The 67,610-nt window shown below is 35.3% G+C and overlaps 2 long non-coding RNA genes across 2 annotated transcripts; one reads left to right on the top strand and one right to left on the bottom strand.

The window, feature by feature from the left end:
* The first annotated feature begins 8,004 nt into the window (after positions 1 to 8,004).
* On the top strand, positions 8,005 to 26,543 carry LOC121671258. The gene is made up of 3 exons (XR_006018451.1): positions 8,005 to 8,086; positions 18,286 to 18,292; positions 26,532 to 26,543. It is a non-coding gene; the product is annotated as an uncharacterized LOC121671258 (long non-coding RNA).
* A 464-nt stretch (positions 26,544 to 27,007) lies between these two features.
* Positions 27,008 to 54,551, bottom strand: LOC121671263. The gene is made up of 3 exons (XR_006018452.1): positions 54,223 to 54,551; positions 43,779 to 43,876; positions 27,008 to 30,119 (listed from the first exon to the last, which is right to left on the bottom strand). It is a non-coding gene; the product is annotated as an uncharacterized LOC121671263 (long non-coding RNA).
* Between the last annotated feature and the right edge of the window lie 13,059 nt (positions 54,552 to 67,610).

The following is a 67,610-nucleotide window of genomic DNA, read 5'->3' as shown; positions in this document are numbered from 1 at the left end:
CCTTCCTTCCTTCCTTCCTTCCTTCCTTCCTTCCTTCCTTCCTTCCTCCCTCCCTCCCTCCCTAAAGTAATTCTCTAAATCTCTTCTCTTAGAGGACAAAGGAGATAGAAAACCACTTTTGTTTCCCTAGTAATGAACAAGTCACAATGATCTTTGTGCCAGAGTAAATTGTACAGCTCTGTGTGAGCACTACATTTTGTTTGTTTTCTTCAGTGTTTTATATAAACTAGCTAAATTAATGACACATTAAAAGTATTTAATTAAAACTCAAGAATTAGCTTTATGAAATTAAAAAATATCCTTTTCTATGTCAAGCTTAATACCAAGATAGGTCATTTAGCGATTTCTCCAGCATGTGTCTGTGAGACTCTTGATGTGCATGAAGGCTCTATGTTAGAGATGGTTTTGCTGTGATAATATTAAACAAAAGATTACAAATTCTGTGAAAGGAGGGGGATCTTCCCTAATCCTTCCACACAATAAGGAAACAAACCTACTAGATTTCTAGGAAGGTCTGCCTTCCTGTGCTTGCCATCCAGGTGTAATCCATTATTTCCTGCAGGGCAATAAAAATACACTAGTTTTGTTATTTTTAAAAGGCAGTTTCTGTGCCTCCAGAAAGACACTAGATGTCCCGTCTTGTGGACAGAAAGAAGGAAAGAAAAATTCACTCCTGGCTCATGTCTTAGAACAGTAATTACCTCTATGAAAGTACACCACACTTTTTTCTAGGGAGGAAGAGGCTTGATAAGTTAACTTTCATTAATGGTTGATGTCTTTGTGCATCTGAAATATCAGCATAATCAAGACTAAGTTTCTGCGACAGCCTTCACACTTGATTTTATTTATGCTGCTTTGTGTCAGGCCTTATGAAGGGCCTGAAGGGCACACTGCCTTATTCAGACAATCTTAAATCCAAATTCCTTCCTGACTCTTTCAGCCTTGTCTTGATTATTTGCTTGTTTGGGTTTTTTTGTGCATGCATGTTTGGTTTTGCTTCTAGATCTCCCTAAATACACGGTTATATTTTAAGGCAAACGTAGACTATATACTTCCAGCATAGCTCCCCTGTAAGTTCACTTAACTTCCTTTCACACCTGTGCTATCACTAATTGCTTGTTTACCTCCCTGGCTATAAACATTTATAGTCTTCAATTACTCTGTGCACTAATTATCTTGAATAGCTGGTTTGGGGCAAGGGAAGAAGTCACTGGGAAAATACATATTCTTGTTTTCCAGGATTAGAAATATACAATCTTCCTATAACATATATACTTTCTGGTTTTCTGAAATTAATTATCAGAGCCCTTTTTTTTCCTTTTCTGTTTAAGCTAGTTGGAATACATGGGAATTCGTATTATTATTTGGAAATGATAGAGGTATATTTGCAAGGAGAAAATCTTATTCTCCTTGTCATCCTCTGCTACATTTTACTCCTAAAACACATACTATCCCTCATTATCTTTAGTATGTCTTTTTAATAATGTTTTTCAGGTTTTTTTGATGATGTCCATGAACTCCCATACTCTATCTTTTCCATGTACAATGCTACATGACTATATGTTGTGGGGACTATTTGAAAAAAAATTGTTCTCTATTTTGAAAATTTCTTTCTAAAACATCAGTATCAGTATCTGGTTTTTGCTACCTGACCTCTAAAACTGTTTTTTGTTTCATTAATCTGAGATTTTGTATTTTTTCCTTTATTCATAGTTCATAATATATTTATTAATTAATATCCTTAATGATGCAGCAAACTTTTTGGTGATGTTTTATTCAAGTCAAGTGCTTTTTCCTGGATGACTTTTTCCACAACAAAATTTACTACTTTATTCTTCTGTTATACTAATAACACTGAAATAGTTCTTCTTTGGCATTTCATTTAATTTTTCTTTTAATAAGTGTGGGGTTTAGGCATTTCAGAACAAATCTGTGGAAATTTTGAGGAGTTGAGGGACAAATAAGGTTATTATTCGAAAAAGAAATTTCCTGATACTCGTTCCTCTTATTTTCTTTTTTTGCTCTACCTACCCATTGGGGTAGTGACCTTCTGTCTCCCATACAATCTTGGGCTTCATTTTAGAACAGTTATTTTTTCCCTTTGTGATATGTCACATAATTCCTTGTAAATGAAACTTGTCCCCTTTGGGAGGACTTAATCAGCACTTTCTCCATAGGTGTAATGTATTATAAATCTTTCTGCAGACAGAGGGCATATAGTAAATTAGTGTGATACTGACCAAAAATTCATGTATGTTTGGAAAAACATGAGCTCAGTTATTAATTATAGTCATTAAAACACAAATTTACAATTACTGGAAGCAGTAACAAACATAAATCAGATTAAACCCCTCTGCAAAATAATCAAACATTTAATATTCTCTTTTTCTATTTCAGTAGCTTTCACCTCTCAGAAGAATGGTTCTCTCCATCCTTTAGACTTGGCTGAATTTTTTCAGGACAAAGCATCTCTGTTTTGCTACACTTCTTTATTATATGGAAGTTTTTCAAATTGGTTCACATCATAAAATATTACTTGTAGTTCCACTTCATGAGACATCAAAACTAGCAAAAATATTTACATTTTCCTCAGAAAGCCAAATCAGCCACTAAGGAATTAAAAACATCTGAATCTTTAGGCTACTGAAGTCTTTCACTATCAGAGAATCTAACATTCTGTAAGTCTATAGCGTTACTACCTACTTAGGTATGGTATTGTTTTACAGTCAGTTGCAAAATACATACAAATAATGTGTTTCCTTTGGTTTATATGATCTAAAATTTGTTGGAGGATGAAAACTGGAACATGTCAGATTGTTTAATAGGGTTGAATCATATTAATTTTGCTTATTATTATTTAAATACAAACAAAAGACAAAGGAAATATAGTAATTTCTCTTAAAAGCACCCTGAGCTGCTAGGACAAAATATCCACAAATACAAAGTGGTTTTCACATTTTTTCACATTCCTCTTCTGTTTCATTTTTATGAAGGATAAAATGTGATAAGAGACCTTTAAAATAATCATCAGCTATTTATAAAAATATTAGTGTACTCCTGAAACACAATCCTGTATCTTATGGGTGGGTCATCTAACTGAATAAAAAAGGGTCAGTAATTCAGGTGAATAACCTATGCAGCACAAAATTGTGAAGAAAGGAACTCTATAGGTCTTAGGAAATGTTGGTGTTTTGTGGGGTTTTCTTGGTAAATAAGGAGGTAACCAAGAGAAAGAAAAATCAACATTATTGTTATCTGAATTAGATACAAATAGTAATTATAGTCTCCTACAAAATTCTTGCTCCTAAATTGGAGCAATTTGGATTTCAGGGATGGACTATTAAACAAACAGGATATTGGCTGCATGGCCATATCCAAAGAGTTAGAGTCAAAGGCTCAATGTCCAAGTGGAAACCAGTAACAAACAGTGACCCTCAAGGGTCCATACTGGAACCTACAGTAGTTAATATATTTACCAATGACACGGACAGAGATTGAGTGCACCCTCAGCAAGTTTGCCAGCAGCACCAAGCTGAGTGGTGCAGTTGATTAGTGAGACAGAAGGTGTCAATCAGAGGGACCATGACAGGATCAAGCAGTGGGCCTTGGTGAACCTCATGTTGTTCAAAAAGTTTCCAAGTGCCGCATCCCACCCTGGCTGCCATGACTTGCTCTGTTTGCCCTTCCTGTCCGCAGCACTCCCTAGAGCTGCCTTTGTGGGAGCCCCGGCACTCTCCAGGGGTTTCCCTAGCTCAGGAGACACAACCCCCAGCTCCGCTGTGGAACAGGCCTGCTCCAGGTCTGATCATCTCAGTGAGTGGCTGAATTGTTGGGATTATCTGCAATGCAGATTATAGATTTTTATATTTATCAGAAAAAGCCTGTATATTTAAATATAATATATGCATTAATGTTTAAATCCTTTTAAGTTCTTCATTCTTCCTAAGAAATCCCAAGTTTTGTGCTTAGCAAATCAACATCGTGGTACTTCTCAAAACCAAATGAATAATTGAATGGAAAGTCCATCCATCTAACCATGCATCAGAGAAACAAACCCAGAAAATTTGCATGCATCCTGTACTACACACGATTTTTGAAAGACTGGATACGCCAATTATTGCTTTGAATCGATGACACTAATTCTGCCATTTTAAGCTTATCAGATGTGACAATGTTGTTCAAATTGTCACACAATACATTTTATATCTAAGACACAAAGATAAAAGTGAGAATGCTTGCTTTATCAGTTAATAAAAATGCTCTTAGGGCTAAAGAAATAGATTATGATTGGGACAATTAGGAAATCCAACTGCTGATAAATCAAGGCCATGGTAGTTCATTTCAGTTTGGAAGTAATATGAAAATGACTCCCAAAGATAATAAAACATCAATTTATTTATTCATATACATATCATATAGCTTCCATTTATTATTGAACAGTGATTTGGAAATAAATGGGTTTTTTTTTTCAGTTTTATGTCTCAAAACGGCTGCAATTGATTATGATTAAAATTTATTACATTGCTGGGTATATTTGGTGCATCAATAGGAAAGGAAAGTGAGTGATCAATTTATTAAACCAAGACCTAAAATGAGAATATTCTGTGTTCTGAGTGAATAAAGACTCACAAGATATATAAATCTATAGCAGAAGGCAAGGAGTTCTGTTGTTATTATATCACTGCTGTTATTTCTTTTGCTGCTCTTTTACTTGCATCATTCCCCCTGGGTCTCAGAGCCTTCATGGTTCATTTTCTGTTGATGCTCAATACTACTTCAAAGAATTGGAAAGATGAAGAAATATTCAGAAGTGAGCAACAAGTAGTCAGAAGTAAGTAAATTCTTTATGATGTAAGTAACTCGAAAAGATTTATGGCAATGTGCTTTATATTATATTAGAATTCTTCACTTAGCTCTGCCCTGAGTTCCATTTCATATATTTTACAAGGCTTGCAGTTTATCTGTTCATATCAGTAGGCCTTTTTATTTAATTTTCTCAGACATTTTGACATTTAATAGGACTGAATAATGAGAGCTTCCCACAATGGATATCCTGTGGTTATTTATGTTCTCTGTAAACACACAGTTTTAGATGTTAAAATATTCTTTGAAGCTCACGTATAGCGCATGACAGGCCTCCACAGTTATACTTTTCTTCCTTTTTTTGAGATCTAATTCTCAAGGGGACTGCTTTTCTCATAAGAACAGACTAAACCTGCGCTCAGCCAGATTATTGAAAATTGCAACACGTTAACACTTCTAAAAGTTTCTTTACAATTCTTAATCAATTTTAAATGTATGAACAAGTGTAAACATCTAATTAAATTGCCACTGATATAATAAAGCCCTCTTTGCTACTGATTTTTTCAGTGGCATTACACACATCTAGTAAATAACAAAGAGCAAACATCTGTAGTGACCCAAACATCTGTAATAGCGAATCAATACCACCTTCAATTAAATTTTATTTAGAACATCAGGACATTCATTTACCAGCAATAATTTAGAGCAGAAGCTTTACTGTAGAAAATATTTGGTAATTCATATTAGTATACACAGGCACATGTAAATGTATGGAGAGATACGTCCACATGTCTATATAGAGATACCTAGCTTCTATGTAGACGTATCATACAAATCAAAAGCCTTAATAGTCAAAATAATTAAGTTTTAGTCCCAAAAGACAGCTAAGCACATCCAACTTAGCTGATATAGAGGCACTAAGTGCAGTAAAACTTGTAGACAATGCCATGTCATAATTGCGGTATGGTCAGCTCACCAAGGACCATCTAAAGTATCTGTCTGTTTTGCAGCATAGAGGAGTGGAGTTTTCTACAGCAAAAATAGTAGAATGTAGCAATGCAAAATGCAGTAAAATAAGTGTGATAACTTTAGAGTAATGTTAATCAAAAGGGAGATAAACACAGTACAGTGTAATTCATGCTGCCTGTTAAGAGAGGTCTCTAAAATTACTGTTTCCCAGAACTTTATTAGGATTAACTTTAAAGGAATAAATTGTCTTACTCTAGAAGACACAGCAAGTGCACTAAAATTTGTCTGATATAGACGATCATGGGAACAGGATGAAGGAATCTTGTGTATCATAGGTTTAAAAATACAAACAGATCCTGGGTACCTCAGAAAAAAAAAAAAAAATAAAAGTCTTCTGGTCTGCCCTACTTATTTCAACCAATATTTTGCAAGTGGCTTATTCCCCTAGAAGCAACTTCAAAGTTGGAAAGGATCTATGTGATACAAAATGGGAGGAGCACATTAGCTCAGTTAGGGTAAATAAAGAAAATAAGAACAACAATAAGCATATGTCAGAGACAGGTTTATTCTTCCATGTGAGATTACTATTCTCCTAGTTTTCTTTCTTAATTTTAGGACTTCTCAAGTTATCAAGAATTTTTAAGAAGTGCTACACTTCATGTGGAAACCTGTTGTGTCCTCCTTCCAGGTATTTTGCAATAAGTCTATCATTTTCCCTAATTCAATGTTTAAAGAGTAACACCTGCACATGCAATTTAAAGGTACTAAGTGATCTTCTACACAGCAGAAGTGATCCACAACTGTCCACAGGGAATTAAAATTGTCATAGTTTCACCTGATACAAAGTTATTTTCCTTTCAGTAGCTGGTACAGTGCTGTATTTTGGATTCAGTATGATAGCAATGTTGATAACACAGGTTTGGTGGGTGCTAAGAGGTATTTATCCTACATAAAAGACTTTTTTGTATCTCATGCTCTGCCAGTGAGGGACAACAAAAAGTTGGGAGGGAGCCAGGATGGGTTACTCAAACTAGCCAAAGGGATATTCCACACCATGGATCATGCCCAGTATATAAGCTGGGGAAGTTACCTGGAAGAGGAGTCCAGTTGGGGGTCAGGGATGAGTCCTGGCATGGGTCAGCAGGTACTGAGCAATTGTATTATGCAACACTTGGTTTAGTTTGGGGTTTTTTTTACTACTACTACTACTACTACTATTATTATTATTATTATTATATTTTGTTTCTTTTATTAAAATGTTCTCATCTCAACCGACAAATTTTACTTTTGATTCTTCTCCCCATTCCACCGTGGGGGCACGGGGGGGGAGGGGGTGGAGGAGAACAAGCAGCTGTTGCTTAGTTGGTGCTTAGTGGTGCTTAGTGGTGCTAAGTTGCCCGCTGGACTTAAACCACAACAGTGGTAGAAAACCCCTTAAAACACTTGTTGACTGACTCAAAACTAGTTTCTCCTCCCTAATAGAAATAGTAGCACTCTGGTCAAGTATCCTGTGAATTCCAAAGGAAATGGAGATTTTACCAGGGACAAATCTTTCAAACAGCAGCTGTCAGATTAAAGTATTAACTGTGAGCCCCCACTCGTAGTCAGAAAAGACAAACAATATGATGTTCTCATGCCAAGTTAAGACTAATACTCAATCTGTGTAGTTAAATGACTTTCTTTATTTTTTTTTAAGCAGAGCAAGAACTCAAATGAGCTGTTTCCAATTATTTACTATGGATTAAGTTTTGTTATTCAAATACCATTTAATGCTTTTCTCACTAAATGTGTTTTCACAGAGGGAAGATACTATTTATCACACGTAAGGCTAATAGAATCTATACTTGTGCCAGATAAAAATTAATTGAGCTGAGAGGTTAGGTTTCTGAACTCATTTAATGCTGGTACCTGCTTCTCCAAAATCATCTTGTACTCTATAAAGTTGTGTGTGTGTATTCAAAAGGTGATTATATGCAGCTACCTGATTAAAAGTTCATTCATCTAATGATTAAAAGTGCCTTTTGGTGACAGTTGTAGTATATTAGGCTCAGAACTGAATATCACCTGCTGATTATAGAAGTGAATGTCTAACGCTGTCCACGTCATTAATTGTTGTCTTCCCTGATGGGGGAAACGTTCAGATTTTTGCCAGGAGAAAAAGGAGGCAAATGGGACTTCATGCTTCTCAGTCTCCAGACGGGTGTTTATTAATTCTTATCTAAGGAGTACAATCCACTGGCATGGCCTAGACATAGCACAGAGCAGAGAATGCAGCAAGAAGACAACTTATCAAGATTTCACAGCCCTTTTAAAGGTAAATTACCCAATGAAAGCTTAAAACACAAGGTATTTTCACTTTTTTATCAATGTCCAACAAGTTCCTGAATCACGTAGACAGGAACTGCGGAATTCTTTATCCAATCATCCCAAACCACCATTGCTGCAAAATATGGAGTTAGTGAAGAAGGAGAAAGAGGCTTTTAACTACAACTTATCCTCCATTTTGAGGTTTTCTACTTCTATCTATTTGCTATGCAAATAGACCTAAAAACTCTAAATTTTTCACCCTGTGATAATCTCACATAGTATTCTATCACCTAATTCACACCATTGTAGATTCAAATTCTTCCCAGAGGCTAGGCAAATTTTCCCATGCACAAAGGTCAAAAACAGTACTGTCCAGGGGTGTAAAACCTTTCAAAACAGGCAGAGAAATATTCTCTGCATTCTAGGTTCCCACAAATGTCTATAATGGGAGTAATTTTATAGCAGCACATATTAGGTATTAATACTGAAACTAATCCCACATTACAGTGATTATTTCATTGTGTCAGATGCCTATTTGAGAAGAAGGAATTATTTTCAGGAATTATTTTCAACCTATTGACAGACATAGAATAAGAAGGTAAAAAAATCAGAGTATTTTATGCAGTGTAAAGTATTATGTCTCCATAAGGGCATGGTCAAATTAAGCACTCTTAGCAACTGCTGAGGAGCATTAAGGATCTTTAAAAGATTTTTCTTTTTGTAAATTTTAAAAAGAGAGAGAAAGGAAGTGACGTAAGAGGGTATAGTTAATATATTATAATATTACTGTATTACAAAATAAAATCAGTTTCCAATATCAGTGAAAATGGTTTAAGAATATTAGGCTTTTATAATTTTGTATAAAAATTGTTTGTCCATGACCACGGATTTTCCCATTTCTTTAACAAAGCTTGAGAACTTCTGTTTCTTTGGGGTTTTTTGTTTGTTTGTTTTTTGTAAGTGGAGGTAATCACTTTGTTTTGGTCCACTCCTACACTTACATGCTAAAATTAATGTTTCTCATGTGTTTTGAATATATCTGAATGCCATTATTTTTAGCTGAAACAAAAGTAAGATTTGTTTAAAAAGAGAAAAAGTTTCAGGAATGGCTTTCAAACCAATTAAATTTATATCAGGACTTAGAAAAATGATATCTTAATTAGTATATAAAATCCTTCTAATATGAGGAGATAAAAATGTATTTTCATTGCTGTTTTTTATTCCTGAACATATACCAAGATGTATTCAAAAATCCCATAAATCACTGCACTGTTAGCAATCTCACATTGTAAGAACACAGAAAACCTAATCGATAACTGATCGATAGAAAGTTGACCTTTGCTGGAAGTCACAGAAAGATTCCCTTGCTGAAGGTTAGAACCCCTTAGCACTGAAGCTACTTAATTATTACAGGTAATTGGAATTTGGCCTTTACTGAAATGACATAAAAAGAAAACAAATTACTCGTGCTCCTTATTCTGTTTTATTTTACTGCATCTCCAGAACCATAAGAACGAGATGGTTTAAAGACACTTTGCAACTGACCATAGTGAAATGCTGCTTCTAGGGTCTTAATCTTGATTCATTTGTACCTTCCTAAATCAGAAACATTTCTACAGAAGTTAAGTGATTTCTACCAGATTTATCTAACTGACATAAAATCTTTCAAGAAGTGTTTGGCTTCATTCAGTTTGGTCTGGTTTTATGTGTGAATATAGTTGTTGCTTTGGTAGATATTGTTGTGTGACCTTTTCCTGGTGCTTGGGGGCTGGTGATTTTTATTCCTATGAGCATTCTGCATGGCCCTAGATAGCTAATTATATTAGCCTATGGTAGCTATTTTTCCACATTTCTCCAGCTGGTGATATATTCAGTTTGAGTGAAATAGGGATAATATCAAGGAAGAAGAATATAAAAGCAATTTCACCACTATGAGCACTTTTTTCCCTAAATGGAGTATGTAATTATCAAACCTTGTCTATATTGTCATATGGTTTAACCTTCATTGAACTAATTAGGATGAAGCTTAAAATTACTTGCTGTCTAACTTGATTAAACAGCTGCAATTTTTTCCCTTTCAAGGAGAAGCTGGAGGGAAATGTAGGCAACTGAGTTCAAAAGTTATTATCAATAGCACACAGGACAGATAGCTATTAGAAAAGGATCAGGAATTGCGGTGACCTTTATAAATCAACTTTTTTGGGCAAAGTGGGCAAACGTATGTAACATAACTAATATTGTACTATGGAAGAACAGAGGGAGAGGTGAGATTTTACACATTTATTTTGATGTCCCAATGTTTTTACTCTATTTATCCTGTGAGACCTACAAAAGTTTTAATTAAGAGAATGATGACATGTGCTTACCTTTCACAGCAGCTAAGTCTAATGCACCTCACTTTCCTTCTGAACAATTTTGCTCAAATTCCTCAATATTCAATCATTTTTCCTAATATATAATTAAATGTATTAAGTAATTGTCAGGGAGCGAACGCCTGAAAATACTTAACAAAAGCATGTGACAGAACAGTTGTTTCCTTTAGTCTGAGAAATGTGCTGGCAGTAAGCCTAAACATATTGACTCCCATATTAGGCTAGGCTCTTTGAACATGCACATCCACTGTTGCTGATCAAACTTTACTAAGATAGTCTTTCTGGTTTATTCTGTACTGATGATCAGTATTCACAGCCACTAAGTCAATATTTCGAAGATGATTAGAAGACAAAGCACCATGTTTTTACTACTCAGACAGCACTCAGCTGTGATCCATACTTGTAAGTTTTTTACTAGTTTTGAACAGTCAAGAACCAATAGCATCCGAGTCATTCTTTTATAAAAACGAACATTTTCAGAACACTGCCAACAAGCAAGAAGAGAAAAGGATCACTTTGAAGTGTTAATATTTCTTACTTGTGTATTTCATGGTCCATGGTCTCCTAATTTCACTTCACAGGCACAGCCAAATATCTATCTGGAGACCAACTTCCTGTGTATAAACAAGGGCTATGTCTGCTTCTAGGTGAAGTTTGGAGCCCTGCAGTCACCCATCCCAGGAGATCTACGGGAGTTCATTGCTGTCTGTATGCCTTCATTGCTCCCTAGTGAAAATCGGGGCACAGAGATGTGGTAGGCAGATGGTGCATATCCAGGCTACTGAGTGCTCCATATCCACAAACCCTTTGGTTTTATTTAGAAAGTAACACATTCCCCACGTCCTGCTGGCAAGCTATGCTGCAGTGTTCTTTCTCTGCATAATTGACCACCACCTCTCTTAAGAATTTCCTGAAGCAGGACACTGTTACAAAACTAGCTAGACTTACCTCCTTCTGTATGTGAAATGTAGGAAAGCACACTGATAGAACGTAAAAAAAACCCAAAAAACCAAACCCAAGATTAATAAACAAGTCCCCCTCCCCCCCCAGCCAAGAAAACAGAAAAAGAATTTAAAATCAAGTTGTATTCACATGATGTAAGTAAACCAGTAAGTGGGTAGTATATACCTTTCAACCAAAATTAAAGACTTTTCTGCTACAAGTCTTCCCAGTTTTATACAGATGATAACCACCAAACTTAGAAAACTATAGAAAGATTTCCTATTTAAGCTTTAGTACTGTGGATGGGGTACATAAGATTCTTTTTACTACATAGAAACAGCTAAAATATATGTATATATATTCCCCTAAAGTCACTACAATGATTTTTCTTTTTTAAGTATTAAACATTCCTGTTTGCCATTCAGACTTCATAATCATTGAGGGAGAATTACATGCCTTAAGAAAAGATCTTCAAATGCTGGTCAGTTGGCAAAAAATATATGTAGCTCAGAAAAGAAACACAAGTATAAATTATTTCTTTTCTTACAATGAGACACTCTAAGAAAATAGATAAACTAATTATTTTTTCTCATTTTTGTTGCAAATCAAGTCTGGGGAAAAAAACCCAAAACTCAAACAAAACCAAAAAACCTTGAGAGAGAATCCTTGATTTTTAGAAAGCTTTCTATACAAGCAGTTTATAGCAGATTAGGCTACCCAATTGTCATACATTTGTGCAAAGTTATCAGAAAAAAAAAAGTTTTATATAAATTATTAAAAAAATTTTGTCAGGAGACACCGTAGTATTTTATAATGCAGAACTATGACAATATGTATCCTTGTATATTTCAACACCAAATGACTGGTCTGAAGAGAAGTGTTACTCTTGAAAAGACTGAAATATTGTTATTACTATATAAATATAATACTAAATATTTTCTAGAGATTTTTCTTTGCCTTGAAGCTTGGGATGAAGTGTGAGGGGTTTATTTTGCCTAAAGAAAGTCTGTAATCTCTGAGCAATAATTTTCTTTCAGACTGAGGACTTGCACTTCATCCAAAATAATTTGTAACTTTTTCAGACTTCCTTTCAGTAAAAATTGAATTAGTTTTCAAAGCCACTTAATGTAAATGAAGTGTGCTGGATCATTTTTCCTTCTTTAATGTATTGGAATGCTATATTACAGATTTTAAAAGGGATTAAATTCTTCCAATCTGTTACAATAGTGCTTAATCAATACAAAATTTAACATTTCTCTGACTTGCAATTAGCTATGCGTCCCTGAAAGAAAAGATTTATCCTGTGTTCTAGTTATAGACAAACGAGGACTTTGGAAATGCATTCAACTTATGGTTTTATCTGCTGCTTGTTATTGCAAGAAAATCTGAGACTGTTCCCATTAATGATTCATCCAGCATTAGAAAGGAGGAGTCGTTTCCTTCTGGAACTTGAAGTATTTGACTGAATGCCTTTGAGATAGCTGTGAGAGAATGGCTGTTGACTGAACAAATATTTTAGAGGGGAAGAATTCCTGTAGGGACTCAAACTGCAGACTTTGCCTTAAACAAAGAGTGTATATTGCAATAAGTGCAGCCACAAGAGTTTTATTTTTATTTGAAACACGTAGCTTTGTATACAATCTTTGAAGATGAGAGGTCTACAGAGGGAAAAATGTGCAATAAAAGTGTGCAGTATATTAGAAATGAGACTCTGAAAACTACTATAGGGTCACATCATTCTGTCTTGCTACTGCCGTAATAATTCTTTACAGAAAATTCAGGTAAGTCAGGAGAAAGTGGTGATCAAACTAGGTGTCCAGCAGTCATTAGTGGAAGCTGTTGGAAGTTGAGTGTTTGTGAGAAGCTGTGAGTTCATGACTGATGAGTTCAGATGGATAATTGAAGAGAATAGCATTGGAATACTGATTTGGAAATAAGATAATGGAAAACTGACATTCTTCACACATGGACAGGAATGAGAAGAACAGTACCTATGTGAAAAATTGGTAGAATATTTTGTGATGTGGAAATTATGAGGAGTGGGAAAGTCACTAGATACAACAGGAATGAAAGAAAAAGAGGGTTGTAAGAGAATCAGAAAGAAGAGAAATGACAAAGGGCTGAATCCTGATGATAACACTGGGAAAAATAAACAGGAGGAAAAAATGGAATAGTAAAAGAAAGCAGTAAAATACAGATGGAGTGGAGTAGGAGAAGATAAATTAACTTTTTGTATGCACAGAAGAGGATATATACATCACAGTTATAATCAAATCAATTAAATTAGTTATCTACATAATACAGATATAAAAGTATCCAAACATTTTGGAATACTATTTCAGTGCAATAGGTGTTAGGCATTCTAGAAAAAGTGTCAAGAGTTTATGAAACCAATGCTTTAAGTGTAGGTAAATGAACACTGTTAATTTAATACATAAATTGCAAGAAGAGAGTCAGAAAAGGAAAGTTCTTTTCTATTGCTATTCTACATTCTATTGTTATTCAACATTTTTTTTCTAAAACTCTTAACAAACTGACAGAAATAGCTTCAGAAGTGTTTTTATAATTGAGAATAATTAATTATTTTTATGTTGAAAACCATTGTATTTAGCCTAACTATTTAAAAATACTAATAGAATGGAGAAAATATTTGGAAAGCACTCACAAACTTATTAACATCAGCCTCCATCACAACCACCCACACCACTTGAATTTCTTACAAAGAGTCATACTTTTTAAAATGTAAAAAAAATTTGTTCCAACATATTTGGTCTTGAAAAGTTGGATTTGGGGCGTCTGGAACTGGAAAATGTAACTATTTATATGCATAATTTGTGGCAGGAATCTAGACATCTTTATAGGACATAGTCTTAAACTGCTCATGGGGAGATTTAGGTTGGACATCAGGAAGAATTTCTTCACAGAAAGGGTGATTAGATATCTGAATGGGCTGCCAAGGAACATGGTGGAGACACCATCTCTGGAGGTGATTAAGGAAAGTCTGGACGTAGCACTTAGTGCTCTGGTCTAGTTGACATGGTGATGCTCAGTCATGACCTTGATGATCTCAGAGGTCTTTTCCAACCTAATTGATTCTGTGATTCTGTGATCTCCACCCTACATCAAGAAAGGTGGCAAATTATACAAGAAATGTCGAAAAAAAATGTTGTGAAAATTATTTATGAAAAAAAGTAGAGCAGCATCAGGAAATAATAGCATCTGGGAACTTTTAGGTTGCAGCTTTTTTTGTAAAAGAAGAAATGAGAAGTGAAAACTACACGGGGCCATCTTCAATCACAGTTTTTTTTTTCCCCAGTATCACTAGATCTACTCCTAAAACAATTTAGCCTAATGAAAGCATTTTTCTTGTGTGGACAAGGCACAAGCTTTAATTTACCTTGTTCCCACAGTAATTGAAGCATGTGCAGAGGACTCACAAGTACCTTTTAAACCACTTCTTATTTCACTGACATCTGTCAGTTATCACAGTTGCTTACCAGTGGAACTTCTTATTTTTGATAGTATTTTTCCACAAACGTTTGTGTCCCAACTGAGAAGTTTATTTCTATCCTTGAAGAGAGCTTAGTCAAAGTCTCCTTTGATAGATGTGACTGCTTTTTTTTATCACCTCCTATGGCCTCTATTTCTGTCACCTTTCTGTGGGGTCTTAACTGAAACACCTGTCTGAGGAGTGGAGACATTCTAATTTCTTTGTAGGTAAGAATCATCTGCAAGGGTTCATTCAGCTCAGCCTCTGCGAGGTTAAAACTTATCAATTTTCTACAGAAGGAGCTCAAGTCAATTTGGCTTCTAACTCAAGCTCAAGTCTGGGGAAATGAATCTGGTTCCATTGTCCCAGGGCTGCGTAGATTTTAGGCAACAAGAAAGGAGCCACAGCACAGCAACACAAATTTTACGCTGCCCTTTGCTGCATCCAGGTGGCTGGATGATCATGTGCTGTTTTCTTTAGGAACAGAAAGTCAAGGATGGGCTGCTGTGCTTATGACTATTCTGGTATATGCCCCAGCAAGGCTTTCTTTCTGTGCTGAGGGTGTCCTTGCTGGAAGGAGTTTACAGAAGCTGCTGCTTTCTACCTAGGCCTTTTTGAGGTCTGGTGTTCAAGAGTACGCACATTCTTAAAAGAAAGCTGAAGTGGTTCACAGTTTTACAGAACTCCTAACAATCCCAAGGTAAAAAGTCACACTTGCATTTCACTCCACGAGTGAAGCTCACTCTCTTCCTTTAAATAAGTATCCCTTAAAATAAATAAGTATACAGTGACATACGCTTCTCTGCTCTCAGAGGACTTCTGTTTTCTTTCCTCAGAAATTACATTTTCTGGAACATGTTTCACAGCAGCTATCTCTTTGCCCTTCTTTTGGGAGAAGTTCCTTAGCAAATAGAGCAAGGCTTTAAAAAAACTATATATGATCTATACATGGTGTTAACATAGTAAAGTAACCTACCAGAACAAACCAAAACCCAAAGCAAACACATACAAAGCCCACCAAGACAAAACAAATCAAAACAAAACAAAACAAAACAAAACACTATCATAATCACTAATTTCCTAAAGATGTCCCTAAACATGGATTCATTAATTTATATCTAAGCAGTTAAATAAATGACATGGTATTAGTGTGAGCTGCTTTATAATTTTCTAGGCTTTTCTACCTTCTCCTAACCACCAGTTAGGATGTTGCATAAATACAATAGCTTCTGCAAATGTGTGCCATCTCTCCCATTTTTTACAAAAATCATGAAAAAGAGCTTTGCTGGAATGCTCACCTTGCCTCACAGTGGCAACACCCAAAGAATAAACCAAAAATTCTAAAACATGATCAGCTTTTGATGGTAGCTGCTAGAGAGCTGCTGGAGATCTTGCATAAAAGTAGATCAAATAAATTGCCTAAGAAATTTCTTTGGTATCAGATGTTGCAAGTTCTTGGAAAGTTTTAGTCCCAAGTAAACAGCAACATAGTTTTTCCTTGCAGGGAGAAGTGAACTGTGGCTATGATATTACAATTTTCAACCTCTGATCTTGCTTCTAGCCAAAGAAAGCATGATATTTGTTTAGTTAACACAGCAAAGAACAGGGTGGTCCTTGCATCTGTTTTTGTTTCTTTAAGTCCTTTTGGAACTAAAAACAAATTAAAGTCTTGAGGATTTGTCCTTCTTTCCAATTTTGGTGCTTCATTTGTTTACTAAAGGGAGCATTTGAAAAAGAAACAAACATTTGGATTATTTCTTAAAAGGTAGAGACATCCACTTAGAAAGACTTAAAATGATTATAAAAATTTTGCTGTTGATGGTGCTGATTGTCTTTAACAGTTTAGTCCTTTTTCTGAAGAGCTATAAAACACAGATGCAGCATGCTGGTCTGATACACTACAGCATCTTTATATTTCCTCAGGTACATAAATTGTTGAATTTTCTTAGCATACTTTATACAGCTTGTGAATGCATCCAAGGACACATTTTACATGTCTTTTACATCCTTTTTAGAATACATCTCTATACCAATGTGAACGAAAAGCAGAACAAATTGGGAAAATTTTATCTCAGGTCTACATTTGGAAGCTTTGTACAACTCTACACCAAAGTCATTCTTTTGACAAAAGTAAGTGAAATATAAATCAATTATGTTTTAGAGAAGTCAGAAGACTAAATCATTCTCTGTGAACAGCAGCAATATCATAATTTTCCATAAACAGCACCAAAATGATCCAGTTCTGTTATCTAAAGATATTCTGATCATACAGAACATCTAAGCAGAGAGACACAGCACAGTCCATCACACTGTCCTTCCTGCCAAAAAGTCATTGTGCCCTATGCACCTGCAAAAGGGATTATTCTTTGTGCATTTTAAACAGTACCAACACTGATAGATACTTGAATATGGTTTTGACCAACCAAAGCATAAAAATGGTGTTTCCTATGTCTGTGCTAAAGACACTGTTTACCTGCAAAAATCTCAGAAATAGACAAATAAGGAGATAGAGCTTCTTAATCTCATGAGTAAGATAAACTTTCTTACTGAAAAACTGGAGTTTTTACTAAACCTCTAAAGAGCAGCTTGAAAAATTAGAAATTATCCAGTCTGCATCCTTCCAGACAATTGAGAATAAAATCACAAGATGCTACTTCAATAACAATAATAATGATAATAATGGGGAAAACCCCCAGCCTTAACCCCAAAGAAACATTTGAATAATTTCTGATATTCACAAATCATTAGATGAATATTGTGGCATTATATTTTCCTTCATAATTTGAACTCAGACCAGCTTGGATGTTACCTAGGTAGAACAATATATTATTCTACAATTTGTCATGAGTGTGTGTGCAAGGATAAGCCTTGTCTGATCAGTTGTAGAAATCAGCAGTGCAGACTGCTACCCCAAAGCTTTCCATTCTAGGCTCCCTTCATAATTAATACAAATAAATAAGCTGTTCGGGGTGTGATGCCTTTACCTGCTAGGGTTAACAGGGAGGTAAAAGTATAGATAATACATAAAATACTATTACTCTGACCTGACTTCATTAGTTCTTCCCCCTAAAGCCTTAAGAACCTGAAGACAAAGTGATGACTGCTATTTTTTTCAGTTGCTCAGATTTTTTCTACAGTATGGATAGGATCACGTTATGATCGTAACTACATTTTCCAAGTGATCATCTGACATGTTAAAAGCTAATATGATTCAGTTTATCCAGAGAGCAATTTTTTTTTTTTTTTTCCTGGCAAAACCATGTGTTAACCAGGTTGGCCTGTCAACACCTAGTATGCTAAAGCACTGGTTTTGTTCCAAAGCATTCTGGTATAACCTGGGCAGCTTTCCCAAGCTGCCAGGTGGAAGAGATGGAGAAAATGTGGGTGTTAGAAGACTATAAGCCAAATCGTGTCAACTGTTTCTTACTGTATTTTTTTAACTGAAGGAACTCTAAAATTTAAATGGAAATTTCTTATTTTAAAAATAAATAAATAGATGCTGAACACCTTATTTTCCTTTCAGGAAATGTACATGGAAAAATTCAAATCTAGCAAACTTCCTGCTGTGGTAAGGGAACACATATTATTGTTTCTGACAATGAAATCATTTTTGTTTGGGATTTTCTTTTAGTGCTTTTAAAATTATGAATTGACTAATTCTGGTGTATCTCCTGCCTCCATCTAATTCTGAGTCATTAAATTACAAATACATCAGTTGTAGCTCATTTATATTACTTTCCTATCTGGTCTTCAAAATGGAAAAGTTTGTCATAGATGTACATCTGTGCTTGCTTTATTTGTGCAATGTTCCAATCATTCCAAAATCTGAGCAAAGACTGGTAGATATTTCAGGGAGATATGCATAAAAACTATCAGTCCCTTTGGAATTCCAGTTAACTCCCTACACCACTTATCTACAGCTGTGTTAAACTTCTGTATTGGTTCTACTAATGTTGTAGTTTTGTCTTCAAAAAAAAAAAAAAAATTAACTGCCATGTAATTTTTTCTGCATAATCAACAAAGTAAAAGATCTAGAGCACCGAGATAAATGGAATGTAATATGCTAATTATACCCTTAATTTAATATTTCACTGTAGTTTAAAAATTTAAAAAATTATACATTTGTTCAAATAATATCAAGAAAATAAGTAAAATAAAACACAAGATGAGATTAAACAATGCAATGTAATAATAGATTTAAAAATCCATTCTCTGGTCCCTAGATGGAGAACTGAAATAGACAGTAAAAGCAAGAATAACTGAGATTATAATACATTTAATAATAATATTACATTTAATGTCCTAAATATAATAATGAAATTCTATGCAGTGAGTCTATTCTATTCCTCTGAGTCTAGGATAATGGCCTCTTATTAAATCTTGTTGTGCCTACTAAGGTACACACTTTCTCACCTGTAATCCTTCTTTATAGTATAGTCAGAAAAGAAAATTAAAAAAAACCCAAAACGAAAAACCCCAACCTAAACCTCCACCATCATCACACAAAACAAAGTGTTCAGCATGGAAATAAGTTTGAATGGTAAAGCAATAACAATTGTAATAATGAAGTATATTCTGACTGGATAAAAAGACCAAAATATTAATAAACTTTCTTTTCTGAAGACTACATCACAATAGAATAGTATTGGAAATAAACCTTGGAGTTAATGATCCGGGTATTATGGATAAGTGATTTTTGTTGTGATCCACAATAGTTTCATTTAGCAGAGCACTTAAATAGTTGACCATATATCTTTGGACCATATTAATGTTGGTTTAAAATCCCTGCAAAGTAAAGAGGACTGCATTTCAACACCAACTTCTCAGAGAGTATGTGGGATGTCTCTCTTTTGGTGTCCTGTGTGGGGCCAGGAGTTGGGCTCAATGATCCTGATGGGTGCCTTCCAATTCAGCACATTCCATGATGTTTCTATGATTCGATGGTCTTGTGAGCATTCCCAGTATACTTCTGGCTATAGTTAAATAAGTTCATTTAAACAACCCTCAATAATGTTACTTAGTTTATTTCACTTTTTTGGAAAATGAGATACAGTTTTTCCAGGTATCACAACTTTAACTGCTTGATAAACTAGTAGCTGGAAGTCAAGCTACCGGGACAAGATATCAGAGGAAGATCTTTTAAGCATAATATTTTAAACTATACTTCTTTCTTAATACATAGTGTAATGTGTGATGGTTAGATGCATGGAGTGTGAGGTTGCTGATTAACATTGAGACCAGTTAAAGCTGAGCATGTAGACATGGCTCTAGCAAATTCAGTGATTATACATACGTTTTTTAATTTTTTTTAAATTTCTTTATTTAATCCTATTTTTCTTGATATGAATAATTGTCTATATTGCTATATAATATTATTCATTAATTCTCTGATTTAAAGCATACTGAAGTCTAAGAACATGATTCCCTTGACTGGAAATATTTCGCATTAAGCCTAAGAATATTTGCACTTTTAAAAATTTGCAGATCTCTAAAGGAGGTCTTAACATAAATATAAAAGGGCATCGTTAGTTCCTAATTGCTAGGGTAACATTAATTATAGCTGTTGAAACCTTTACACTAAGTTTCACTGTCACTACAGTAAGATTTCCTGGCTTTAAAAATTAATTCAAACAGTATAATCCATATTATTTAAATCTCAGTTTAGTACAAAGAAGTATAATCCATTTATGGTAATACAATAACTGCTTATTCACACTTTTATGAGTGTATCTAATGAAATGCTTTAAACCTTTTTATGCAAATAGGACTTTTATATATTGATCAGATTTACTGCTTTTTGCCTTTCCTACAATTGTATGAACAAACTGCATTTTGTGCAGAATCTCCATAAATGTGCACATACCTGATTAGTAGAGTGAAATGATGAGTATACATATCTGTACTTATTGCCAACCATTTATGTTTTATTGTTTTAATTATAAGGAGCAGTCTTTGCAGTGACTGCAATACAATATTCCTAGGTAGAGCAGAATTAAAAGAATTAATGTACTTTTAAATCAGACTCCAAATTAAAAGATATTAATCTGGCATTAATTTTAGGTATCACTTAGGGGAACTGATATGTATTTTAAATGCAGAGTAAACCAGAAAGTAGAAGTTACATTTCACTGTTAACCGACTGTTACATGACAAGTAAACAAGTTTAATCGTGTTACTCACCTCATTGACTTTAATGATTCAATAATAGATGTAATAGGCACCTCAGGACCAGATGGCTTAGGGAAAAAAGTCCCCATGAACTACCACTTTTTCATCTCAAGTATCTGATAAATATGTTAACTCCCTGCACTGCGATGACAGCCGGAATTTCTCACCAGCTGGCCAGTTGCTCTGCACAGTGGGTGATATCATCCTCAGCTGAATGTTGAATTCTCAGCTCTGTAGTAAGGTCGGGACTTCAGGGTTTTTCTTAAAAAACATATTTTTTTATTGATTTCACATAAACATTACAAACATTGACAAAAGGATAAGGGGGAAAGGTCTTAGGAAGGGGCAGATCAAGAGTTAAGGTTCAATACGAGCTGTACTTGTAGCAGTGCTCATGACCCCCATGCATTAGCGATGCGGGTTGAATGTGCAAAGAGAATGTGGGGCTACTGATACCTCTCATCAAGTTGTTTTACATCCCCAACCTTTTGCTCAGTATTTTGCTACGTCAAGCAGAGCCTGCTTATGATCATGCCTGGCAGACATTTCAGCCATGAAAACACTGTTTATTTCTAGCTGTCATCTGTGCTGCTGCAAAAAAAGGGCTCAGAAGAATTCCACCCCCCTCCTTTCCCAGAAATGTCAACAAAATGGACACATTGATTATCTACAGCCTGTATCAGCCAACACTGTTCAGATCTGAAGCAGTATACAGCCTACTGTCTGCCACCATTTCTTGATTTTAGCCTTGTTTTTTTAACACTTCTTGTCTACTTAGATACCACATCTGTTTTTGCCTCTGTGCAAAATACAACCATGGTAGATCCTAACAAGACAAAAGGGGTTTTTCATGTGTGTATATTCACAGACATTATTTCCCCTTTGGTCCCTGACTTCTGATTTACCTTTGTAAACTAGACCGTACTTGGTCCTGCATCAAGAAGAAATTTTGTCCTGAGTTTTGGAAGGAAAACTGAAATATACATAATGAAAAGAGAAAGGAGAAAAATAAGATACAGGCGCATTAACCATGTTGTCAGTTAAGGGATTCTGAAACACAAGACAATTCTGAAAGCCCATGGTCAGCTAATTGTATGTCTACTCAAAGCCCACTTTTAAAACAAATTGGATTTTCTCAGCAACTTTGATTGCATCCAAGTTGTATTAAAATGCTATAAAATCCAGAATAAGTGGCATCACACAACTTTATTAAAAAAAAACCAAACGAACCTTTTCTTTCTTACTCACAGCATTTGTTACAAGCTATTTATCTCATTTACATGCATGATAAGTTCTTAAGCTACTGTCATAATAACAAATAAGTCTCTTATCCTACCATAATGATATGTATTTTCCCATGACAGTACATAAAGCCACTTCATATTAATTCATTTACTCATTCAACATCACTTTGAAACAGGGTACTACTATTCTTCTGTATAAAATTCCCTGGTTTAAGTAAACAGAAACTGAAAGATACTGACAGTAATCTCCTAATCACAGGCTGAAAAACAGATCTCTTTTCTCATAACTTTTAATGAAGTATATATGTGCCAAAACAATACATCTGGAAAAGTTAGTTATCTACCAAAAGGGAAGCAGGAGCAAGCAAAAAAATTACTGAAAGCTGGTAGAGCAAAGTATTAAAGTACAAAGAAATTGATATTCTTGACACAATAAAAATCAATACAAAGATATATCAACTGTAACAAGCAATGTGTAGAAATAACAAGACAAAAAAGAAAGGAGATGGGAATAGGAATTGTAGTATTTTAAAAACAGCGATAGAAAGAAAAATAATTTTTTCAATTATGTCAGAATGAAAAACCCAAAAAAGTAAATCAAAATAGAAGAAATGTTCTCTACATCATTCTTCATCAAAGTAACAAAAACTCTCTTTACTCAGGTGCATAAACCAAGGTACAACATGTATAAAAAAATGTGATGGAACTACATAATGAAGAAATACTAGGCCACACTGAGAATTTACTCTTTGGCACTTCACAGCTGCATGCAGGCACAAATGCTAAATGGTCCAGAACAGTTCACTTCTCCAGAGGGGATTAATTTTTTTCTACAACAGATAACATGGAGGACTGAGATTTTTTCAGCACTTATTATGTTTCTATGACCCTCACAGTCTATATATGTTATTTTTTTCAATTCAAATTGTCTGATAGTAGACAAAGTCTGTGCAGACCAGATGGTTGCATAAACATCAGAGTGAAGATCTTATTGAAGCATTTGGGAATGCAGGTTCTTCTGGCAAAATGTTGGAAAAGTCACAGGATAGCAAATATACAAATTACATTCATTTTTTTTCTTTAAGCCTTCAAGTAAAACTCCACAGGAAGAATAATCTGGAGAACCACATATAGGCTTTGCTTTGCACAAGCTGGTTGGTTCACATCAAAGGGAAGCTAGAAGTGAATTAATACTCACACAGGACTGAGGAACAAATAAGCCAGATGCATTGTCTGGGAATATAAACAGGTACTAAAGCCAACGAATAAAACCATTTTTAGATTGCATATATCTTTCTGTAATCAAGGGATTAATCCAAACAACTATTAAGAGTGAAGTATTTATAATTTTAAATCACAAAAATATTATATTGACTTTGATTTTTTGTCAATTTGTCAGGGAAAGGATTTTGGAATTTGCAAATGGTAAGAATTAATCCAAACAAAATAAGACACCATAAGAACTACTCTCTATTCAGGAACGTACTGGATATAATTCCTCTGAAGAATGACAAACCAAAGAGTATAATCTCTTCTGAAGTTTTCCATCTCTCCTGGAATGTTCTTTATGCGAGAATACAGCATTTTCTGTGATAAATTTCAGCTTCATTTATACTGAGATGCATTTATACTGAGATGCCATACATCCCAGTCTTCCCAGCATCTGGATCAGGCATTGGACAGAAATGCCTCATACCTCTCTTTTGAAAACTACTTAGTTTTATGTCTCTTCTAAAGCACACCTGGAATTTCATTTACTGAGAAAGCAAGACATGGGTGGCAGAAAGAAAGGGGCAGAAAATTTTCCTGTCTTACTTGTACTCTGATATGGGCTCTAGATATATCTGAGGTACTTAGATTCTGAAATGCTCTTAAGTACCTTGTTAGATATCTTTGCAATCAATTTTGTTTATTGAACTCTTCCTTGTGTGGTCAGGGCAACTGTGCTGGGGTTCAAGGCTTAACCTTTCCTCCTGACTCAGCTGACTGTTCAGCTCTCAACCCCTTCCATTTTTTGGGGGATCCACCTGGCTGTAGGGTGAGCTGATTGATAAACTGATTAGAGTTACAACTAACTTGGTTATGTGTGCTTTGATCTAAGTGGTCACAAAGTTGCAGCCTTGGGCAAGAGATTATATACCTCATGGTTCGAACCCCTTCTATTGTGGGTGCTTAATTTTTTATACAAAGTACAACAGCAAGCTTTTGGTTCAGTGCTCATTCACACAGGATTCAAACTTTTTAACATTATGTGTCATGGGTAAATGCTTTAAAATAATAAAAATTACTGTCATTTTTATTTCACTCTAGTTATTTTCTTCTTTCTTCCTCTGCAAGTGCTTGATATTGAAAATTTCACTTCCAGTTTCAAGAGCTCTTTGATGTCACAGTATGAAGAGGGTTAATTTTTTTTCAATGAAAAGCTATATCAATCAATCTGAATGCCTATTTTCCCCCTTCCCCAGGGACAGCATCAGAAAGAAATTATTAGGAGCACCCTCAGAATGCTACAAACAAATAAAGGTTAGCTGTGTCTGAATTAATAACTAGTGGAATTCTACATATTTTATGGCTATGTGAATGTACACAATACACCTAAAGTGTGGAAGTTTGCCTTGTCCAAAATTTTCTACTTTTACTTTTACATTTTCTGTCTGCTGTCCGTCCAAATACTGATTATGTAGGCCTTTAGTGGCCAGCTGGGTATTGTTGGTAATTAACCTCACAGACAAGGGTAATTGCTCAATTGTCTTTGGAGAGTCTGATGGGAGAAGTCAGAGGTAGTAGCCAACCAGAAAGTGAAAAAGGAAAACTCTCCAGAGTTAATGAACAAAGTTTGTATTAGGGTCTTTTAACTTTCATTTGACAGTATATACATTTTCTCTTTCAAAACACATGTGGCCCAAAAGCCAAACTGCTATATTAGATGTTTTAAGTTTACATTAATGTGTAATATTTCTGGATATTTATGAGATAAGCATTTTATTTGCTTCCTGTCATGGTGTTTACATTTAAAGAGGAGTTTGTTTAAACTCTATGGAAGATGTAGTTACGATTAATAGTGGGAGATTTTTAATTTTATTTTAGTGATGGAAAAGCTTTCTGAAAAGATGTAATTCTGAGTGGTCAAATGTAGTCATTATGTCAGTAGAAATTCTACTAGTGTTATAAGAGAAAACTGAACAAATTTAACAGATGGTATTGAGAAAGCCAAATAATAGACTTATCTTCTAATCTGGTAACATTATGTTTTCTAGGTGCTGATAGAAAGACCTATGTAATATGAATAGAAAACAGCTGAATCTTTTCTTACAAGTGTACTTTTCTTTCCAGTCAGGATTAAACTTAGCTGAGGACTTTGGTTTCATTAATGAGGGGATCGTGGCCTTCCCAAAGTCTATGTTAAATCCAGAAGTGTCCTGAAAGTACCTACAGGGTGATGAGATACTGGTTACCCAGGGAGGTTGTGTTCAAGGGCAGTGTTCCAGATCAGGTTGAACAAGGCCTTGAGCAACCTGGTCCAGTGGAAGCAGGGGGAGGTGGTTTGGACTGGATGATTTTTAAGGTCCATTCCAACACCCTAACATTCTATGATTCTGTGATTTTATATCACTTACTTTCAGACACCAATTTTTTTTATGGCCTGTTATTCAAATGAGGGTTTCCACAACTGACAGAATTTATGCCAGATTGCTTTTCATAAGTGGACAGGAAGGTAAGTAAATTGCCTTGAAGATCCCAGCATAATTAGTTTTAGTATCTATTAGAATGTTGCCATTTTTAACAGAGTCTATATTTTTCAGACCAATTTTCCATATTCATGGTCTTACATCTTGCTGTGATTTTATAGAAAGATGCTAATTAGTAAGAGATCAATTTGAATTTGTTCATTCATACTTCACTTTGTAGTAGCCAACAAACCTGGTAATATTGCTAAAGTGAATCATCATGGAGTTCAGTTTTATGAATATATTTAATAATAAAAGCAAATTATCCCAAATCCTTTAATTTCGTGACCCATCCACAGCATGTAGAAAAAATGAAATGAACCTGGAAAACTGAATTCAAAACCTAGAAATCCAGGAGTTCTATTCCTAATAAAAACAGTGCAGATATTGAAAATATTGTAGGTTAAACATGCTACATACAACATTATCTTCATTTCAGTGAGTGAGGCATTGGGTTTTCATCGTGGTGTTTGTAGTGTTAAGGGAAGATAATTGTCATGGCCCATAGAGGCCAACCAGCTACTTTTTTCCCTGAAGACAACAGACTAAGCAAGCCATCATATTTCTGTCTTATTTTCCCTAAACTTTTCCCTCTGAGCCTGGCTCAGAGTGTGACAAAATTAATTTGGTACATGGCTGAGAATCCTTAAGCTGGCCCTATCTGGAGCATGCTAGAGAGATTTCTACCCATCAGTTTAGTTAATAAGCAGATCAAGTAACTTTTCCAGATGCAATAGACATCTTTCACAGAAAAGTCATTTTCTAAAGTCTACAGATTTTCTGCAAAGGATAACAAAGGGTTTTCATTTCACACTTACCTGTACCATGGCTCTGAGTCATCCCTATGGTATAAAGAGTTTTATACTGTGATTATCAAAACACAAAAAAGTCAGACACAGTGAACAAGTGAGATAAAACTACTAATAGAAAATAAACCAAAACAATTCAAATCTGAAATATTTTTCAAACTAAAATTGGTAGAGGAATTGAAAAAAATAAATTGGAAATATTGCTGTTGTGTAGCATTCTAGATATAAGAAGTGATGTATACAAAGAAGTATTTAGTAAATGCTATTTCTAATTCTTTTAGCCTTAATTGTGAGGATCTTACTCATATTGAGTAGTACCTATCTGCTGAAATTTTCCAATTAATTTCACCAAGTGAGATATTTTTCACTGGTGAAGATGTAACTCCTTTCTTTTCTGGTGTAGTGGGTTGACCTTGGCTGGATGCCAGATGTCCCCCCAAAGCCACTCTATCACGCCCCTTCACAACTTGACAAGGGGCAGAAAATATAACAAAGGGTTCATGGGTTGAAATAAGGACAGGGAGAGAACACTCACTGATCACCATCACAGGCAAAACAGGCTCAGCTTGGGGATGTTAATTGAATTTATTACTAACAAAATCAGAGCAGGATAATGAGAATAAAACAAACCTTAAAACCACCTTCCCCCCTATGCCTCCCTCCCTCCCAGGCTCTACCTCCTCCCCTGCAGCAGTGCAGGGAGATGGGGAAAGGGGGTTATGATCATTTCATCACACGTTGTTCCTGTCACTGCCCAGGGGGAGGAGTCCTGACCCTGCTCCAGTGAGGGGTCCCTCCCGTGGGACACAGTTCTCTGTGATCTCCACTATTAGTCCATCCCACGGGCAACAGCTCTTCACAATCTGTTCCAATGTGGGTCCCTTCCCATGGGATACAGTCCTTCAGGCACAGCCTGCTCCAGCGTGGTTACCTCACAGGGTCACAAGGAAACCTGCTTCCACGTGGCTTCCTCTCTCCACCGGTCTGCAGGTCCCAGACAGGAGCCTGCACCAGCACAGGCTTCTCATTCGTTCACAGGCTCCTCTCAGGCATTCACCTGCTCCAACGTGGGTTTCTCCATGGGCTGCAGGTGGATCTCTGCACTCCCATTGACCTCTATGGGGTGTCGGGACACAGCTGCCTCACCGTGGTCTGCACTTCGAGCTCAGCTTTGGCACCTCCTCTCCCTCCTTCTCCACTGATCTTGGTGTCTTCAGAGCTGCTCCTCTCACATATTCCCACTCCTCTCTTTTCTGAGAGCAACTAAATTTTTTCAATAACTTTTTTCCCTTCTTAAATATGCCATGACAGGGGCATTACTATCATTCCTGATTGGCTTGGTCTTGGCCAGCGGTGGGATCATCCTGGAGCCAGCTGGCATTGACTCTGCCAGGCATGGAGGAAATTTCTGACAGCTTCTCACAGAAGCCACCCCTGTAGCCCCCCCTACCAAAACCTGGCCATGCAAACCCAGAACAGCTGGGTCATATGCAAGCACTTTGACAGAAGTTATCAAATATCCTGTTGCAAATTTTGACATTGAACTATTGCTTCTAGAGAATGAGAACAGCAGGGTTTGTACTATTATTAGAAGTATTTTTAAATTCAGAATATAATAGAAAGAAATATGTGAAGGAATACAAATGTGTGTGGTGTATATATGTATTTAAAGATAGGAACATTTTGCAGGCATAAGTATTTCTTAAATATTTTTGAATATTTTTAACAGAAAGACACTATAAAATATCCTGTGATAAAGCTTGATAATTCATTTCCTTTAGAATAAGAACAAGTTGTACCACAAATCATATTGCACATCTTAAGATCATTTTTCACCTGCAAATTGTACACAATTGTTGCTTTCTAGACCATTGACAGTCACTATGCACTATGCAGCCTTTTATGATGGTTTGCAAATTACTGTTTTTCCACCTGGTATGCAGCAACTTTGATATTTCTGCCTTGTCACTAGTTTAATGAACTTTTCCAGAAAAACTTGAAAATGGCTGTTTGCTATCATCCTGGAAAATGCCAGGAAACACAAAAAACCATTCAGTAGCAGAAAGGTTTCATGTCTCAGAAACTACTACAAGAACAAGGGGTTATTAAATTTGCTGTAACTCATTGGATTCAGTTTATGCAACTTCCAAAGAAGAATTGCCATAAAGAAAACTTAGTGATGGCATACACTATGCAGTACTACTGTAAGCCAATGAAGTGTGTGTAAAGTATTATTTCTGTAAACAATTCTTTTTCCCAAACCCAAAGAGCTATTTTCATGCTTGACTTCCCATTCTACATGAATCTCTGAATTCAAAGTTTTATATAAATCAAATATTTTTTGCATTTATTTTTACTGCACTTTATGGTATAATACATCACCATAAGAGAATCTATTTACGACATTAAATGCTGTAAATTACTACAAAACAAAGCAGCATATCACAGTGTGATGCTGGAACTGTAAATCATTGATATGTCCTAGTTCCCAGACTGATGTTTTTCTCGAACCTATGGTGTCTGACTTTTTTTTTTTTTTTAATTTACATAACTGGCCTTAAATTATTCTGTTATCAAAAACCAGCAGGTATATACATGAGCACACACATGCACACACCTGTGAATATATATGTGAGCTATCTTTTCTGAAGTGAATGAAAAAGGGGGTTGAACTGGTAGAAGTAAATCACAGAACATATATCAATCTTCATTTCAATTGGTCTAAAAAAATATAGCTTAACATAATAAAGAAGAATCTATGAGTATTTGATAGGCTTTAAATAATGATCTTGTGCTATATCATTAATCTGAGCTCATATTATTTCCTTCTCTGTTATAACATCATTTTAAATTTAAGCATTTTCCAGGGATGTCAGAATTGTCAGACCTTTCTAAGGTTTTTTTTCTGTGCCACTACATTAAGACTAAGATTAGAACTGATTTTCCCCCCTGCTTTTTTTTGTAATTTGTCACTGAAAATAAACAGTTTGACATTACAAAATCCTTTAAAAAATTGCTTGCAAGTTAAATTGTTCTAGACATGTTTCCCTATCTTCAGTGTGGCAACACTGTTTAAGTCCATTTCTGCTATACAGTAGTGTAGGCAGGAGCTGACAGCTCTGCAAACAGGCAGAGGCTCCACACAGAGCTGCTAATCAACTCTGCTTAACAACTGATATTAGTTAGGGAACTAGTGGATTAGGACAATGTATTTGAAAAATGTCAGATCTGTTTGTTTTGAGGCAACAAGAGCTGCTTCTGAGGGAGATTAAAGATCAGATGAGGTCCTGTGAGGGAAACAAACAGATAATTTGGTTAGGATTCTGCATTAGAAAGATAGAGTAAAATATAACAAAATCAGCACCATCTCAAAGAATCTCAAGTCAAGCAAAAAAAAAAAAAAAAAAAAAAGAAAAACTTCTGCTTAAGCCAAGAGACCAGGGATATACCACATTGAAGTACACCAGGAAGGGATTTGGTTCACAAAGTCTCTGTGTTTCTGTGAAATAGAAAATTGATTTAATCTTACTTTATAAACAGTCTTTGGATTTTATTATTTTAGTAAAGGCAAACAGGGAGCATGCACTTCTCACAGAGAATGAATAGTCTCTGTTTTAGAATGAAAAAGTGTTTTCTATATACAAACCAGATTAACTATCTGTTAATTGTTTAAGAAGCAGATAGATGATTCAACTGCCACAATGCTAATGTATTTTTTACACTCCTTACTGAGATGAAATCTGGGGCACAGCTACTAAATGTGCATATGAAGGAACTGTAGTGAATCCACTGACAGAGGAACTTGGAGCAACAAAAGGCAGAGATGGGTCCTGGCAGCTGGTTGACGAGATGCAGCAGAGTCACTCCCATCCTTACACACTATTCACACTGATCACACACAGCATCCTAAAGCAGATCCCTCTCTCTCCTAAAGGTGAGAGATTTCCCTGGGTCAAGTGGGAATACAAAGAGCCAGGATTAAGTTCTCCGACCAAAAGCAGACCTTTTTTAGAGTTGAACAGGAAATATTTCCGCCCTCTCACATAGGCTGTTTCTGACCTCATTTACAGAAGTGCCACCTTTGGACTGGCTGTTTTCTCCTCAACCTTCAGAGGTAGTCCTAATAGCAAAGCATCTAAATTTAAAGGCTGACGAATCTTGTCCTTAGGGTCCATCTCCTGGTTGCACGGGTCCTAGGTGACTGATTGCCACTCCCAATACAGGAGTTGTACCTGTCTTGCTCTTGGAAGAACGTAAGAGAGAGTATGAAGATTAGCATAAATTAGACATTTCAGCAAATCCTTCCTGTCTGTCCAACATGAGTGAGATCTCAACTGAGTTTTGGCCTGGTTTTGGACCTCACATTTATAAAAAGTTTTGAACCAGTGTGACAGAGTCTGGAAGACAGTTACTGTGGCCAGAAATCTAGAAAACCACTGCCTGTGAGGAAAGTGAGGAATTCAGCTAGTTTCATCTACAGGACTGAAAACTAAAGGGAGACAAAATAACAGCCTTCAAATCTATGGAAGATTATGGCAGAAAAGAATAAACGGACTGTCTCCAAGGGGAGAGGAAAAAAGAAATAGGTTAAATTGCACTGAAGGAGATCTAACTTAGACACTCAGAAAAACTTTCCAGCCTTGAGGCTGTTTAAGCAAGGTAACTGATTGCTATAGCAGGATGTGAAATCTCTATCTTTAGATGCTTTTAAGAACGGTTTAGATAAACATCTGTCAGGAAAAGTTTAGATATAGTGACCCTCTCTTCAGGAGGGAATATCCATAGATGGATTCCTGAAGTGTTTGAGAAGTTTTTCAGTCTCATTTTCCATGACTCTAACACATCTCAAAATGTTATGTTTAAAGAATTTATGAACTCATTAACATAGAAGTACACACCATCCAGTCATTAATGTTGCATTATTCCTTAGAGTTGTTTTGCTGTTTTCCTCTTTGCTCTGTTTTATGACTAAATAATGCTTCTATTGCTTAACAAATACCACCTTTAAGAGGTGCATAGCAGAGCTGCACATAACTGTAAGACAGAGCAAGACCCTGCTATTATTATTTATGAACAATAATACCTAATGTATTACACAGTTGTTTCGCTTTGGCAGAGAGAAAAGATTCCATTTACAAAATAAAATTAGCATTAATCCAATGAATAGAATAGCTGAAATTAGGACAATATGGTAGCTTTTAAGAATAAGCTAAATATTTGTCATCTTTGTAGTTATAATCCTACTTGTTCCAGCTTTATTTCTGCAATAAAATCTTGGAATACCTGCCTCGCAAAGGTATTCCAGTTAATTTATATTCTGCTTAAATGTATGGTTATTCTAGGAGGTTGGATTAAGAAGGAATACTTTCCTTTTTTGATTAATGCTAACTCAGAACACATACAAAGCCATTTATCAACAGATGCTTTTTGACACGCGATAAAGTCTGTTCATCCAGATATTTTTTTAAAGCATTCTTGTATAAACATTCTCTAATATATAAAATATGACAGTTCTGCATAGCTTTGAAAGTGAAAAAGGTATTTTATTCGGGAGATGAGATGTGGTTTATTTTCCCAAAAGATCATGGCTATGTAATTTATGTTATTTATACAGAACAATGTTGCAGCTCTGTGTTCCAGCACTAAAAAGAAAAAGGTAAAAGGTAGAGGACATAGAGGTGCCTTTTTGATGTTCAGTGGTGTTCACGAGACATAGAGATATATATTTATATATAGAATTTAAACAGTTTTGTCAGTAAGTTGTTCTCATAAAATTGCACTACAAAAAACTTATCACCAGTGAAGGAAGGCAAAAGACAAACTTATCCTTCATAAGGTAGCAAATCTATTACTCTCTTTACAATAACTGTTCCATACAGTAAATCACATAGATACTTTTCTTAAATGCTGCTGTATTAATCACTTAAAATAAATGAGTCAGAGTGATTTCAAAATGGTCTGTGGGCCTAAAACAGTGCTGAAGGACAGATGTTTATAATCACCAGTGCTTCTCCATATTAATTTTTTCCAAATGTTTCTTCCAAGCAGGTACCTAAGACTCTGTTTGGTTTTAGTTAAGTGAAATTCAAGCTCAAATGATGTTCCAGATTTTACAAAACACTTCCATTAGAAGGCTCCATTGACAGAAAGTTTGTAAACTCTAGCAAAGATGGCAGTTCTGTAGGAAAAAAAAGCAGCATTCAATGATGACAATGCCTGTTAGATTAGGGCTGAGCACTTTCCTTTTGAAAATGAAACAATGTGAGAGAGTAACTCATGCCAGGTAGGTGTAGGAATACAAATAGCAGAGACTGTGTGGTACTGGTTGTAAAAGTACTTCCTTGTTATAGCTGTCCTAGACTAACTATTATATTCTTCTGAACGTCTACCCTGATTTTTCATACACTTCTCCTCATCTGAACGGTGAGAAGTGAAAAAAAACCCAAAAAACCAAAGTCTTCTTTGCAGCAATAAAAGGAATACAAAACCTACAAAGATCACTGAAATAAATTGAAATATAATGATTATTTTTATGTCAGTTTAGATTTAAAATTAAATATAATACTTTTAAAATGAATTCTAGTCCTTGAAAAAGACATAATCATAATCATTATTGTATCTGAATACAAGACCTCACCTTTTTTAAAAATTTCTTTCTAGTTGAAAAAAACCAAATCCAGACCTATCACTTTAAAACTAAATAGAACTGAAATGAATAAAAATGTTAAAAAGATAAAATTCTTAGCAATTTGTGTTCTACTTTTGTAGAGAATTCATCACAAAAAAAGTTCTAAGGCAAGAACTTGATTTTTCATATGAATAGCTGAAAGTTAATTAGCTACTGTTAAATATTTGGTTAGGTAAAACCAATGCACCCAAGACTATAGTTTTTTGTGGAATCACAATATTATCCAGTGAAAAACAAAGTTTAAAAAAATTCCACAAACCAGATAAACCAGGTGCATTTTATTGTAAGAAAAAATACATGTTGAAGAGTTGTGAATGTTCAGTAACTACTGATACTCTCCTTTTACTTAATGCAGTGGAGTGTAATGAAATTATTTCAGTGATGCACGTGACAGACACACAGCAGAGAATTCTGTGAGGGATCTTTCTGACAGGACTCCTGAGCTGGTGCATGTCTATCATATAGCTGCTTGCCTAGGGCTGGTTTCCTTCTACCAGGTGATTTCAGGTCTTAGCATTACCCTCTATTTGCAACACTCATCTGCTCATGCTTTAGTTTACAAAATGTGCTTGTGTATTTCAGCCACTCTATTTTCAAAGTCTGGAGCAGAAGTGAAAGTTCGCATTGACCTACAGTTTATGTGATTACAGGCACTAACATCCACAGCAATTGAATTACTCTGCTAATGTCATAAGGAATATTTACATGTAAGGGATGGTAAGTGACAATTCAGAACATCCTTTCGACTCTATTTTGGTGCTTAACAACACTTTTTAGCTCACTACACGTATTATTTTTGCTGAAGACTTACATAAGTAACCTCATAAATGAGTCAGGCTGCAGTGTGAGCAAGTGCTGCTGCAAGGCATGTAATGGTTAGTCCAACACATCGTCTGTCAGTGGGAAACACTGGTATATTTAATTACTGGGTGGAGGAAAATGGGAGAAAGCAGAGAAAAAATTAAAAAATATATGTGTGTGTATGTACACGTTGTTAAATATATACACCTTCTGTCTGATTTGTCTTGAAAAATGTTCCATATGTTGTTCTATAGAAGAATGATAGAGAATCTCAATGATGATATACACATCTAATAAAAATGTATCTTTCTTTTGGAAACTGCCATATCATGAAATGGTAGAAATATTTTTTAAAGATTAAGATGTTAGCTATAGCTATAGATACAGATATATGTATATGTGTGTGTGTATATATATATATTACTTACTTGATAATCCCATTGATATTTCAAATGGATCAATGATTTTTTGCATTGTTCCTTTGAGACTCAACTCAGGTCATCTAATTTAATTTGAATTAACCTTGAATGACTATTATCTTAGTCTTAAACAATGGACATGAACTGAATAATCAGGTAAAAATTTGAAATGAAAAGCTTTTGAAAACAATTGGGTTGAATGTTATTTTAAATAAAAAACTTAAACAATGAAAAAACCCTAAAATTTCCAAGCTTAGCAATGTATGTACATTAATACGTTAAATTTTTAAGTTTCCCACTGCAATTAGTGTCACTTTCCCCAGTTATGATAATTCAAATTTGTTTATAACTATGTTCCATGCTTCTTGTGTTTACATGGTTAGTTTGCAATATTGCTACTCAGATACAGAATTATCTGAAAATAACAGATTAAATAGTTCTTCATCAAAAAATCAATACAAATTAAAGTAATAATATATTTTATTAGAGTTGTATTTCTAATTTGATCCAGTCAATGGTCCAGTTATCTCACATTTGCTTTTTCTTATTTTTATTGAAGTGCCTAGTATGCTGTACATGTTGGCAAAACTAAAGTATATGTGCTATTTAATCACTCTTACATAGCAGAAAATTATGCAATAAATTAAGGAAGGTGTTAGTAACAAGTAAAAGAAACAGGATATATAGACAAATTATTTTGACAACCTAACCAGATTAAATATTGTAACTCCATGCAAGAAAAATGCTCACATTTTATAAGGACACTTTGTTCTCACAACCAGGGCACAGCTCAGAAAATTGAGATCATCATGACTTAACACGAGAGGAACATAAGTGCGGTACATTTCCTCTACAGTCACTTGGAATCAGTCTAAGGATCCAAAATTTTTGTGACATCAATAACTTGAGATCATAACATATAAAAATTAAGAATCTCCTCAGGCCAAATTAAATGTCTTAAAATAGTAAATTTTTAAAAATATTTTCCTACTCTTGCTGAGGTTTTGGCATCTCAGCAACGGTGGTTTTAACTATTACTTCTGATGGGTTCTTGGAGGAATTGATTTATTTTGGGAGTTCTAAGATATGTTTACACTGATAATCATTTTAGGATCATCCTAGTAATTTAAACTCTTAGGCAAAATAATTTTAGTGGTCTTCATCTCTGTTTCAGAAGACCTCTGCCTCAATGCTTCCATGTACAATGTTCCTCACTTTTCAAAATCTAATAGCCCAAAGAAAGGAATAATTTTAGTGTGGGTGTATAGGTGTATAGCCAGAGCCAAAATAAAATGCAGTTATAGAACACCTCAACTCCAGTTCCATTTAACTCCAAAAAAAAAGCCCTGGGAAATTGTTTTCAAGTGTACTCCCAAAATGTGTTGTAGGATGTTAAAATGCTCAATTCTGTTATGGCACAATTTTCAGTAAAATAATATCATTACAGAGCAACATGTGCAGGAGTCTGTTAAATGTCATATTTATCCGACCCAATATGGTTATGCGTTAAAAGTTTGGGTGCTGCTGAGGTATTGATATTATTAGTTTTAAGGTTTCTTCTGCTGTTTTTGCTTTCACATTAAAATGATGCTACTACCTGACACTAGCCTAGAAAAAAAAAGCACATTTGAAAAAAAAAACCCAAAACAAACCAAATTCCCAAAATATTATCTGTCTTGTTTATTCAAAAGAGCACAAGAACAAGTCAGAAATAGGGTATTTTTTTCCAGGTGTACCAAACTTATAATTAAACAATAGTATGTGCTTCTTATTGAAAAAGTCAGTCATATTAGTAAAGTTAGTTATATATGAGTTAAAATTGGTCCAAAATATTCCAAAATATCCCATGAAAATGTTTTACTGAATACTAGATTTCACAGCCCCCCACACCCAAATAACTCAAGAGTGTTGCTTCACCACAGGAAATGTTAAGTGGAAACTCTCTATTTTAAAAGGGCAAATTTCCACCTAAGAGAATGTGGATATTTCACAAATATTGTAGCTTAGTGTTAATATAATACAGTAAAGATGAAAAAGCACTGCTTTTTGCAGTGACTGCTTTTATCTCTTGGAATGTAATAGCAATCTGTTTATTTAATCAGGACTCTTATTGTGGTACTTGAACCACATGTGTCCTAATTTGATATAAAAATATCAGGGTATTCATATGAACTTATTCTAAACTAGTTAAACTCAATGCATTCCAAGCATGTAAGATACAACATATGGATTTCTGTTCTCTAACCTTATGAACATTTGCACATGTTCAGGAAAGCCCACTGGATAAAATTTATGTATTGCTAATGATTTTTATTGGCCCCATGGCCCAAAGTGGTGGCAAAATGCCCAGGACTTTGAAAGAATCCTGTTTTACTTCGTAGTCAGAATGCAGAGAGCCATAAAAAAAGAAAGGGCTTCATGGAAGTTGGAACATTTTCTAACTGGCAGAACTGAGGTTGCTTGTGCTATGCAGCCTTTTGTTGTCAGATCTCTAAAGCATACTTTTAGGGGATAAGGGGAAACAACTTAATATGTTGAGAAATATCTCAACATATTAGCAATGGTATAAAGATGGAGTGATGTTCTTGAGCTGAAATTTTCCAACCATTTTTTGGAGGACCTGATGTGGAAAATCCACATAAGCATAAATAGAGAGAGAAGTACAAAATCTTTTACTTAGCGGGACCATTTGGAAAGCTCTCTGTTGCAGCTCAGTATCTTAAGGATGCTGTTAAAATTTTTGGGTGGAGATATGGGTTACCATTGAAATTGACGTGATGTGGCTTTCCACACCATGGTCACCTGTGGCTGATCCTGAGGACGCTAATGCAGAAGTTTGTTCAAAGTTAATATGCCTTCAAAAAACACTAAAGTTTGTAGATTTCTTTCTGCAGCTACAGCTTGGCAGCTAAGAGAAAGGAGTGAACTAATGATAGGCTGTTTTTCATAATAGTTCTGCTGACAGGGGATTTAGTCCAGTAGCTATGCAAAAGAGGACCAGAGAACTTTTCTAGTTTCTAAAACCCCATAAATATGAAATGATGGTCATCCTTTCTCATTTTCCTGGATTCTGCTCTCAATCCTGATGAAAAATTTTTCTAGCCTTCCATTGCAGTACTGGGAGAAGGGTAGTAAAGTTTCTCTTGCAAGCAGCAAGTAAATGCCAAGGACAAAAGCCCAAGAGTCATGACAATTCAAACTTTGTATAGGCAGAAGACCAGGAAACCTATTCAGATTTAAGAAGGCACAATTAAAAAAAAACAGGATGAACTTTAAACTTTACAGGAAGATCTTTAAAAATATTGAGATCATCCGTAGTGCAGCCAGTTTGTGGTATTTAGAAGAGGACTTTGCTTGCTGTGTAGGTGATTATGTATAACTGAGACAAATTAGATAACTTGATGTAAAGACTGAGACCAAAATCTCATTTACTTGTTAAGTAGGTCTTTTGAAGTGGTACATCCCAAAAGACATTCACATACAAATTTATGTACAACGCTGGGTTTTGGGGTATTTTAAATTAAAATTTCAAAATAATGACTAAGCTTTCACTTGTGTCCACATAAGCACAAAACCCTGATCAGACTCCAAAATCTGTTTTACATACCCGAAGTTTTGTGTTAGTGAGATTGAGTTCCTGTCTGGTGGAATCAATTCCAAGGGTAAAGCACTCTACATCTTTTCTTTTTTTTTTTTTTTTTCATCTACCTGTTTTTAACTTTACAGTTAAGAGAACTATCTTCTCTTCTGCTATCTGTCTGAAGCAGATCTGAAAGTTGAAAAATTATATGCACCGTCAACTTTCTCTGTATTTACTATCCCATAAACCACACAAACATAGCATTCATTCCTACTACACTGGCCACAGAAATTTTCAAAGACTGGCCACAAAAACCAGGGGATTGTTGCATTCATAAACATTCCATGTACCTCCTCAAAATGCTTTATGAAACCCTTTCCAAGGTCTTAATGTCAAGAGCACTCTAAGTAAAAAGGAATATAATGCAAAGATGTACTTCATATAAATTTAATCCATACATTAAATATAAATTCTTGAACCTTATTACTTGAAATTATTAGTAAAGTTGATGGTAGTATCTCTGATGGTAATAGCTTTGCCTTCGAAAATTTTGGCAGAGATAGATAGAATATTTGCCTGCGTTGATTACCTTGGCTTATGCTATACTGCATTCATATAATATTTTTGTTAGTTCCCCAGAAAGATCTGCAAAGTCAACAGGCTTATCTATATATACCTAAACTGGGATTCAGCCTTACTGTCTTTGAAAACCTGACAGGTAGATCAAGAATTACGTCTCTTCAAGGAACATCAACTCCATAGTGAAATGTGGTTCCAAGGAACCTCCATTCAAAATGCCTTTTAGGAAAAAGATAAAAATCTGAGTATCTCTATTCAATTTATAATTATCAATTATTTACTATTTATTCACTTCTCACACTTTTTTTGTTCACATTCTGTGGTCTCATTATGTTCAAGTAACCATTAGAAAAATTGAAAAAAGCAAAAGAAAAAAGAAGTATAGTTCATATTTGGAAATTTTTGACATAACTGTGCCTTTTTCTCAACTCAAGTCTAGACTTCCATGTTTAGGCAGCAAATATGAAGCAAGAACACAAAATAATTTTAATTAGACAATTATACCTTTCCTTGTTACTAAAAATGTAGAACTCTTCACAATACTTTAGATTTTGTAAGAAATAATTGGAAAAGCTATGGAGATTTGGAAAAGGTGTGACTAGTTCTGAGTTCTGCACCATTTACAGTAGGATTAATAAAAGAAGAACTACAAAATGTAAAGTGACAATTATTCCTTATATAATTATCAATATTAGTGCTGTAATAAAAATGATTTTAAGTAGAGACATATAATTTGCAAAATCTGCAAGCGATTTCTTAGTTGTGTTACAAGAATACAAGAAAAGGACAAAATATAAGGTGATATCTAAACTTTTTCCATACATCTAAGGAAAATTTGAAACTGGTAATTCAGGAGAGGTTTTAACATCAAATAGTGGGAAAGAATAGGAAAAGACTTATTGTTACCTCATGATGGATCTACAGTATAGTTTTAAAGACACAGGAAGTTCATGGACTTAAAAGTTGTCTTTGTTTTTTAGCATTGCAAATGAAACTAAAAAAAAAAATATCTTTAATAATTTTTATGGGGTTTTTATTGCAAATGAAGTATTCTGCAATAAATCTGTGAATATATTCTGCTGTGTCCTTAATACTCTATAATGAGTCAAGAACAATAGGAACTCATCTGATCAACTTTAAACATGTATTAGGATGAAATGAATGATAACTAAAAAGTTCTTTGTAACTGTTAATATATAAAATAATCTAAAGATTATTATCTCAGTGTTTCCAATGACTAACTACATAAATGGGATTTCAATGCTCATATTGAAATCAATACTTCGTACTTCAATGTTTCTAGGCTAATTCTTCATTAAAAACAGAATGAAAATAATTATCCATCTAAAAAGCTCAAAAATGCAATCTGCATTTTTATGAAATTGAATTAAAAATTAAATTATTAAGAAATTAAATTATTTTTTTATGGCTCAAAGAAAAAATTGTAGAAACTCTTTCTTTAAATAATTAAGTTTAACTCGGCACCATTTCACTCAACGGCTTTGGTGAAAGGAAGGAGTGGAAGAAGGATGACCAACATTATCTCAGAAAATTTATTTCTTTAGAGGGTTATATTAAAAAGCCATGTTCAGGTGGCTTCCCACCTGTCCAAACATTAATTCTGGCAATTAAATTGAAAGAAAGATATGAGTGATCAAAAGGGTTCTTCAGAGTAAAGACAGGTCTTTAACTGAAGTTATAGTTTATTTTATGAGCTTGAACTATAACTACAATATTAAAAATAATAATATAAGAATTTTCTTATTGATAGTCTTTATAAAGACTGTTTTATTGTGAGCTTAAAACAAAAATCACAGTAAGTGACAAGGGGAGCTTCATTTTGCTCTTCAAATATGCTGTAAGAGTTCTTAGAGCCCTGATTCAGGAAACTACTATGCCATTTTTAGCATAGGTCTTCTATTGTTGATTATAATTATGGCTATTTTTACTCCTATCTGCTTTTATTTAATTTCCATTCTAACATAATTGCTTCATATGTTTCTAGAAAACTTTCCTACTTGCTCTCTCTGATCTTTTCCACATAATTTTTAAAAACCCCTCTGTCTCTTTTCCTTTTTTTCCTGTTTCTTTCAAAGAAAAAAAAAAAGGTCTTTGATGGACTAAATCTCTAGCCAAGTCACCTGTGAAAATGTTTACTTTTCTCCCACCACTAACCCTTTTTTTATAACCAGGTCTTTTATCTAACTGTGATGCAATTTCTGGCAGCTTAGCAACAAGATCTTCCCTGCACTTTTATTCGCAGCACAAATGGTCACAGATAGACACAGTGAAGAAAACAGGCACAGCATTTATTCCCATGCAAAAGTGTGTTCTTGAGAGTTGGAAAAGATCACTTCACTTGCCTGTTAGAGTAAGAAGTGTAAAGCAGCCATGAACTATATACAGCTTGAGGAAATTTCTCATACTGCTTCAGGATATCAAGTGTTTAAAGACAAATCTCTGTATTTCAATACTAGGAGCTATACAATCTATCCTCATGTTGTATTGTATTTTTAGCAGTAGTGATGGACGATTTTTATTTTTTTTAATTAAATGCATTTTTTTTAATGTATTTGTTCTGAAAGAGGATGGAGCCCTGCACCTTCTGCCATTTAAAGGGGAAAAAACAATGACCATCAAGTTGTTGCTAGTTAGAATCGTGGCACCTAATGATTATTTCTAGCTGGCCAATTACTGACATAGCCATGGCTTTGGAAGTGTTGGCACAAGAGCTCTGGAATTCACATGTCAGCTGCTGTTAGCTGAACTCTTCTCTTGCTTGACTGAAGCAGATGGTGACTTCCTTTAGCTGAAGAAAGGGTAAAAAATTCCTCATACATTTTCTCATGCATTCAAAATTCTTGAGTAGATTCTCAAGAATCTACTAGGCAGTCTGTGAAATCTAGGGAAACTGTAAAACAAGCTGTGTTCAACTGACAGCCTAGAGGGACTTGGCACATAAGATAGACACTATTTTGAATCCAGATGTCTGTTAAATGTGGAATACTAGCGTGCTCTGTATTCTTGATAGATATCTGTGGAAGTATAACTTGTTATACACCTTGGGTATCTCTACAAGTCATCTTTAACCTGCTGGTATTTATATTTTTAACAATATGATCTGAAATATGTATTGATTACTGATGACTAATTTCAATTATATTTGCTTACAGGAATATTCTGTATATTCATGTCTATTAAGAACAGAGCCCTGATAAAACTGCTGTCTCCATCATTATGCTCTTTCCAACTATCTGCAGCAGAACTTCATATATTGTAGAGGATTTTTGCTGAAATAATGTCAGTGAGATTATGACCAGACATGGAAGAAAAAACTTGCTAGTGCTTCTTAACATTATCTGCATAGAATACATACAGAATCAGACTTGGACTATAAAATAAGGAGCTATCGAATACAAGTAAACTAAATCACCCTAGGATATTTCAAATCTAAAGTTTAAAAAACAGAAATAGGCAGATACTCCATTCAATTTAATGAAGATCTCACTGAGATCAGTGGTTTGACAAGCTTTTCTTTAAAAGGTCACCTGTTCAAGCTGTTTTCCACATTTCCTAATAGCTCTGCTACTGATGCAACACAAGCAGGGAGTTGACCAACCATGGTGACATAAAAGGAACTTCTGCTCACAAAAAAATCACATATTGATGTAATATAGTTTTAAAGAAAGGTGGTTTTAATAAAGAATTCTCTTTATACAGGAGGCATTTTTTTTTAGATTTATATCCTGTAGACTATGATGACAACTCAATAATGACTGTGCCAGACCCCTATATTAATAAGATTTAATATGGCAAAGTTTCCAGAAATGTGTTTTTTGAAATATTATGAGTCAAAAACTGTTCCTCTGAAGCTGAATCTCATCAACAGGGGGTTTTTTTATGAGTTTGAATTCAAGGAATTATACACAGAATGCAAAAAAAGAAAAAAAAGAAGGTAGAAAAGAAAGAATGAAAATAAGAAAGCAAGCAAATTAGTTACAAGTCCCTACATACAGCAGATATATGTCTACTATGCCATACTCTTACTACAGAAGCAGATTACTTCTTTTTAAACCTTTTGAAGTTTGTGGTTTTGGAGTTAACAGTAGAATGAAATTAATTTTGACTGCATATGTATTAAGTTGTAAAAACCAGAAGTTCTGCCTTGAAATACCAGCTAAAGCATTCGTACTTATCTGATTGCACTAAGGTGAAAGGCTATAATATTCCAAATGTTAAGATTTTAACAATTCAACAATAACTCAACAAATTACACTTTATTTTCTTCCCCTAGTCAATATGTTTAACTCTCCCAAAGTGTCATATATATTTTGATAATATAAGAAAATAAATTTATATGTAAAATTTCAGATTAAGTCTATCATTCCCATAAGTCTTCAACTAGCTATTCAAAGATGATCTATTCTTTCTTATATGAAATAACTATGTAGATATACATATGTAGACATATATGTGTGTTGTGTTTTTGGTTTCTATATCCAAACTCTTCTACATCTGTACACAGATCAAAGCAAAAATGTAGAATGGACTTATATTTTGAAGCTACAGCAACAAAAATTTTTGAAGAGCATAATCTAAAAATACGTGCAATAACTAATATTCATGCATAAATTTGCAAAGACAACATTAGCCTGATTTAAGAGAAAATTACCAAAGATGCTGTGTCTGTGCAAGGTAAACTAGTGCAACATCAAATTCTTAGATCTTTCTTTAAAAGAAATCACTTCAACAAGTAGCTATTTTCAAATTATATTATTTACTTTGAACCAGAATATTAACACGTGAACAGCTGCAGCAAATTGTCTACGTGTAGAAGACTCTCCAGCTTCTTGAAAATATTCTGTGACTGTGCACTTACCTAATTTAGTATTATGTGCAGCACTAGTAGTATCCAGGTGGTAGGCATTGAAAGAAGGGATAGGTGGCTGGATGCTTTGTGCAGCTGCTATCCTGAGCCTGAAAGAAGTGAGACAGTGAGGAGTTGAATTGTGGAAATTAGCTGAAATTAAGAGTTCAGCTTAATTTTCCATACTTGTGTTGCTGAGTAAGTCTCATTAGATTTCATGAAAGGGAAGAGATTACTAGTAAAGGGATATCACAGAATTCTGCATAACCCAACAAAACTTTGGTCTGTTGTGTCAGAACCAGAATCCACTTTTTCTAGACCATCATCTAATAGCAAAGCTACAATGTTGTCTTCATACCTTGTAGTAGGGAATCCTTCTAGTTCTTGTTACTTAAGTCAGGATATATCTTACTGTGTTTGGAGGTACCAAAGAAGCTGCAATGATCTATATGGTTTGGAGCAATTTTCAAGTTTACATCTAACAGTATTCTACTTTTGATCTGAGCCTCTGGCAAGTTTTGAGAAATGAGTGTGATATGAGGCAGGTAATGAGTGCTGTCACCACAGAAACTTTACCAGTGCTTCTTTTCCTTAACCACAGGAAAAGTACATATAACCTGGGCATACAACATGTCTAAACACTTTGATAGGAATTATTTCATAGCAGAAATTTTAAAAATACAAAGGAAGCATGGTAAAATGTTTTGCCTTGTATGTATTTGCTTTGGCTATCATTGAAAAAAGCTACATGGAATATGTTTCATTCATATTTCAGCTGCAGACAGCAAACACAATAATTGAAAACAAAATCATGATGATTCACTACATCTCCCCTGATGCATTTCACACCTGCTAACCAAGGTCAGCAATAAATTAAAATAACTTAGTACATCAGACAGTTGGCAAGCAAACAGTTTTGAAAGCCCTTTCCAGATTCAAGTTTATAGCTTATCTGAGGCTGACACTACCATACATTTCAGTGATATTAGCATAACATTTCTCTGATAGATGTTTGCATGTGTGTATATATAGATAACATATATACATATATATATATATCTGTAAAGAAATATGTGTGTAAATATTTGCAAAAACAATTTTTTCTTCTTCAGTGACTAACAGCCTGCAAATTAAAATCCTGAAGTGCTACTTGGGTCAAAGTTTCTGAAGGAGAGTGGTTAAGAGGAACCTGGTGAAAAACTTGGGAAAAAAAAAAAAGAAAAAAGAAATGTTTGTTTTTATATATAACATCTTAACTGCAAACTTTCTGAGCAAAACTAGAAAAAAATTAAGGATTTAATCGTCATATTTAAAAAATTTGGGGAAAAATAGAAATAATTCTAAGGTTTCTGCACAGTTTTCAGCCTGTTTCTTTTTTGTATCTTCTTGTAATAAGGTGAAAAATACACAAAGAACAAACCAAAAAGGAGGAGTCTATTGCTTAAACAAAATAATGAAGAAACTGGACATTACATTTCAAACATTTCAATTGATTGATTTTTATGAATTTTTATAATTTATATGATCAAAATTCCATTTTCCTTGGTAAATGCATGCTCTCTATTAGTACCACCCTTCTCTCTATTGAGAGATATGGATAGGTAATCAGAATTACATTGAAAGAATATAAGTATTGCCTGTCCTTGATATTGTGACAGACTGTTTCTAAGCTCAGCTTTATGATTTAGCAGGATTTCTTTCAGTTTTGTTCAGAAGGTAATATCAATTCTCTGTAATTGTAGTGGCTGCATGAAAAGAATGGCAGTCCACAGCTCAATATCCAAATGGAGATCAGTCACAACTGGTGTCCCTTAGCAGTCCTTGTCGGGACTAGTTCTGTTCAATATCTTTATTGATCACATAGACAGTGGGACTGAGTGCACCCTCAGCAAGTTTGCACATGACACCAAGTTGAGTGGTGCAGCTGATACCCTAGATGGAGGACAGGCCATCCAGAGGGGCCTTCACAGGCTTGAAGAAGAAGACAATATAAACTTCAAGAAGCTCAGCAAGGCTAAGTCCTGCACCTGGGTTGGGCAATCTTCAATATCAATACAGACTGAGTGGTGAATTCATTGAGAGCAGACCTGTGGAGACTTGGGGATATCAATAGATGAAAAGTTAAATATGAGCCAGCAGTGCTCACTTGCAACCCAGAGATCCAATCCCATTTTAAGCTGCAAAAAAAACCCCCATGGGCAGCAGGTCAAGCAAGGTGATTTTTCTCCTCCACTAGTCTCATAACATCCTACCTGGAAGGTGTTCCAGCTGTGTCCAGCTCTGGGATCCCCAGCACAAAAAGACCTGGACCTGTTGGAGTTGCTCCAGAGGAGGGCCTGAACACCTTTCCTGTGAGGAAAGGCTGAGAGAGTTGGGCCTGTTCAGACTGAAGAAGAGAAGCACCAGGGAAGCCTTATCATGGCCTATCAGTATATAAACGGGTCTTTTGAGAAAGACAGAGAGAGACTTTTTACTGGAGGCTGTAGTGACAGGATAAAGGTGCACTGTTTTTAAACTGAGGGTAGATTTAGACTGGACATAAAGAAGAAGTTTTTTTATTATGTGAGCCATGAGGCACTGGAACAGGTTGCCCAGAGACCCATAACTGGAAGTGTTGTTGTGGATGCCCAGTCATTGCGAGTATTCAAGATTTACCTTTGAACACCCCGATCTAGCGAAAGATGCCACTTCATGTGGCTGAGAGGTTGGATTCAGGGAACTTCGGAGAGTCTTTCCAATCCAAACAATGCTATGGTTATATGATTCTGTAATTCCATATGTGTTGGTGTCTATACTAAAGAATCCCCAGTTTTATTAATATGGAAACATGCTTAAGATTATAGAAGTATCAAAAATAACATTTTTTATTATGTAATATCTTACAGAAAATCTATGCAATACAATTAGTTTTAGTACCTTTTAAATTGGAGTAAATATTTTATTTCCACTGTTTATGTCTATTAATTTTATTTCTGTTTTATGTTTTTTTTTTGTGCTAGTTTTTAAAAATACTTCTGATTATTTTTCTGCTTTGTGTCTTATGCTCATATCTGTTACCATAATACCCTACAACTTTACATGAACAAGGTGACTCTAGTGTCATTTTGCCTTGAAGAAGATTATAATAAGGCAACTATTACCTTTGAAAGCTTACAAATTACATCAAAGCTGTTGAAGAAATCTTTTATACACTCAGAAAGCTTACTTCAGTACTCCAGTGTGCTGGTACAAGTTTTTTGAAGAAGTTTAATTGAGACATAATAGAAAAAAAAGAAAAAAATCTGTCTAGTCAAAGAAATCTTAAAGAAAAGCCCTCCTCTGAGTGCAAATGGTTTTATTCAGTGATCTGACTACTAATAATTGAAATTTTGGCACTAGCAAAGTTGAGCCTATAAAACTGGTAGCCATCTGTCCTCTCTTCTTGAGCTTAAAAACACTGACATTTTCACTTCTAAATAGTGGGTTTGATTTATACAGTCTAATGGTAGACAGGGATTCTTCTCCGTCTCCTTTTAATTCTCTGCAAAGTATCATTTCACTTCTCACTCTCACCTAGAGAGCACCGAAATACTTCATGTGAAAATCTTCTAAAGAGTGCATAGATGTCAGCCGAACCTATGGGTACAGAACAAAAGCTGAGAATTTGTAGAGCCTTTTAGTGTTGTAACTTCACTGCTCTCCCAGGTGAATTTTGCCAACAGTGTAGAGTATAGAGAGTAAGAGGCTGACAGCTTTTTAGCACAGCTGAAATCTCTGGCAAACACATTTGCTGAACTTTCAGTTTTCAACTAAATGCTTTGTCATCTCATAATAAGGACAAATTTAGTCTAATTTTCAAACTTGTCTCTTCAGGAGGTCTTTAAGAATTCTGCTGAGTGGTTCACTGTGAAATTTTATTTAAAATTATTGTTACTGGGCACAGAAGACTGAGGAAGCCAAAGCTGAACTTTTTCTTTATGTATTTTAAGTGTATGTTAGAGGGGCCAACCACTGACAAAAGTATAAGCAGTATGTGTATGCGCTAAGGTTCATCAGTGTTACTGTTACACAGCATAAACAAATTAGGTTTAATGAATTTAAGATATGCACAGTCACAAACTGAGAGGTCTGTGGCATCACTCAGCATTCCTTTCACCACACTATGGCAGATACAGAAGCAAATGTGTGATGGATGAAGTGGAATTAAACACTCATTTGTATGACCTACACAATGCATTTTATTTTCTTCAGTAACTATGTAGGTGTTCTAATAGTTTTTATTTCAAATAACTAGTAGATATTTGGCCCAGTAATCTATGATTTTTCTTATGCTGTTTAGTTCTAATGGATTTTTTTATTGTTTTTTTAAGTTTTTTATATATAAAATTTTCCTCAGCAGCAAAGTTGCTATAAACAAGTAATGAAAAATATATTGATAATGATTAAAGTGATACTGGAAGTAAGTTTTTGTGATAAAAAGTTTCCTGTGTTCATTTTTTTCTCAAAAATTTGATTTATAGTTAATTAATAGTAAAATGTTTAAAAATGTGTGAATAGTGTAAAATCCAAATGAGCATTCATAGCAGTCTTCTGTTCACATTTCCTGTTTAGTTATTGGCACATTGTGAAATAATGGGAATTTTTTTACAGCTTTTGTTTCTGAGGTGACTAATATACTGGTGCTGTAGCATGTGCTTTGCTGGACATGGAAACAAGCTAAAATATCTCAAAATTACAGCAACCCTTTTTTCCTGTGATTCATTGAATGTTCATTTCCCCTGCCAAACAATGAGCCTGTGAAAACTGTTCTCCTACATCACCATCCCAAATTATTCCTGGTTTACTTAATGCATTATGAGATTGATTTACAATCTATTTAAACTGGTCCCTCTGCATACAGTTGTGCATCATCACACTTAAACTTGTTTATATTGCTTCTGTCAACAAAGCAGTTCTTATAAAGTTCTAGTCCTGTTGATGCCCCTGGACTATGCAATTATTTATATCCACTGGAGTAATTTCAGATGTTAAATGTGTACAATTCCCATTTTTATATGTTACACAGCTGTGATTATAACATGATTTTTTTTTTAGAAAAGGTTGATTTTTTTCTAGATATCTAGAAAATCAGCTAAATATGATGTTCAGTAAATAGTTAATATTTACCAGAGAAAGAAAAAGTAAAAGATAAAAAAATATATATCCCTGTTTGGAAAAGAGCTCTACCATGTCAGGTTGTTACATTATTTTCTCCAAAGCTCTAATTCCATTTCTATAAGCCCCATGATTAACACTCTAATAATTGAAGGAACACATAAGCTCTGTTTCACTGTTGTTTAGTAACAATATTTAGTCCTGAGGTGACATGAGGTAACAAATCCTTAGGACTAGTCATGAATGAGACTGTCTTATGCTGAAATTATTTGATAAACAAAATGATTGTGGCAATATTATCTGTTGATGAGATGTCACCAAATCATCCCAGTTATGATAACATGGTCCAGCTGTGCTCTACATGTAAGAGCCACTGAGTTGCTAATGTACTGCATTTTGTATACATATCGTAGAATCATAGAATATCCTGAATTGGAAGGGACCCACAAGGATCATCAAAGCTCAACACCTGTCCCTGCACAGGACAGCTCCAAGAGTCACACCATGTGCCTGAGAGTGCTGTCCAAAAGCTTCTTGAACTCTGTCAGGCTGGTGCTGTGACCATTTCTCTGGGGAGCCTGGTTCAGTACTCAAATAACCTCAGGGTGAAGTACCTTTTCCTGATATCCAGCCTACACCTTCCCTGACACAACTTCATGCCATTACCTCAGGTCCTGTCACTGGTCACCGCAGAGATCAGTGTCTGCCCCTCCTCTTCCCCTTGCAAGGAAGTTGCAGACTACAATGAGTTCTCCCCTCAGTCTCCTCCTCTGCAGGCTGAACAGTCCAAGTGACCTCAGCAACTCCTCATATGGATTCCCCTCAAGGCCCTTCATTCACTATGATCATTACCCTCCTTTCAATGCTCTTTAATAATTTATTATCTTTATTATATTGTGGTGCCCCAAACTGCAAACAGTACTCAAGGTGTGGTTGTGTATGGCAACAGAAAAAATGGCATAGATTGTTTGCAGTACAGAGGTGTGAAGGTTTGATTGTTAATAGGTATGAAATGTTTGAGGTCCACAGACAGTAGTTACTCTCAAAGTGCAAAATATTATCATTATTTTATATGTAGAGGACTGTTACTCAATCTGATTACATGTGTATTCACCAGCTTCATGATTTGATAATCAAATACTTCTTGAACTGGAAAGATTTACAGTGCATATATTAATATAATACAACCTACTGAGGTTGTAAGTTGTATACAAACACTCATGCATTATTCAGAGTTTTTAATAAAATTGCTAGGCAACACAGAAGCTTAGTGTAAACTCTAAAAAACCATGGATAGCAATATAAACAATAAATACTACTATCTAAATATTCAGGAACAATAAAAGCAAGAGGTTTTTTTACTGTTTTCATCTCAGTAAGGTTACCTGCTCTCACGAGAACAGGCTTAGTCTGATAGCTTAGTGAAAACACAGACAAAGGGTCCCAGAAAAAGCTGTTGGCACTTCTGCACCGTGTCCTCACAAGTGCTAATCTGCATTAAAGATAAAATAAGTTAATTTCATTGACTTGAGCCTGGATTACTCTTACCAGGCTTCAAATGCCTGAAAGTTAGGAGCCTAATCATAGGTGGAAAGAATGAGTCTAATCGGGAGAAATGAACTTATATATTATATATTATACTTATGAAATGCTTATACTTAGGTGTGTGTCACCACATACTCTTCATAGGAATAATGAGCAGAAGGGATTCCTGTCCTTTTTTCCAGCACACATTTCAGTTCTGAACCTCTTCATTTATTTAACATTGCAGGCTGTTAATTACCCATTTCACTTGTCAGTTTAAAAAGTCACTCTAATAAAGAGAGCAACTGAAGTTTTAGAGGGCTTTTTTGCACCACGTGTATTATCTTACAACAGGATTTACATCACATGAAATTCTGTTCAGAGCTTCTCTATCTCTGTGGAAAGAAGCATGTACAAAAAAACTATTAACTTCTTTCATACTTCTACATACAAAGAACAATTGTAGGGCAGTACCATTTTTCTTATTTTAATGAACTCATTCACTGTTGAAAGAAATTTCTCAAATTTTTTTAACATTAGAGTATGAATGCTATATTTTTTTCTCTCTGCCAAAATAAATAGTAATGAAAATGGCAAGTTTAGACTAAGTTTTCAACCTCATACAACAGAGAACTCTTGGAATATTTACCAACTTACAGATTTTTTAAAGTCTTCATAACAAAAGCAACAACAAATTAATTCATGCAGTAGAGAGTAAATCTGAAATATTCATTAATGTGAACGGAAGTACATATATACATATATATATATAATATTTTATCTTGAAATAAATTTATTCAGGAAGCCATTTCTCTCACATGCATTTCCTCACAAAAAGAATATAAAGATGTAATAGCCATAAATAAGCAAAGGGTGAGATACGATATGAATACCCAGTAGAGAAAACATCTAAGGCATCATTCAATGCAGATAAATTTATAATAAGGTAGAGAAAATATCAAAATGGTGCTCTCAGATTTACTGAACAGCCTTCTTTAAAGTTTTATTTGATTTTCTTTCTTTCTCCTACACTGTTCCTTGATGTTCTAAAATGCAGTTCATATCTTCACTGAAAATTTTTCAAAAGGTAGAATTTAAGGAATGGATTTCTATTTGTTTCTCTTATGAGACTGTACACACCTTTGATTGCTGGGTAGGGCTCAAGGGAATGATACTAAGGTGGGAAATGGACATGCTCCCTCACTCCTTATACTTAAAGCACAAATGAACACTTCTACTATTAGCGATAAATTTAATGTTGTCTAAAGGCAGCAGGAAATTCCAGAAAAATGTAGCTGCTGAGCTCTGAAGTATCTCAGAAAGTGTTTGTTTTTTCTCATAGCTCTCAGGAAAGATCTACAATTCATGTTGCATTAATTTTACATGATCCAAAAGCAGTCCAACAGTGTAAATAGAACCTTTACTGACAATAATTCATCAAAAGGTTTAAAAGAATGCCTATGTCTAAGGTTATCTATATGTATAAAACCTGAGATCTCATTTGCACTGATTTCTGTTAGTCTAGGATATGTCTGTGTTGGAAAACAGAAGTGGAAACTGCACAGTGGTATCACATCAGAATTGAGCTGGATGTACAATAATATGTGAGAGATGAAAAGTGGACAGGAGTCCTCTGCTTCGCCATTAAAAGTGCATTTGTAGGCTGTTATTACTTTCTTACCATTACTTATGGCTTTCTCCTTACAATTTTGTATGTTGGACTTCTAAATCTCCCATCAAATCATAGAATTATAGCACCACAGGATCACTGAATCACAGAATGTTAAGGGGTTGGAATGGACCTTAAATATCATCTAGTCCCAACCCCCTTACCACAGACAGGGACATCTCCCACTAGGAGAGGCCTTATCCAGCCTGCCTTTGAGCACTGCCAGAGTTGGGGTACTCACAGCCTCCCTTGGCAACTTATTCCAGTGTCTCACCACCCTCACAGTTAAAAATTTCCCCTCCTTCCTAAATCCTTTAGGATTCCTAAATCTTTTAGGAAGGTTACAAAAGCAGAGGGAGACAAGATAGGAAAGCTGCTCGAATTTATTCTGCAAACTATAAATCAAACATTTCTTCGAGGGTATGCACCTCTACAGTGCAGAAAACAGAATTCTCACTAATCTGGGAATTTAAAGGTCCACAGATTGAATGCAGCACATCATAACTCCTGAATCACAGCTCATGCAGATGTTAAGGAGCTTTCTACACCTTAAAGTATAAATAGTAGTTTTTAACTATTATTACAAAATTATTATTTGGAATTTCAAGTATAAACCATTTTTTTTTAATGTCCACATTTTCAGCTATTCATTGAAATATTTTGTCAATGAACAGAAAATTCTATCTCATAAAGACATTATACTATATTGTGTTTCAAGGTCGACCTGCAAAGCTTTTAATACTTTGAATATTCAGGCATGACTATTTTCCCTACAGGATGCAAAGGTCTCAATCTTTGATTTTTCTTCTGGCATTGTATAAGGGTAGTGGAGGAAGACAACACTAGTTTAAAATCAAAGTCTTGGTTCTGTTGGGAGAAGTTTAATTTAAACAATGACCAACACACTTAGCTTAGAGTTGCTGATATTTAGCAGTGGAAGTGGAAACGTTTTCCACCATTGAATCTTGAATCTTTTTAGTGATTCCTATTACTTAACTAGCTGGTTTTGACACTGCAGAAATTCTCAATGCTAACAGTGCACCTTAAGAAAACTCCTGGAAATAACTCTGGAGCAGAGAGTCTTGGTCAGAGCTAGGACACTGTTAACCAAAGGCTCAATTCTCTTCCTTTTCTACTTCTGTAAATCAAAAGTGACTGCACTGATTTCCATGGATTTCCATTAGCATAGAGTAATTTAAATCCTATGAAGTCATCATAAGACTAAGGCATTTTTTCATTCCCCCATGTTGAACAGCATTAACAAGGAGGAGGTAAAAATAAGATTTAAATTGTTTAATTGCAAGGGTAAGACTTCCTAGCAGCAGTGGTCCATTTTATCATTAAGAAAACAGCCAATCTTAAAGCAAAACTTGAAGTTCTGAATGTGTGCTGGCTTATGTAAACTAGTTATTCAGAACACACATTTAAAATTTAATCTGGCATTGTTAGGAACAAGAGCTGTATTCTACCTGTTTTTGAAAACTGCTGAGTGCCCCCTTTTTCTACACTGAAGTTGCAAATCGCCTTGATGTTCCCTGTTTTAACATTCCCTTTACAAGAAGAATTTAAAGTAGGTCACAGTGGCAAAGATTTAAAGAAGACTTAAATGGAGTTTGTGAATTCCTTTAGGGATCCCAGAATCTTAAAATGTGTAAACAACAAAAAATGTCATCTAATCCCCTCATCTCTGTGAAACAGCGAACTCAGTGCTCTACATGACGAAGGTTTGTCACAGCATAGAGATTTAGCATCCTATTATCATCCAGTTATTATGATCCAGTTTTTATTTCTGTTCACTGCCTCTTATTTTTACTTCCATTCTATAAAAGCAAGGAAACCGTTTCAAAAGAATTGTTTGTTGATCTTTTTATCAATTCACCGGAATGCCTAATAACTCTGACTGTAGGAATACTATGGTCTATATGTCATGCTCAGTCCCTTTCAATTCCTTTCATAAAACAGGCAGAATAGGAGGTTGGGATTTGCACTTAATGGTTTCTTTTCCTTAAAATGCTCCCCTACCCTGGTATGGTTCACCTGCTGTTGTCCTCCTGGTGGTGTCACTATCCCAAAAAGGGTCCTCTACAAGCTGTGGTCCCTTAATGGTGTCCCTGCTTTGGTGTACATTACCCATGGCAACATTTGCCTCAGAGGTGTCTCCTCCACCGTTGAGAATCTCTTTCCAAGGTGTGGGCTCCAGCTGTGTCTCCTATGCCTCATATCCACTGCACTTTCTAAACATTTTTGAGTAGAGGCATAATAAACTCTTGTGCCTTGTTGGGGCGCCTCAGCCTGCTCTCGGGCTGAAACCACCGAATGGCAGTCACCAAAAGAGATCACTGAGGTCTAGGTTACGTCCCCCTGGGTGGCTCCCAATCCTAAATTACCTCCCCCTGTTCCAGAAAGTTCTCCCTTTTGTAGTTATTGATTGGTTCCCTGTTATGACTCCTGCTTCCCTGTTTTCCCCATTTGTTCTGAAAAATTGTATCCTCCCCTCTGTTTGTACCCCATTGGTTGTTTTCCCTTTCCCTGCCTTGCTCCACCCCCCCATAAAGGGGGCTAGCCCGCGTTTCCTCGGGGCTTTTGCTGGTCCCTGGTCCCTCCTGCAAATAAACCTGTTGGAACTCACACCAGAAGCCCCTCCCGCCTTCTTTGCCTCCGGGCTAACGTGAGCCATTCCATCGGCTGCCCGACGTGTTTCCTCTGAGGAGGAGCCAGCGCACGCACCCATCCCACGCCGATTCCACTGAGCTGTCCAGCCAGGACGCTGTGGAGGCCAACGCTGCGTCCCCTCTGCCCGAGGGCACGCCGGGGCTTGTGATTACAAGCTCCCGGTTGCGTTAGTGCCTGGTTGAATTTCTGATGTTCAGTGATCTTTTTTGGCCTGTTTCACAGCCTTATGGAACCATCTGGGACTGGCATAGGGCCGTTCACTGCCTTCTTCCACAGAGTTCACCCTACTACCAAAAGTCTGCCATTTATGCCCAATATAAGACAAAACCTAATTATAGTGATGCACTACATACTCAGCACCAGAATGGAATATACCTTCCCACATAGGCTTGGAGAAGTAGTGAAGGAATATGAATGGTGAGAAAATGTTTTGAATTTGGTCTCTGTTGAGACCTTGAGTTTGTGAACAGACAGGCTATTCATGAAATAAACAGATTGCATTTGTTTGCAGTTTGCAGAACCTGATGGGCTTAGAAAATGTGGGTTATGTCTACTAAACAAAGTCACTTTGCTCCTTTTCATTACAGATTCAAGTAATCTCTTTGAAAATCTGTAACACTTCTAGCCTATACTTGCACCTCAGAAAGGTATTTGTGCCTATTCAAGCTTTTGAAACTACATTCATAAATGCTTTTGCACTCAGATGACATTTTTTTTCAGTGATAAATTCCTGCCAAATTAAATATTTCTGTGCTTTATAGTGAGATGGGTGTTCAGACTTAATTCCTAATCTGATCATTTCCAGGTTCTCAGTTCAATATGATTTATCTGCCTGAAAGAAGCGTTATAGCTGTTATCAGCCACCACTAACGAACGCATGAAAATGACACAGTATGTACTTCTACTGGCCAGTCATGCAGTCTAAATATAACCATACAAACCACAGCTACAGTTCTGGTACTCCTTATGACTTGTTGAAATGAAAAGTTGCTAACAGATATGAGTGTGCAGATTTAGTATAAAAGAATGTCTGTAAGCCAGCTGGCCTAATGTTTGTGCACTGTAAGGAGGTCAAAGGCCTTGTATGGTCTTAATAAGTAGAATCAACTGACTTCATATGTATTTTGGCACTAATATGTGGCCTATGGCATCATTTCCTGAGGTTTAGTACAATATTAATAAAAAGGCTATTCCAGATTAGGTCCAAATCAGTGCTATGGTGAAGAACAGTTTTTCTCTTTGCTCAATCAGAAATAAATAAATAAATGGAATAAGGCACAGCTGCTTATGGCATTACTTTGAAATACCCACACAAATACAAATCCCCAAGTTAAGTTGAAGCTTGCTTCATTTTATTTATTTCTAATTAGTTTGCTTTAAATCACTGATTTCTCTGGGAAAGAAAAAAAGGAAAAGAGAAAAGAAACAAGTCCTACCCATGCCAGAGAGATGAAGAAAGCACATGCCAACAATAAATCCAGGTTTAGCCTTTGGCTCTGAAGCACCCTGAATTCATTACGTTTGTTTGTGCAGCCACTGTTAATCTGTTGTGACAACAAATTAAAGTATGATTTAAATTAAAGCCAATCATAAAATAATTAGAAGCTTCTTGTCTCTCATACCACTTCCCAGCACTTCATCCATTATTGGTCCCAGTTAGAGATTCACCACCTGCCATCTGATGTTTCTGAAGGTTTATCTGTTAGTCTTTCCTTTTTCTTTTGACAAGGTACCCCATTTTTTCATGGAATCATGTGGGGTACTTGCACATTAAGCACTATTTGACCTGCTTCCCTTCAAAGACTCTCACTTTAGATCTCAGAGGAAAATATACCTCTTGATTTCCTCTTTAGCAGTCCTAAGTGCTTGTCCAACACCTTCATTAGCCATTTTTCTGAAAATTTTTATGAAAGCTTCTCTGAAAGATGTAATTTCAAACAGTTTTTCCCACTGTAATGCACTCTATTTCAGTAATGAGCTGTGTTATGACTCAGTGTGCAGCACCCATTCCCACAGATGCGTTCTTCATTTATGAGAGCCTATAATCCTGTCCTACTTTTTATTTTCTTTCACTTTTTCTCCTTGATAAATGTCAAAGCCAACTTTGTATTTAAATATGGAAGCATGAGTCTAGAAGTGAGTATGAGAAAAATAATACGCAAAAATTCTAAATCCAGGACTAAGTGTAATTTATTAATCAGCAGTATGTGCACTTCCTCTCTATCTGAAGTATACAAGTTATCTGTGTTTAAATTAGAGGTTTAATACTTATTTTGAAAAATGGGAGAATCATTTCCTTTCAAAGCCTTTTTCACCAGGATGGATTTTATAGAGTGTGTATGTGCATTTGTTTACCTGTATGTGTGAATTTTTGATACCTGAGGAAGTAAAGACAATGAAGTAGCAATTTCAATATAAATAGGGGAAAAATCCTTTTTAACTTTTCCTGAGCTAAGCTAAGGCACAATCTTACATTCAGTGTCTCTTTTTAGTTGTTGTTGTTTGTTTTGTCTGTATTGTTTTTCCAATAAATAAATCAGTAATGACATAATTTTGTATTAAAAGAGTGGTGGTTAACTTCCTAAAGTTGATTGCCTGATGCCTTTTGAGGTAACTTAATGTATCTTGTTTTCCTTCCAGCTGCAAATAAATTCTAACATATTTTTAAAAACATTTAAAAGTGAGAAGGAAGTAATGCTCCCAGTAAAGATATCCATTTTTAATTTTCTGTGTCTGCATGGTGAGCTGGTATTGTTAACACATATGCCAGCTTTGAAAGGATGTAGCTTTCAAAAAGTTTTCTATAATTTTGCTATTTTAAGGTGTGACTTATTCTGACATGCAGATAAAGCTAGTAGAAATTTAAATCTATACAAAAAAATTAGGAAACTGCGGTTATCTTATGAATGATGTTTTTCAAATCATTAAAACTTCCAGAAACAGATGCAACATACTCCTTTTTTAATTCCCTAGATTATCACCAGCCTTGAGGTCACAGATAATTATGTCTTCAGCACCCCTGCTAAACCACTGGAATTACAGTAATGATTTATAAAAGGAACTTTTCTAAGTCTTAGGCCTTGGCATGCAATTGAAAGTATGAAAATGAGAACAGAAAGATTTTTTTGTCGCTGACTTGATTCTGTGACTGTAAATATGAAATACTGCACAAGTTACTTAACATAAACACCTCTTCATGTAGAATGATATACATTCTTGATTCGTTTTCGTCTTTTTCAAAGCATACAAAATTTGACATAATTCTTAAAATATACCTGCAATGAAGTATTTTCAGTAAAATACACAGAATTTGAGCCACCTTGATACGAGTTTCCTATGTGGTACATTTCTTGAATTTACTAATTTTTTGGAGAAAAGAAGTTTGGAGGTAAGGGCTAATAAATGATAGGGTGAAAAATGTCTCTCATTTCTCAAGATTAATTAACAGATTGACTCATTGGTACATACAAGGACAAAAAATTACTCCACAAAAACTTGTGTATATGCCCAAGAAAAATGTTACATTGAAAAGAAGTCAAGATTGAATTTTTATTCATGTGCAATAAGAGAATTAGGGACTAGTAAGAAAGTGTTCACATATATGCATTTCCAATGTTTGAGTGAGCCATTTCATGCTCTGAACAAATGAAGTATGAAACTCTAGTTTTAAGTTCCTAGAGAGAAAAATTATTTTCACTCTATTGCATTTCTGACTGTGCTTTGATTTTGTCCACTCACTTTAAAACCAGCAGCATTTCTGAAGCAAATAAAACAGGTTATTGCAGAAAAGTGAAGACATTAAAACCTATTCTGGCTATAAATCTTCTTGTAACCTTCCCATAGTTTCTCCTGTTTTTCCACTTGATACACCATCTTAAATACCTTCGTATCTCCCAATAATGTACTGAAAAATGCATTAACTTTCAGAGAATAATAGAGATGTTTTCTGGGTTAACTGATTTGAAGTCCAGTTCAATGGAAATGGAAACTGAGATGTTCTTTGAGAAAATGTAATTAAATATTATGGATTTGATATTCCCCTGACATATCAGGAATAACAACAGTGATCCCAGCAGTTTATGATCCTAGCCACATTTAACATTAAAGATAATTCCTGAATGACTGTCTCATGGATTAAGATAAATTATAATGGATTGTATTATGGGAAAGAGAAACAAATGAAATAATATTTTAATCAACAGTTTTTTAAGCACAGTATAACTCTGCTTGGTGACAGATTATGTTTTTGTGAATTGAGAAAAATAATTCAGAAGCCCACAGATGGGGTTGGAATTAGATGATCTTTAAGGTCCCTTTCAACCCAAATCACTCTATGATTCCATGATTTTACGATGTCCTTCATTTGCCTTTACTGGTGTTCCATGCATGGTTGAAATTCCAGACTCTTCAAAAAGCATTTTGTATGGACAGAATATTTAATTTCCATGGTGGAAACATTTCTATGCATTTTCTGGGTAGTTTGGCCAGCTGGTTTTACACTTCAATACTTTTGATAATTTCAGTTCTACCTTGAATATTAACTTGTTTTTGCATTTCTGGAAAGTGAAAGAGTGCCCTTGCAAGACAAAAAGAAGCAGCATGCTACAGGAAAAAAACGTTGATTTGGCAAAGCATCTTCTTTGGAATATAAAATTGGTTTCAGAATTCTGATACATAGTTTTGGTGAACTGCAGTTTTTCACTTTTTACCATAAGAAAGTATTCTAAAGTTGATTAAGATTTTCTTACAACAACAGCATAGCCAGAAAAAAAGAGGGTTTTGGTATTGCTAAAATAACCGATACACCAAGAGTAGGATAACTGAGATTCACGAGCTAATAAAAATTATAAGACAAATAATTCCAAAACTTATTACTTCGGTCTTGTGTGCACTAAATTAGCAAAGCTAATAAGAAAGAATGTTTTTACAACATTAGAATTTAATTAAAAAGTGACATTTTTAAATAAACTCAACATTTGTCTCCCAAAATTAATAAAATCATACCTACAGCTATGTTTAAAAAAATGAAAACCACTATCTATTATATTATCTGAGTGACAAAAAAAAATCCCTTAGCATTATTTTTCTTCTTCACTTAGGGTACTGATTAAAATGTCTTCAAGGAAGAGTTTGGGGGTTGTTTGGTTTTAGGGTTTTTTCAGCTGATATATGCCAGTCACACAAAATTGGTGATAATTCAGGTAAGAAAGTTATTTTAACAACAATGATGGCTCCAACAGTATTAATCGCATTCATAGTACACCTAGTGATGGAGAACTGAGATAGTTTTAGACTTTTGCACTACCTTTTCTTGATAGAATCTCAGAGTACTTCACAAACTTTGCCACAAGATTCACTTTATCCAATTCTGAAATTCATTGCTGCTTGGCAGCCTCTGCAATTCATGAAAAACTCAAAGGGAAGTTTAGTCAACCCTAACAGTGATTAGGGAACCTTCCCCAAACTAACTGATACAAAAGCATTAAATACACTCCATAATTCAGACCACTGATACTGAGGAACTGATGTTTTTCCTTTTCTTTGGTATTCAGAGTCTGAATTTCTCTCTTGAGGACAATCACCCTTTAAAGGACAGATTACTACCAGGTGGAAGTACACATTTTCATTTAGTTTAAGTATGGCAGTGAAGTTTGCCACTACTTGTATGAGAATTCTGTAACTAAAGTGTTTATGCACCTATGTTCTGTCCAAGATCAGTGCTATTACTGCTTTGCACTCTCAGATCGGTGCACTAACCAGAAGTCTATATGGTATCAGCAGGAAATTATTGGTATCTATAGATCTTAATCATCTTTTCTTTCCATTGTTTTTTTGTGCAGGGTTAGGTGACAGAAGTGGGAAGCATTTTATATGTGGTTGGTTTTTTCCTTTTTGCTTATTTTTTTTCCTGGCATGAAGGGAGAAATCAGGATTCTTTTGTTCATCTGAAAGTGACTGATTTGCAGATCTCATTTTAAGTTTTTCATATTTTACTGGCATCTAGACCGTTGTAAATTTTAGATATCCATAACTAATATGTTCACTTCCTGAAAGGAGAAATATCTAGTATAATTACGTATGTTTCGTAGCACAAAGAACTATCTAGCACAACTGACTTTTTTAATTAAAATGTTACATTGCCCTAGAGAAGTTACTGCTCCTAGTTCATGAGTCAGCTGATTTGAATCAAGATTATATCAATTAATTCAAATTGTATCAGTATTTTTTTTGCTTTTGGGTTTTGGATTTGGGATTTTTTTGGTCTTAGTTTAGCTTACTTTTGCTTTGTAATTATTTCCTCATAGATAAAAAAGAGCAATGAGTTCCTTCATAGTAAATTAAACCACCACCATCATGCAAGGGGTTCTACAAGAAATGTATTGGCACAAATAGCATACAAAATGTTAATGGTTAGTATTTAAAAAGAGATATAACACCCATTGTAATAAAATTAGAAAGCAGAAATTTGGTCCATTCTTTCAGAATAATACTGAATATTTTTCTTTGAAAATGCTGTTGGTTCAGCAGTTGAATATGCAGGAACTCAACACATTCCAAGACTGAAATATTTGTTTATTTAGGTGGCTGAATATAGATTTTTTAGTCCCATGTCTTGCTTAATAGTTGTTCTTAATGTCTCCTTTTTGTCTAACTGAGCTTTTGAAAGAAGAAAACAAAGGGAGATTAGTGGTCAAGCCATGGCAGTCATCTTTGTAAAGTTCAAAATACAGCAGTGACAGCACTTTCACTGGTGCTTTCTGCAGGTGAAGGACACTGGGCTAGATCTCATTCATAGACCCTTGCCTGGTCCTAAACAGTACAGTGTAAATCCTCAGCAAACAAACTTACTATTAAAATATCCGAATCCAAAGCGTGATTGCTTCCTGGGTTGACAGGATTTGCTGTTCATTTTGGAAATGTTTTGGACATTTTATTGTGGAAATGTGGTTACCAATTTATTTCTACTGATTTAAACCAGCAAGAGAGTGTGGCTTGAAATATGTAACAAGGCATAGTTCACTCTTTTGATCCTGAGAGTTAAAGTGGGAATAGTTCTTTTAAAATCAAATTCTCTCTGGTAACTTCAATCAATCACTTTAATGTGCTTTTATTTTTAAGCTACATTTTATTTTCCTACTGTAGGCAAATGAAAAAAAAATCTGTTGGAGACTGAAGAAGTTTGTGAGCCTGCCCTTTCTTATTCAGAACTTAATTCCAAAGTTATTTATAATATCTTCCTGTCTGCTTCTATCATTCAGAAGATGCTGTGTTATAACATTCTTGCTCTTTTATCTCTTCCTAGCTGTGCTTATTCTCTGATCAGAAGGGTGCTATCTTTCCAGTTACTTTTAGCCACATCAGAGACCTGTAATGTGGGGTATGCCCAGCCTCTGCCTTGAAGGGATTGCATAACCTCCCGGCAAGATCCCCTTGGAAATGGCAGCACTTCGCGGTGAGGGTGAGAGAAAACAGACCCATGATCCTCTGGGAGACCCTATGTAGATTCTTTGTAACCCATTGGCTTCTATCCTCTCATTCCCACCCTTGTATCCCTATAAGAACTACCCTATTCCCCCTTAGAGAAGAGAGATCATCCCTAGCCTACCCTTCGTGTGGTGCGGGCTAATAAAGCTGCCCCATGCAGAACTGCCAAACGAGCCTCTCATCTCTCTCCTCATCTGGCCTGGGTCTGCCTCGCAGAACAAGAGCTGAAATCACTCCTGCTGAATCACTAAAGGGCTGACAGCCTGCTGAGACAGGCACCCCCTGTGAAGGCATCCCCAGAGGCCGAGGGATCACCATAGACCCCTGGAAGACTGTCCCTTGCAGGACGCTCTCTCTGGGTCGCTCACGGCTTCCTGGGTCTGAGCCACAGACCCCAACCCGGCCACAATACTATAACATGGGAAAAATTATAAGTGTACATATGAAAATATATCATTAAAATGAGCTTACCTTGAACTCAACTGGAAGCATACTGAAATTGTGTAACTAACAAGAGTATTTTAAGTATTTTGTAACATTCTGAAAGTACAGTCAGATACAACATTACATGTGCATATTATTACATGACAATATTATCCTCACAGAAGCAAAGAAAGACGGATATAATTATGTTGTATTTTATCCTCAGTTTGCAACTAAGACCCACACAGCTGCTTACGACCTCACCCCTGGTGAGATTGGGAAAAAAATCAGAAGAGTACAGATAAGTGAACTCATGGGTTGAGGTAAAAACACTTTAATAATATAAATAAAATAATTAACAAAAAAAATAGTAATAATAATGAGGAAAAAAAAAAAGGAAAATAAGAGGAAAAGCCCCAAACCAACCAAAAACAGAGAGAGAAAAGAGAAGAAAAAACAAGTGATGAAAATGAAAAACAATTGCTCACCACCAACAAACCGATGCCCAATATGCTCCTGAACAGCAGCCCCTTGTCCAGGTTTCCTTCAGCTTTCTATTCTGAGCATGATGCCATATGGTATGGAATATCCCTTTGGTCCATTGGGGTCATTTGTCCCAGTTGTGGTGAGGTGTGGTGAGAGGCAGAAAAGAGCTTGACACTACAAGAACTGTTCAGAAATAATGAAAATATCCCTGTGCTATCAGAATTACTCTCATCCTAAATCCAAAACACGCAATTATAGCAGTTACTAGCAGAAAATTAGTTCTATCCCAGCTGAAACCAAAACCAGCTGGATATAAGAGGCATCCAGGCAAAAAAAAAAAGCCAGACCAAGGCCCAGATAAGCACAACAGAGTGTAAATATTCAGGACATTCTCCCAAATACACAGGACAAACTCCACATTTCTTTCTGGAGAAAAAACAAGGAAAAAAGGCAAGATCACTTCAGTTCCAATTTCTCTTGCCAATAAGGTCTTAAGCTTCATCACCTCAACCTTGGTGTCTCAGGACAACCAAGGCTCTTCTCCATCAGTGCTAAGTGTAGAGTATTAGCTCTTTGGTATTGCATATTCAAAAGTAATTTGGAATATGATTGTTAAACATGACCACCTTTGTATATGTGGTGACGGTTAATATTGTGAAAGAACTGGCCATAGCTTGAAGTGAGTTTTTAATGACTTACTTTATTAAAATTTCTCTTTGAAGATTAAGTTTGGCCCAATTTTTCTCTGAATTAACCTATATTCAACCTTGGATAAGCAGGGCATATGAAGTGAGTTAAATACTATAATTCCAGTGTGTCTAGTAGAGTGCCTTGAAGTTCATGGAATCATGGTATCTATCACTGAAACGTTTTGCATGCTGCAAAGGAAGAGCTGTCTTCCCTGGCTTCATTCACGTCTTATTTTTTTTGAGTAAATGATATGCTTTTTAACCACTTATGTCACATTAGGAAGCCTCTAGCTCTGAAAGCCATAAAACCAGAGAATACACTTATTGGGGGGATGATTTATGAGACAGCTCAGTCTGACTGAATAGAAAAGTTGAGAAGGAAGTCAAGGGAGATTTCAACAACTGAAAAAACAGTAAAAATGAGAAAGCTGAGGATAATAACTGTAGAAGAGGAATGCTGATATCTGGGGACAGAGAAACAAAATTATTTCAGAAAATATGGAAACAGAAATATTCATGTGCTTCAAAATGGAGGTGGTATGTGTCATCTTGCAAATTTCTCCTTTCTCTTAAAACCAGAATCAGGCCTATGTGATTTTTTTACTCTGCTTGTCCCTCTTTGATGAAAGGAATCCCTGCCACCCTCACAGAGATAACTACCTGGATTTAGGAGTTGATAATTAAGAAAAAAAAAAAATCTAACTGCAATCTGAATGCATTTCTTCCTAATGTTCTGGAGGAACTGACATTAAAGCTGGTAAATGTAGAGTTGCTTGGGTAAAAACACTAGAAAAAACAATTGAGGGGAAAAAAGTCACTAAATCTCCTCTCTAAATCAAGCAATGGACTGTGTTCTGGTCCTGGCTGAAGAGCTCTGAATTTTTAAACAACATCATTGACAAAATATATTAGACTATCCTGATCATGCAATTCTTTGTGTTGAAAGGGGCCTTAAAGGTGATCTAGTTCTAAATCCTCTGCCATGGGCAGTGACACGTTCCACAAGACCAGGTTGCTGAAAGCCCCATCCAACCTGTCCTTTTTATTGTCCAATAAATTTACCTAGCTTTGCATTACAACGAAAGGTAGTTCATCTTTACATAGATACAGATTCCACTGGATGTCTGCTGAACAGTATATGGATGTCCTCAAAGCCCTGTTGCAGAAAAAGTGTCAAGGATAGTCATGGATGTCTTTGACAATGCTCTGGTGCCCAACAAATAGTAAGCACAATATTGTAACTACCCTAAGAAAAATCTTTGTCCCGTGAATTCATTGGTCACTCTAAAAGGATGGAAAGATGCCTGTTAGTAATGATAACTGCCAAAGAAACAAGAATGGGAGGCATAAAACAAGATCTGCTGAAACTCTCGGGCCATGCCAACACCTTTCAGTGCCTAGTGATTTACTGCCTGTAAATTAAATTGTTTCCAATAGTGCTTCCTTCCTTGTGATGTGCCTTCTGCCTTCCAAATTTCTTCTCATGTCTTCATAGTCAACACATATTTTGAAAATCAGATGCCTCCTAAAGGAAAGGTAGATAGAGACCTGGGAAAGGCTCAGTTCATCATATTTTAAATAATTTAAGACCTTTAAAGATGGAAGATTTGGTCTGGAGAAGCTCCTCTGGGCCTGGCTAAAGTTTGGTCTGGCTGAATGAGAGCAGCTATCGCCACAAGGACCCTGTGCAAAGTTCCTCATGGAAGCTGAGAGACTGGGATAGAGTCTTCAAAGAGGCACTGGAGGACTGTTAAGTGATCACCGACAAGAAAAGACAAATCTAGTTAGCATACTAGAAGAAATTATCAGAGTTAAGTTCAAAAGTGGTTTTAGTTTAAAAACTTAAGTTAATTTCTGTGAAAGCACAGAGTTAATGCAACTGGTGAAAGATGGAGATGAACAAAGGTCAGCATATAAAATCAACTATCTTTAGTGAGCTGAAACATGAGACAAGATTCATTTCATGTATCTCACTCTCTGCTGTATTGTTGCATATTTTTATTATTATAAATTTGTCCAGTATATATAGTTTACTCTGCACATTCTCTAACAAATCTCGAAGTGTTGGAGGCAGAATGATTATTTTTGATGATAAAAATAATCTGTTAAAAAAAAATGCATAATTAATTATTCAACAAAATAAAGGAGTGGCTTATTCTGAGTAGATTGAGTAGATTAACTTCAGTAGTTCTTTAGACAACTAACACTAATATATTTACAAGCATGCCTTTCACTCTACATGATGACTATAAGGAGAAAATATTCTTCATTAGCCACATATAAAAGTATTGTAAGTATCTAAACAATAAACTCTTTTGACTAGAATGCTAAGTGAAATTAATTAGTATTTTGGACAATGCAATATCATATTATATTTATTCACCTATTCCAAACGTCCTTGAAATTATGAATCTTTTACTACTGGCCACTCCTTGATTTTTGTTGATCTTGGGTTTTAATTTTTGTATTTAAAAAATATTCCAAATTAGTTTAATTAAATAGAGAAAGTAATTGAGTGAAGAAAAGATTAGGATTATCTCTCACCATTATTTGAATTACTTTATCAAGTCAGAATATTATTACTTCTCAGTTGAACTTCCTGTTAGGAAATCAGCTGTATCTGTTACAGTGGGAGATCATGTACCTTATTTTCCAAATGAATTTACAAGAAGTAATAAAATAAGCAAATAGTTCAATAGGAAACTTGTGGAGTTTGGGTATTTGTATTTCTTCTTTTTCTTTTTTTTTTTTTTTGTGGGACTTTTCCTAATATGTCTGTAAAATGCATTACTGGAATAAATAAAGGCAAATATTGCCCTAGCCTGTTTTTAAGTTTTCTACTCAAAAATGTTTCTTTCTTATTTTCCTTAATGTTTAATTCTTATTGTTGACTATAACATTTCCAGCCCTGATGTTAAGAAATAACCATAGGATTGGTGTGTTTTTGTTGGTTTTTTTAAGTACATCAATAAGTGTTTTAGGTACGTCCATCTGATGAAAATTATCTTCCTGAGCCAGTAGCTTTTATTGTATTAATATATAGAATATATAGAATCTTTGTCTCTTATATTTAGGGGATTTTAAAATATTTGTTTCTTAAGTTCTCTGTTCTCATTTTGTCTGCTTCCAAGTTTGCTTGCCATCAGAAGCAATCGTAACAGAAACTAAAGTTTTGGAAGGTGAAAATATTGGTGTCTGTTTGTCCCTTTTTTTTCTGTTGACTATATTAGATGACAAATTATTGCAATGAAATTCCTATTGATCTCTCTACGTGGTGCTTCATTCCAAAATGAGATTGGGAGAGATTATATTCTGTAGCATGTCTTTGTTGTCTTGAACATATACAAACTAGAACACAAAACCAGAATTAGAACACTGCCTATCATTTATCATCCATCCTGACTAAACCAGGAAGGTTCCAGTTGATTGGAGGTTAGCCAATGTGATGCCCATCTACAAGAAGGACTAGAAGGAGGATCAAGGGAACTATAGGCCTGTCAGCCTGATCTTGGTGCTGGGAAAGGTCATGGACCAGATCATCTTGGGTGCCATCATGAGCATGTTCAGGACAACCAGGGATCAGGCCCAGCCAACACAGGTTTATGAAAGAGAGGTCCTGCTTCACCAGCCTTATCTGCTATAACAAGGTGACCCTCTTAATGGATGAGGGAAATGCTGAGGATGTTGTCTGCTTGGATTTTAGTAAAGCCTTTGACACTGTTTCCCACAGTCTTCTGAAGAAACTGGCTATTCATGGCTTGG

This window comes from Corvus kubaryi, unplaced genomic scaffold, assembly GCF_017639235.1.
Source record: "Corvus kubaryi isolate FWS band 111438036 unplaced genomic scaffold, C.kubaryi_AGA036_p1.0 133, whole genome shotgun sequence".
NCBI classification, from domain to species: domain Eukaryota; kingdom Metazoa; phylum Chordata; class Aves; order Passeriformes; family Corvidae; genus Corvus; species Corvus kubaryi.
Note: the sequence above shows the minus strand (reverse complement) of the source record. Positions and strands in the feature narration are given on the sequence as shown.